The 66581-nt window shown below is 39.7% G+C and overlaps 2 protein-coding genes and 1 pseudogene across 2 annotated transcripts; all 3 read left to right on the forward strand.

Moving 5' to 3' along the window:
- Window positions 1–24753: 24753 nt before the first annotated feature.
- On the forward strand, window positions 24754–26755 carry LOC109219908. The gene is made up of 2 exons (XM_019384381.1): window positions 24754–25143; window positions 26636–26755. The coding sequence occupies exons 1-2, from the start codon at window positions 24754–24756 to the stop codon at window positions 26753–26755; spliced, it is 510 nt and encodes a 169-aa protein (XP_019239926.1).
- Window positions 26756–36798: 10043 nt separating this feature from the next.
- Window positions 36799–45422, forward strand: LOC109219909 (annotated as a pseudogene).
- Window positions 45423–45620: 198 nt separating this feature from the next.
- Window positions 45621–50830, forward strand: LOC109219910. Its single transcript, XM_019384382.1, has 4 exons — window positions 45621–46004; window positions 48211–48320; window positions 48398–48471; window positions 50100–50830. The coding sequence occupies exons 1-4, from the start codon at window positions 45621–45623 to the stop codon at window positions 50828–50830; spliced, it is 1299 nt and encodes a 432-aa protein (XP_019239927.1).
- The last annotated feature ends 15751 nt before the right edge of the window (window positions 50831–66581 follow it).

A 66581-nucleotide genomic window follows, 5' to 3' on the forward strand; every position in this document is an offset into this window, starting at 1 on the left:
AAGAGAGAGATTTTAAATTCAGCAGTCAGGCGCCCACCTGGAGAACAAGGGAATACTTTTCAAAGTTCAGCAATCAGGCGCCCACCTGGAGAACAAGGGAATACTTTTCAGTTTTAGCAATCAGGCGCCCACCTGGAGAAACAAGGAATACTTTTCAGTTTTAGCAATCAGGCGCCCACCTGCGAGAGACAAGGGAATACTTTTAAAATTCAGCAGTCAGGCGCCCACCTGAAGAACAAGGGAATACATTTCAAACATTGCAGTCAGGCGCCCACCTGGAGAACAAGGGAATACTTTTAAAATCAGCAGTCAGGCGCCCACTGGAGAACAAGGGAATACTTTTCAGTTTTAGCAATCAGGCGCCCACCTGGAGAACAAGGGAATACTTTTCAGTTTTAGCAATCAGGCGCCCACCTGGAGAACAAGGGAATACTTTTTAAAATTCAGCAGTCAGGCGCCCACCTGGAGAACAAGGGAATACTTTCAGTTTTAGCAATCAGGCGCCCACCTAGAGAACAAGGGAATACTTTTCAAAGTTTCAGCAATCAGGCGCCACCTAAAAACAAGGAATACTGTTCAAGTCTTAGCAATCAGGAGCCGCCTGGAGAATAGAGCATATATTTCAAATTTCAGCAGTCAAGCATCATTCGGAAGAATGGCAGAACTTCTCCGATCATAATGCACAGGAAACAACAAAGGATTCCACCGGAAGATACAAGTTCAAGACAACACAAAACAAGTTAGAGGACATAGATAGGACTACTCTTGTAATTTGTAGATCATAGTTTAGGCTAGCTTCTTTTATTTTGCACGGTGTAATAAAGGAGGTCAGCGAGCAAGTAGCAGCAACAACAGCAGTGAAATCACAGCTCCTGGTAGTCCCAGCTACCAAAACCTTCCCGAACTACACTGACCTGATTCCTGTTTAGCCCAGGATATGTAGGCAACCTTTGAAGCAGGGTGCAGTCAAATCTTTTTAAAATGCTTCACACGGAATATGCAAACGGGCAAAAAATCGTTCATTTCTGCTCACTTGTCTTTGCATGAAAACTCTTCGTGTTTCCGGGCAAAGAGGGGCAGCTGTTGAGCACGTGATTTTTGCCCTGCATGAATTACTCCCATAATTTCAAAACAAAATAATTCTTTCAGTATTCCACAATATATGTGTATTTTTGTTGGCATTTTATGTTAATTGTTTGCATTTTGTCTGTGCGTGTTAATTTTTGGAAAAAAATATAAAATACAAAAAATATGTTTGACATTTAGGATTTACTTCTACATTTTAGGATTTAAGTGAAAATTTAGTTGTTTTAATAAAATGGAAGAAATCACTAAAAAAAATAGTTTATTTTGTGCCTTTTTAATTTTAATTTTGAATTTTGGTAGTTTTTCCTTTAATTTGTTTTTTTTTAAATGTGCAATTATGAGTTAATTAATTCAATTTGATAGGTTAATTTGATTTTTAATTTTAATCTAGGTTTTATTTAATTTGGAAGAAGAAAAAATGAATTAAAAAGGAACTAAAAGAAAATTGAAATGAAAAGAAAGGAAAAGGGAAAAATTTGGGCTGCTTTAATTTTAATTAGTTAGTCCAGTTCCAAACATACCCCAGACCAGCCCAATCCACGCCCAGCCCAGTCCGGTCCAGAGACGCCCAAAACGATGCCGTTTAGGCGATTTTCAATCTTGGTCGTCCAATTCTTGTGATCCAACGGCCATCGTTTGAAATAGGAATTAATATAACTGTCCGAAAAAAATTCATTAACCCTAAAACCATACCTCTTCTTCCTCGTACTAACTCCTCCCCTTGTAACGCCGGGGGCCGGCCACCCTAGCCCCAACCACCTACCACCGTCCCTCGCCGTACGCCGCCGGCCGAAATCATCGCCGCCAGCGGCGATGCTCCGATCAACCCCAAAATTACACCACCGGTTTCTCCTCGTTCCCCCTCTTCCAACCCTACCTTTAGTTTCCCTCGAATCAACGCCGGCTCTTCGAATATTAAATCAAAGTTTTCCGGCCACGACGAAAACCCACCCAAACCACCCCAAATTTACACCACTTAACCGCCTTCACCTCCTCTTTCAAACCCCCCAAGCCCCGTCCCTCGAATCTGTCCGGAATGTCACGAATCTAAAATTTTGATCCCGGCAGAACCCTAATTCAAAATCTTCGTGATTTTGGACCGCACCATCCTTAATCAGGTGTGTTCTTGCGAAAACACATGATTAGGGATGTTGCGTGTCAAAAATCTTGAAAGATTCGAACGTCATTGGTTGGCCAGAATTCCTAAAGCCAGTAAGTTTCCTTGCTCTGAATTTTTGGTTCCTGTTAATTGATTAGTCAATTTTTATTTGTTTTCTGTGATTAGTTTGAGTGTTAGTTTGGTTAATTATTAGTTTGTACTTCATCTTACCTTTGCCAGTTATATATCCAAATGTTCGTTTAGGCCAACCAATGTGATAATCCTGATTCTTCTTACTAGTTTTGATAATAAAATTGATTCTGACTCAGTAGGTTAATAGGTCGATTTGTTGTTTTGGATCCGTATTTGTTCAATAGTTGTTGATGCATGTCTAAATTGGAGTTTTGGTCTGACTAAAATGAACCTGGTTATTAGTCTAAATTGGTTTTGGGCTTAAGTTTTATTAATTAATCCTAATTAGTGTAGGCTAGATTAGTGGTTTGGTTATAGCTGGCGGGTTTAGCAATGGCCAGTAGTTTCAGGAGGTTTTAAGGGTAGTTTGGGCATGGAAAAGGGGAAGTTTTATGAGATTTGGTAATTTTTGAAGAGGGGTAAGGATAGGATAGGGATTGTGATAAGTATAGAACCTTCTAGGATCTATAGTGTAGATTTTAGTAAACTTAGGATAGTTACTTGTGACACAAGTCAGAAAATAAGAGGAAAAAGTCATAAAATCAGGGACCTAAGGGGTAAATTAAAATCTGAAAGGTTGCCCTATTAGCTTGCCTAAAAAGGCACTCTTTCTTTCCTTAGAAAAAAAGGGGGGAGAGCCTAAAATTTGAGACCTAAAGAGAGAAAAGAGAGCTTAATAAAAATCAGAGAAACTCAAACAAAAAAGAAGGATTGCTAGTTTACTGTTCATTGGGAATTCTGCTTGAGCTTGAAGGTTTTTGATCTTTTGAAATTGTGCTGCTTCATTTGGAGTCGAAATGGTTTGAAGTTGGGTTCAAATCAAGTCTGGTTTGGGGTCTGTCGAACTCATTGAGTTTCAAACTAAAATCTGGACTGTTGCATCTCATCTGCTGGTTTCAAAAATAATCTGTTGAGTCTGAGTAGTCGAGTTGGTTTTGGATTGCATTGGTGCTTGAAATTGTTGCTGTGTTTTGGTTCATTACTGGAACTTCAAGCCTATTCCTGAACTTGCTGTGTTGACTGAGCTGTTACTGGGTTTTAACTTATTCTTGGGCTGCTGTTGAGAACTATCACTGCTGCTGATCTTTTCCTTTTCTTATTTGCAATTACCAGGTATACATTTGAATCTGCCCTGCTGTAACCTTTTAGCTTGAAATGGAACACAAATATTCACTTGTTTGATCCTGAAATATGCTGCCTGGTTGTGGTGCATTGTAGTTAAATAGGCGTTAGATTTAGTCGCACAGCATAATGTCAAATCGATTTGTATGTATGTAAACCCTGGGCTGTATAACTGGACTGTGTAACTGGATTATACATCTGGACTATGCAATGAATTTTAATTCTGATTATGGCAATTCACATGTTAGAATCTAATGTCTATTTTCAGTGTTTAATGACATTGTTTGGACTGTTAATTTGTAGCTATCAGCTGTAGTTAGACTTGTTTCGCATTTTTCTGTTTAAAGTTTAAAAGTCAGAAGTAGTTTAAACTTGTTTCTATAACCCCTTCGTAATGCAATAGTTAATATAAGCAGGCTAATTTTCAATGTCAAAACCTGTGTTTCCCTGAGTACACTGTTTTAAGGCAAGCGTTGGCAATTCTAGGTCAGTAGTAAGTTAATTAGTTGAATATGAATATATTGTTGGTTGTTTGATAATTAGATATGGACAAGGTATGAATTTAGGCTCGTAACTTGTAATCAATATTCTGTTAACTTGAATAAGAATACATTGCTTACTTTATTGTCTCATAAGAGTTCGAAATAATTTCGGTGGGCAAAGGTTTGAGCAGAGCAGTGGTTCGCCAGCTCCAGGGATTCGATCTTCTGATCATCGCAACGCAGCCTGATATGCTTGTCCGATTTGGGCTAATATCAGGCCCAACGCCTGTTTTCTATTGGGAATTTTGTCTGTTTACGTCTATTGACTAATTAGGACCTTTTCTCGTGTTATTAGAGATAAATAAATGGAAAGTCGTAGTTTACTTCAGGACTAGTCTTTAAATAATAAACGAGACGAGCCTCGCCAAATACAATGCAAAATTGCGGGGCCCTCGATAAATGTTTATACAAAAATACCTAGACTTCAGGATGGGTTGTTTAGTGAATTTCACGGCCTTCCCCAAAGATAATAACACGATAGTCTCTTTAGGCACGCGATTTTAATAAAATTACCTTCCTAAATGCGGGTGCACATTTATGTGACCCAAATCCGAATCTCAACGAAGTTGAAATGTGTTGACAACCACGGGTGCACTGGTGCGACGTGGTTCGAGACGCATTTTCACGACGTTGCAATTCTTATTAAAAACAACAATAAAAGCGGTTTACTAATAAAAGGCACATAAGTTAGAACATGTTTTGAAGTCAGATAAAATCAATCACAACAGTTGAGCGACCGTGCTAGAACCACGGAATCCGGGAATGCCTAACACCTTCTCCCGGGTTAACAGAATTCCTTACCTGGATTTCTGGTTCGCGGACTGTTATACAGAGTCAATATTTTCCTCGATTCGGGATTTGACCGGTGACTTGGGACACCATAAATCTCCCAAGTGGCGACTCTGAATCTTAATAATGATCCCGTTTCGATTGTCACTTCAAGTTGGAAATAACTCCCTTTATTATACCCTTCCAGGGTGTAGTAAGTAAAAAAGGAGGTGTGACAGGTGCTCGTCGCGGCCCATTTGGTTTGGGTCGTGACAGTTTTAAACACCCGAACTCAAAACGACGTAGTATTCCCCCCGTACAACGTCGTTTAATGATCTTGGTACCTGAATGGCTTGGACCGGGTTAGGAATGGGCCTGGGCGGGTAGAGAAAGGGGACTTGGTTTGGGCTTAGGGATTTTGAATTAAGAAGGCCCAAAAAATCTAAAACTTCCACTTCTTTTCTCTTTAAAAATTATTTCTTAATTCTTTTCCTTTTTAAATTTTTTTAAAAAAAAAATAAAATAAAACCTAAACTAAATCCTAAATCAAATTAATTCTAACACATTCAAATGATTAACTCTAAATAATAAAACCACAATTCATTAAAACCAAATTAAAGGAAAAACTACCAAAAATCAAAACTAAAATTAAAAAGTGCAAAATAAGTTATTTTTTGTGGTTTTTTCCATTTTTATAAAACAACTAACTTGCTAATTAATCTAAAAATGTAAAATTAAATCGTAAATGCAAATGCAACATATTTTTGTATTTTTCATGAATTAGATAAAATAAACGTGCACAGACAAATGCAAACAGTCGACAAAAATGCCACAAAAATCTACGAAATTGCAAATAATGGGGAAAATTTATTTTCTTGAATTTATGGGAGTAATTCATATAGGGCAAAAATCACGTGCTCACAGCTGCCCCTCTTTGCTCGGAAACACGAAGAGTTTTCGTGCAAAGATAAAGTGAGCGGATACGAGCGATTTTTGCCCGTTTGAATACTCCGTGGGAAGCATTTCTGAAAGATTTGACCGCACCCTGCTTCTGAGGTTGCCTACATATCCTTGGCTATAAAGGAATCAGGTCAGTGTAGTTCAGGAGGTTTTAGTAGCTGGGACTACCATGAAGCTGTAATTTCACTGTTACTGCTGCTGCTGCTACTGCTTACTGAACTCCTTATTACACCATGACAAAATAAAAGAAGCTAGACTAAACTATAATCTATGCATTACAAGAATCCTATCTATATCTTCAAACTTGATCTTGCAGTTCCTGTTGCCTTGTTGACTTGTATTTCCCAGGTGAAGTTTCTTTGTTGCCGACTAGAATTGTAATCTGAGATGCTTTCCCTTTTCTTCAGGCGAGCGCCTGATTGCGGAATTTGAACCGTCTTCCTTCGAACATTGCTGCTTTCCCTTCGTTCTTCAGGTGGGCTCCTGATTACCGATACTTTGAATTGCTTTGTTCTCCAGGTGGGCTCCTGATTACCGACGCTTGAATTGCTTTGTTCTCCAGGTGGGCTCCTGATTACCCACACTTAAATTTCTCTATTTTCCAGGTGGGCTCCTGATGACCAAAACTTCAACTGTATTCCCTTGCTCTCCAGGTGGGCGCCTGATTTACGACATTTGAACTGTATTCCTTGCTCTCCAGATGGGCGCCTGATTACCAAAACTTTAATTGTACTCCCTTGCTCTCCAGGTGGGCACCTAATTACAACATTTGAACTGTATTCCCTTGCTCTCCGGGTGGGCGCCTGATTGCCAAAACTTTAATTGTATTCCTTGCTCTCCAGGTGGGCGCCTGATTGCCAAAACTTTAACTGTATTCCCTTGCTTTGTGGGCGCCTGATTACCAAAACCTTAACTGTATTCCCTTGCTCTCCAGGTGGACGCCTGATTGCTAAAACTTTAACTGCTTCTCCTTGTTCTCCAGGTGGGTGCCTGATTACCAAAACCTTAGTTGTACTCCCTTGCTTTCCAGGTGGGCGCCTGATTACCAAAACCTTAGCTGTATTCCCTTGCTCTCCAGGTGGGCGCCTGATTGCCAAAACTTTAACTGTATTCCCTTGATCTCCAGGTGGGCGCCTAATTGCCAAAACTTTAACTGTATTCCCTTGCTTTCAAGGTGGGCGCCTGATTGCCGAAACTTGAACTGTATTCTCTTGCTCTCCAGGTGGGCGTCTGATTGCCGAAACTTGAACTGTATTCCCTTGCTCTCCAGGTGGGCGCCTGATTGCCGAAACTTGAACTGTATTCCCTTGCTCTCCAGGTGGGCGCCTGACTACCAAAACCTTTGAACTGTATTCCCTTGCTCTCTAGGTGGGCGCCTGATTGCCAAAACTTTAACTGTATTCCCTTGCTCTCCAGGTGGGCACCCGATTGCCAAAACTTTTACTTTATTCCTTGCTTTCCAGGTGGGCGCCTGGTTACCAAAACCTTAGCTGTACTCCCTTGCTCTCCAGGTGGGCGCCTGATTACCAAAACCTTAGCTGTATTCCCTTGCTCTCCAGGTGGGCGCCTGATTGCCAAAGCTTGCTCTCCAGGTGGGCGCCTGATTGCCGAAACTTGAACTGTATTCCCTTGCTCTCCAGGTGGGCGCCTGATTGCCAAAAACTTGAGTTGTATTCCCTTATTCTCCAGGTGGGCTCCTGATTGCCAAAAACATGAACTGTATTCCCTTGCTCTCCAGGTGGGCGCCTGATTGCCAAAACTTTAACTGTATTCCCTTGCTCTCCAGGTAGCGCCTGATTGTCAAAACTTTAACTGTATTCCCTTGCTTTCCAGGTGGGCGCCTGATTGCCAAAACTTGAAATGTATTCCCTTGCTCTCCAGGTGGGCACCTGATTGCCGAAACTTGAACTGTATTCCCTTGTTCTCCAGGTGGGCCCTAGATTGCCAAAAACTTGAACTGTATTCCCTTGTTCTCCAGGTGGGCGCCTGATTGCCGAAACTTGAACTGTATTCCCTTGCTCTCCAGGTGGGCGCCTGATTACCAAAACCTTTAAACCATATTCCCTTGCTCTCTAGGTGGGCGCCTGATTGCCAAAACTTGAACTGTATTCCCTTGCTCTCCAGGTGGGCGCCTGATTGCCGAAACTGTTATTGTGTTCCCTTGCTCTCCAAGTGGGCGCCTGATTGCCAAAACATCAACTGTGTTACCTCGAAACTTGGACTGCCTTCCCTTCGAAAGTGCTTTTCCTTGCATTGTCTCCCTTTGTTCTCAGGTGGGTGCCTGATTTCATCAAAACAAACAAAACAAACAAAACAAAAGAAATTTTCTGCCCCAGTGTGATATTGGGAACATCTGTGAGTGTTAATCAATTCTTGCTATCAAAATAAATTCTAAATTAGATTCCTTTATCCTAAAAATTTCAAACCAAACCCCATTTCGAAAGTGACAACTTAAATGCCAAATTATATTTCCCAAAAGTAGACCTCTCGTCAGACCTTGTCATTTGCGAGGGCCTCAAAACTTACTAAATCCTGTTATCCAAGGGGGTACTGGAGCTTATTGCCGAGTCTGTCTGGCACTTGCTTTCCTTACGGAGGGTTTCTCCGAAACAAACGAGATTTTTCTGCCCCTGTTTCAATCAAAGAAAAATCTTGTCAGTTTAAAAATGTAGTGGTTAGCTTGCGGCATTCTTGCTGGGGGTGGCCCTTCCGCTGTTGTGCTTTGTTTTGACTGGCTGCCTTGAACTGGCCAAGAATTGTTTGACTTTCTAACCGACTCTCAACCGCAGGATCCTGAATGACCCAAGTGTTCTACACCCAAACCGTTGTTTTTACATTCATGACCCTTTTATCTGAACCAAACCATTCAACCAATGGAACTTTCACTGACACCTTATTTCCCACTTTACATCATGCTATCTCTGGTATATTCTGGCCGCACTTTGCTTCGTGCAATTGGGAAGTTGGTAGTAAGCTTTGAAATCCCTTCTTATTTGCTTAGACAAGGCTGACATTGGACAAGCCTTAGAGAAATAAACCCAAAAGAAATGAAATGCAATGACTTTGAGAGTTGGGAATAAAGAAGAAAATCCAGAACTGGATGACTGTTTGAGGGGAAAAAAAAAGAGACTTATCTGAGTAGAGCAGCTGGTACCAATGATCATGACATGCATTTCGGATTAATCAGCCCAATCTATTCAACCAATCATCTTTCGGTTGTCATACTTTGTGCCCCAGGATCTCCATAACCCAATTTCTTTGCCCAATCACTGACCTTGTTCGGCCTGCGGTGCCCTGAAGGGATTTCACCGACAGACCTCTCTCATTTGTTCATCTCTCAACTCATCGTCGCCCTACGGTGCCTGTGAAGGTTTTCACCAATAAGACTCTCTCATTTTTTTTATTTCTCTCAGCTTTCATCGCCTTACGGTGCCCGTGAGGGTTTTCACCAATAAGACTCTCTCATTTTTCATTTTTCCTGCTTAGACCAGAGTGTTTCCCCTGACATGAATCATCTTTACTTACTTGACTTGGAATCTCTCGAAGACTGATCGGAAGGTCTTTCTTTGGACCGTAATATGGGCTTTGGACGGGGTTAGAAGGAAAGGATATCAAAAAGGCTCAAAACAACTCAAATGGGTTCAAAATTACAACCTTTGGATTCAGATTTCTTACAACAACCACAACTTCTGCCCCAGTTTCTTTGCTTGGGGACTCTTGAATTTTTTTATTTTGATGGGACCGAACCGTGAGGCTGCCTACGTATCCTTAAAAGGAATCGGGTCGAACGTAGTTCAAGTCATAGGAATTGCTTTGTTTTTTGTACTTTTCTCTTCTTTCTTTTTTTTTCTTCTTTTCTCTCTCTTTTTTTTCTTTTCTTTTCTTTCTTTTCCATTCTTTCCTTTTCTTTTCTCTTCTCTTTTCCCCTTTACTTCTTTACACGAATTTCGCTACTGATTCTAAAAGGGGGGTATGAAAGGAAATAAAGAAGCCTCAAAAGGGTAACAATGGATAAAGTGTTTAGATAGCAGAACAAAATGCCTTCGTCATCCCAATCCTCAAAATATGCCAAGTACAAACAAACACAATTTAAACCAAAGAAATCATACATAATATCTTTTGACTGCATCAGAATTGATAGCCATGTCTTCACATTTTCCTTCTATGTCTGTTAAATACAATGCACCATTGGACAACACTTTGGTTACAACGAACGGCCCCTGCCAATTTGGGGCGAACTTGCCTTTTGCTTCGGCCTGATGTGGAAGGATGCGTTTCAATACTTCCTGACCCACTTCAAACTTCCGGGGACGCACCTTTTTGTTGTATGCTCTTGCCATTCTCTTTTGATACAACCGGCTGTGACATACTGCCGCCAGTCTTTTCTCACCAATCAGACTTAATTGCTCCAATCGGGTTTTGACCCACTCATCATCATCAATCAGTGCTTCATCATCACACTCTATTTTTGGATTATTATTTCAGAATTAGATTGGCTTTTAAAACTTGGCCGAAGATTCCTCATGCATGTCATGTCATTGAAACCAGCATAAAAAGAACTGAACAAAACAGAAAACAAAAATAAAAACTATCGGGAGTGATGGAAAAAGGAAATTGCACTTCATTGAAAATAAAGGATAACAGGGTTTGTACATCAAACAAGCGAAAAGTAAAAATCTGGGTCACAACCCTGGAATGACCCAGATAGAAAGGAAAACAAAGCTATCTACCAAAACTCCCTCCGAGTAGGGAGAGGAGCGGCTTCCCAATTGCTAAGCTTCACATTCGGCCCGACAAAATGCACCTCTTCATCACCAGAACCTTCCCCAATTTCTACCGTGTTCACTTCATCAAATAGACTTTGGACCCTCTCAAATCAACTCTTCATCAAAGACAACCACATGCTTTGGAACTGCTGACACCGGACGCTTCACTACCCCTGACTTGACGAAAGTCCTGGAGAGGTGTGGGATAGGCCTAGAGAGCGACCATGCTTTCTTTTCCAACTTTGTAGCCTTCTTCACAGCATCTCCTGTAGGCTTGAACCGCAGACCAAATGTACCCAGATTTTCACGTAGAGATACTGGCTGCACGATACCTTGCAAAGATGCGCCCAGACCTTTACCCGGCACAAAACCATACTTCAACATCTCATTAGATACCACGAAGATTGAAGGTGATAGCCTCGGCCTTGGAATGCATTTTCCTTCAGGAATCTTTTCGACAGAAATTGTTTCGAAAGTTTGATAAACTAAAGGTCCTTTATCATCTCCAGCCTCAATAAATGGAACAGGTGAATCTTCATAAAGGGATAAATCCTCCTCAACATGCACAACTATTTCTTGTTTGTCCCGCTCAAATTTCACCCTTTGATGTAGAGAAGATGACACTGCCTTAACCGCATGTATCCAAGGCCTGCCCAATAACAAATTATAAGAGGCAACCACGTCTAGCACTTGAAATTTCACACTGAAACCAACTGGCCCTATCACCAATTCAAGCATTATATCTCCAGCAGAACCTTTTCCTTCCCCATCAAAACCTAGAACACATACGCTGTTCATGTGGATTCTTTCGGTGCCGATCTTCAACTTTTTCAAAGTGGACAGAGGGCAAATATTTGCACTGGGTCAATTATCAACCAACACCCTGGTGACAAAATAATATTCGTATTTCACCGTGATACAAAGAGCTCGATTGTGTTCCGTACCCTCTATAGGAAGCTCATCGTCTGCAAAAGTGGTCCTATTTGCTTCGAAGATCCTGCTAACAATCTTTTCTAATTGATTCACTGTGATCTTATCAGGAACATGTGCCTCGTTCAGAATCTTCATTATGGCCCTGTGGTGTTCATCCGAATGTATCAACAAAGATAACAGAGAAATATTAGCTGGAGTTTTCCTTAATTGTTCAACAATGGAATAGTCTTGCACTTTCATCTTTCTCAAGAACTCTTCGGCCTCTTCCTCGGTAACCGTTTTCTTCACTTGCATTTGCTATCCTTGAAGAGCTTGGCCTTCCTTAATTCTTTGGAGGTAAGACATCCTCCGAAATGAGTCGGTCCTCTGATCTCAACAAATTCTTCCTTCACTTCTTTTGCCTTATGTGTCATTATTGCTCGTTTGTAGTTCCACGGGACATCCTTTGTCTCAACCGCTGGAAACTGAGTCACTGATTTAATAGCAACAGGGGTAATGGGAGACCCTTTCACAACTACAACAGGCTTGCTTGGCATCCCTGGTACCACCAACTTTGGCTTTTTTCGACTTGCCCCAACACCGTTCGAAGACCCTTTTGCAAACATCACACGTTTTCTAGATACCTCATCTTACTCCACAATCTTAGCGGGTTTTTCAATTTCAATGGGAGGCCCGAAATGAGGAGTGCAACAGTATGGATCTGAGGTCTTGAAAGTTGGTTTTGTAGCATAGTATTAGGCATCAGGAACTTTGAACAAGGTTTCACTAGAAGATAGAGGGATGGTGGCATGGGGAGGAGCTGCAAAAACGGGAGTAATTAATGACGCGCGATATGAAGTTGTATTGGCGGGTGGAGCATGAAAAGGCTGGGACAAGGTGCCAGGGTAGTTGTGGCAAGGGGTAAAGCCTGGGGCATGTTGAGGGGAGAGATCAACAGCATTGGGAATCTGGGATTGTGATGGTAGTAGGACGAAAGCAAGATTTTCGATGTAGTTGGTGGGGAATGAGGGTAGAGGATGCCCACTAATCCAAGCTTGGTACATCTCTATTATCTGGCGTTTCAACCTTCGGGCCTCTTCTTTCAACTCAAATTCCGATTCCACAACACCTATGTTTGATCCCTTACTAGTCATCACTGTTTTGCTGTTTGACCTAGCGTGTATGGATGAGTCGCCCAAATACCACAAACTAACCACCTTCCTGTGATTAATAACAAGGATAACAAGGAGGAGCAAAACAGAGCCAACATGTTAGCGTTAGGGCATTTATCAGGTAATAACATCACATTGCGTGCAATGCACCTAGCAACAGTTAACAGTTCTAGAATGACTTCGAGGGTCACAAGGTCATTTGGCATCATCCCAATTTTGCTCATTTCAATCTTCTCTTTTCTAGCACTTCTTGGCTTGCTCATTTTCCTTCCTTTTTTCTTTCTAATTATCGCTCTTTTCTTTCCTCTCATTTCTCACGACCCACAACTTCACCCTCTTTTTTCCTTTTCTCTTTTCTATTTTTTTTCTTTTCCTTTTAATAAAAATGATTTGATCGAACCCTATGTAGGTTGCCTACGTATCATGATGCCGCATGAATCAGATCTTTGCGTAGATCTGGAAAAGTAATGGATAAATGAAACTAACTAAAAAAAATCTTTTTGGATTATTCATTACAACTTTTTTTAATCTTCAAATACAAAACAGGAAATATGATAATAAAAGACTCAACTCAACTATACTATGACGAACTCCAACACCAACTAAAAGAACCATTACTACTGGACATGACTATAAAGTACAAGACAACATAAAAGAAACAGACTCAAAACATAAAAAAAAAAAAATCTCCTTAAGCAACTCCTAAATGCAGCGGTCCTGACTGGATGGTCCCAGGGTGTCTGTCATGCTCAAACTCCGGTAAGTAGATCCACACCTGTATGAGAAAACTAAAACCAAATAAAGTTAAAAATTTAGAATACTATGTGAGACAATAACACTCCCTATTGGACACATGCAAGACATGATTGTGGCCTATTTTTCTAATATTAACCTACCTGGCTTATTAGCCAGCAAACTCATCAAAGGTGACCTCTAAGACATGGAAAAATTACTTTGCATAAATGACCCATTTTGTAGAAATGACCTATGTAGATAAAAAAATGGCTAAGCATGCAAATTCAACACAATGGACCTTAAACGGAGAGAACATCTTGTTGTGGACTTAGAATGCTAAGACATGGGTCACTGAACCACTTTTGCGAAAATGACCCCATTTTGCAAGAACAGCCGATGTGGCCAAAAGCGGCTAGACATGCAAATTCGAAAAGGATGGGCCTTAAAGTAAAGAGACACCTAATTATGGATTCAAGACTCTCCAGACAATTAAACAAACCACTTTGCAAAAATAGCCATGTTTTGCAAAATGATCGATGTGGCCAAAAGTGGCTAGAAATGCAAGATTTGGCTGTGACCCCGCGAAGTCAAGAACCTAAGACTTACTAGGAAGACCGGACCCTATGTGGGTTGCCTACGTATCACGCCCCGAAAGACGAGAATCAGGTATGCGTAGTTCGGGCAGATTGGATACGATCGAGAATTAAAAAAAAACAACTAATTTAGAGAAAAATATATTTTTGTCTTTTCCTTGAAAATGATGAAACATGTAAAATCTTTTTGGATTTTTTTCCCTTTTTTTTATTTTTGATTTTCGGAAAATGACAAAAAAATGCAATATTTTTTTTGAATTTTTCATTTTTTTTTTCTTTTTCTTAACAAAAATGTGACAGAAAACATAATTGGATCCTACTTGATTTATTTTCACACTTCACCCTCCTCTCTCTTTTTTTTTTCCTCTTTTTTTCTTTTTCATCTTCCCTCAACTATCATTGGTCCGCCAAATGACCCTTTTACCCTTGAAAATTGCAACATGTAGCACATAGGATGCATCAGGATGGTCTTTTAATTTTTGGGTACACTTGTCCTAGACGGACCCAACCCCTGTGTTGAGTCCCCAAAGTCAAATGCATATAATGCAAACAAGCGTTCCTACTAGGGATTCGGCATGAGGCTGAGTTATTCTAAGTTTAAAACCTGGGTATGCTGTTCTAGACTTGTGTACCCGAGCGGACAACTCGAGCCGAGGAGAGTCTACTTAACGAGAACCAAAAGGTCATCCGGCTTGGTAACTTGTCCGAGCCTCTTTCTTATTTCAAGGTACGACACTAACAGAATAGGGAGTCACGCCAGCGTGCACATCCCCGAAGATGAGAAGAGAAGGGTTTCGTAACAGTTTATATACAATTCAAATAATACCAAAGCAGTAAAAAGCGAAAATTAGCACATTAGGCTCAACATGTAAAAATCAGATAATGAATAAAGCCAACTATAACAATTATTCTAAGCTCGAATTCTGAACCATGAACCATGAGTTCTGGGTTCTTATCCCCAGCAGAGCCGCTAGAGCTATCACACCTCCTTTTTACTTACACCCCGGGAAGGGTATAAGGGAGTTTTTTTCAATTTAAAGTGACAATCAAAATGGGATTATTTTATTAAAAATTCAGAGTCGCCACTTGGGATAATTTATGGTGTCCCAAGTCACCGGTTTCAAATCCCGAATCGAGGAAAGATTTACTCTGTTTTACAGTCCGCGAACACAGAAATCTGGGTAAGGAATTCTGTTAACCCGGGAGAAGGTGTTAGGAATTCCCGAGTTCCATGGTTCTAGCAAGGTCGCTCAAATGTTATGATTGGCCTATTATCTGATTTTAGTACATGTTTTAGCCCATGGTTCAATTTTAACCTTATAACCGCTTTTAGTTTATTATTGTTTAGGAAAGATTCAACATCATCTAAAACACGTCTTGAACCGCGTCACATAAATGCACCCGTGGTCCATGACATATTTTATCTAATGCTGTTGACATTTGGATTTGGGTCACATAAATGTGCATCCGAGTTTAAAAAAGTAATTTTAATAGCGCGCCTAAAGCAACTATGCGTTTTCAACTTTGCGAGGGCCATGGAAAATTCGACTAGATGGCACACCTCGGTTTCTAAGGATTCAAGTATTAATTAAGCGAAGGCCATGCATTTTGAGGTTTTGTTCGGCACGGCACACCTCGATTCCAACTTTAAAGGGAATTCAAAATTAAACTTAAAGGGCCACAAAACTATATTCTATTTAATATGGCACGCCCCGAATCTATTTTAAAAACCCAATTAATCAATTAAGGAAAGCTTGCGGAACTGCTACTTATTCAAATAAAATCTCGATCCTACTAATTAACTAGCAGGCACCCAATTAAAGGACCAATTAACTCAGAACCAAATTTCTTGAACAAATAGTCACGGATCGAACCATTTCAAGTTACTATCAAGCTTGGGCCCAAGGTGAGCCCAGTTCATGATGAGGAAAGGCGCCCAGGGGTCTGAATTCGATTATTCTCAGCTGGGCCTGCGTTAGGCCCAGTTCTCATGCCTCAAATTGATATGCCAATCAAGGAATGCCAATCAACTGATGCTAACTTGGGATGTGGAATCAAATTGCCAAATTCAAACTTTGATTTTTAAAACATTCAACACAAGTTAAATATCTAAGTTTCTAATTTTCCCCTTACGTGTTTTGGGTCAAATCTGCTTCTAAAATGACTCAACAGACGGACAAAGGAGCTACTGGGCTCAAGAGCTAGGCCCAAATAGCAACAGCAGACCATTTTCCTTTACAAATAATCTCAGAACCCAAAGCTCGATGAGCCCAATCCCTGTAAAGAACAAGGTTGGGGGTCCTTGACTCATCATCGAGTCTCTACCAAAGCAACGACTCCTTTACACTCAATCACAAAATGATAGATTTCATTACCACCCAATAATTAGTACATCAGGAACCCTTGAATACTACTGAAAACATATGCATAACTTTGACTATATTGATAATACATTTAACAAGTGTTCATGCCTAAATCCAAAATCAAACTCAAACACAGCCTAAAAAAAACTTCAAACACATCAACTTTGTCTTAATACCAACAATTATGAAATCCAGATAATTCACTTAAGTCCAAATATCAGCACCAAACTCTTAAGGAGCATAAATTCACTTCTTCAGAATATCAATAACAATACAACATGAGATAGCCAAATTAACATATACAATACATGGCTTATTACAGAATATTCAAAGAAATAGAAGAAACAAGGAGAATCCGAAACAGTTTGTATTCAATCAGGCTTCAATTGGAAATACATGTTCCTAACTACTTGTTGACAGTGGTTTGGAATAAATACCTAGTAAGGAAGAAGGAAAAACCAAAAGAAGTGAAGGATCAGCAGTAAGTAATAGCAGGAATCAGCCCAGATTCAGCCAATAAAACAATGAAATCCACTCAGAAATATCAATGGAACAGTAGAGGAAATCCAAAACCAACTCTAAACCACTCTTGAAATCCCAACTTCAAAACATTTCTAACCAGATGCCATGACTTGAAAATAACCTTTTCAGAAGTTTTTTAAACCAAACACAAGAGATCCAGAAACTAAAACTTAGTGTGATTCAAGCAATTTCAACAAAAGAATCAAGAATTTCAAGTGTTATTTCAGAATTCACTCTAAAAATGCCCAGCCGTTTCCTTTTAGTCTTTTTTATCTCTGATCCTCCTGCCTTGAATATCAAGTAATGATGCCTTTATAGGCAAGCTATTAGGGGCAGCCTAAAAGAAATCAAATTTGCACTTTGCACCTTTTGATATTTTCATGTTAGCTTAGGTACCATTAGTGTAAAATTCAGAACTTCAATTTAGTCCCTACCCCAGCTTCCTAGAAGCTTCCTCAATCAGTTATGCAAGATTTCCCTTCCTAGAGTTCCAAAAATAACCCTTAAAACTTCTATTTATTACCCTACTGACAGACCCAAAACAGATATGGGTCGTGGTGCCCCGGTGAATCCAAACACCAAATGAGGCCTGGCTTATGCAGCCCAATACAGTCAAGCCCAAATCGAACGAAAAGGAAGCAAGGTCGTGGGCATTTAGAGTAATCGATTTATTAAACACAAACCAGCAATTGGGCTTGACTTGTAAGCTAAGCTATAGCTAGAATCAACAATCAGCTTGCAGAACAAAATAACCAAACCAATGACTCTTATCCCTTTTTTTATGAAAATTAAACCAAAACCGCTCTGTAAATAGAAATTAAGCACCAAGAACAAGATCGACAAATCAAGGAATATAGATGGAAAGGAAAAACAAAAGAAAAATGCAAAGACCCCGGTAACTTTTCAGAGAAACGAACAAAAGGGAGGAGAACAAAGAAGAAACACTAAGATAAGTGAGGAGAGAAAAAAACCGAAAGAAGAAATACCTCACACTTCAACCTTGATAAACTCCGCCCAGTTTGGATTTGGACCAAAAACGAGTGTTAGTCGGGTTGTTCTCGTGAGAACAACCGTCTAACACTCATTTCGGGTCGAAATGACCTTGATGCTTGGAGAATAACATCGACCTTTGCATGATGGAACAGAGGTGAGGAAAAGTCAGGGTTCCGCTTTTATGATCTGAGATTAAAGACCAACGGAGAGGATTTCAGGAAAACTAAAGATGGTTTAGTATTTGAGGGGCTATGGAGGGTGTATGGTGAAGTTTTGGTGAAGGTGTGGAGGTGGAACACCGGTGATAATGGCGGATTCGCCCAAGGGCGGCGTTCTCTGATAAGAGAGATGAGAGAAGGAGATGAGGGGGTTGTTTGGGACTAGGTTTAATCTGAGGGTTTTCGGAAAATTTTAAGCAAAAATAGGGAAGCATTTAGGGCCATTGGATGCACTGAGATGAAAGGCCAGGATTTGTTTTAAACACCTGAACTCAAAACGACGTAGTATTCCCCCCGCACTACGTCGTTTAGTGATCTTGGTACCTGAATGGCTTGGACCGGGTTAGGAATGGGCCTGGGTGGGTAGAGAAAGGGGACTTGGTTTGGGCTTAGGGATTTTGAATTAAGAAGGCCCAAAAAATCTGAAACTTCCACTTCTTTTCTCTTTAAAAATTATTTCTTAATTCTTTCTCCTTTTTAAATTTATTTTTTTAAAAAAATTAAAATAAAACCTAAACTAAATCCTAAATCAAATTAATTCTAACACATTCAAATGATTAACTCTAAATAATAAAACCACAATTAATTAAAACCAAATTAAAGGAAAAACTACCAAAAATCAAAACTAAAATTAAAAAGTGCAAAATAAGTTATTTTTTGTGGTTTTTCCATTTTTATAAAACAACTAACTTGCTAATTAATCTAAAAATGTGAAATTAAATTCTAAATGTAAATGCAACATATTTTTGTATTTTTCATAAATTAGATAAAATAAACGTGCACAGACAAATGCAAACAATCGACAAAAATGCCACAAAAATCTACGAAATTACAAACAATGGGGAAAATTTATTTTCTTGAATTTATGGGAGTAATTCATATAGGGCAAAAATCACGTGCTCACAACCGAGTCGTTATACCACAGAAGCTATCCACCTTATCAGGAGGCTGGTGGAACAATACAGGGATAGGAAGAGGGATTTGCATATGGTGTTTATTGACCTAGATAAGGCGTATGACAAGGTCCCCAGGGACGTCCTTTGGAGATGTCTGGAGGTGAAAGGTGTGCCGGTGGCTTACATTAGGGCAATAAAGGATATGTATGATGGAGCTATGACTCGGGTTAGGACTGTGAGAGGTGACTCAAAACCTTTTATGGTGGTTATGGGGTTGCACCAAGGATCTACGCTCAACCCGTTCTTATTTTCCCTGGCGCTGGATGCATTGACACACCATATCCAAGGAGAGGTGCCATGGTGTATGTTGTTCGTTGATGATATAGTTTTGATGGATGAGACGCGATGCGGTGTTAATGAAACACTGGAGATATGGAGGTTGGCCCTGGAGTCTAAAGGTTTCAAGTTTAGTAGGACTAAGACGGAATATGTATAATGTAAGTTCAGCGATGTGACGGGGGAAGCAGATGTGGAAGTCAGGATTGACTCACAGGTCATCCTCAAGAGAGAAAGTTTTAAGTACTTAGGGTAAATTATCCAGGGTGATGGGGAGATCGACGGGGATGTTACGCACCGTACTGGGGTGGGTGGATAAAATGGAGGTTAGCGTCTTGAGTCCGTGTGACAAGATGTGCCACCGAAACCCAAAGGTCAGTTCTATAGAGCGGTGGTTAGACCAGCCATGTTATATGGGGTTGAGTGTTGGCCAGTCAAGAATTCACATATCCAGAAGATGAAAGTAGCAGAAATGAGGATGTTGAGATGGATGTGTGGGCACACTAGGCTGGATAAGATTAGGAATGAAGATATTCGGGAGAGGGTGGGCGTGGCTCCGGTGGACGACAACATGGGGGAAGCACAGCTTAGATGGTTCGGACACATGCAGAGGAGAAGCCTAGATGCCCCGGTTAGGAGGTGTGAGTAGTTGGCTTTGACAGGTACGAGAAGAGGTAGAGGGCGGCCTAAGAAGTAGTGGGCCGAGGTGATCAGACAGGACATGGAGCAGCTCTAGATTTCCGAGGACATGGCTCTTGATAGGAAGGTGTGGAGGTCGAGTATTAGGGTTGTAAGTTAAGGGGTAGTCGAGCGGTTTTCCCCTTTGTCCCGGTTTCCTTCTTTGTACCGACGAGTATGATAGTGTTTTGTCTAGCCCTGCTAGCGATTTATGTTGTGTTTCACACTTTTGTATAATATTTGTGTTACTGCTTTTCCATTTATTTGCTGTCTCTCACGTTGCTGATATTATTTTTCGGGTTGTGTTGTCATAGATCTATTGTCTCTGAGCCGAGGGTCTCCTGAAACAGCCTCTTTATCCCCTCTGAGGTAGGGGTAAGGTCTGCGTACATCTACCCTCTCCAGATCCTATTGGTGGAATTTTACTGGGTTGTTGTTGTTGTTGTTGTTGTTGTTGTTGTTGTTGTTGCATGTGTAAAATACATAATTATTGTATAATGAGATTGTATATGTATACTTCTCTGTGACATTGTGTATATTTCTCTGTATAAAAATTGTATATAAAGTATATAATTATTGCGTAACGAGATTGTATATGTCTACTGCATTGGGACATTCTCTATACTACTTTTACAATAAATATAATATAAAAATATAATTTTTGTATAATCAGATTGCATATGTGTACTGGTTGTATATTTGAGACACAAGTGTAAAAATTTGAAGAAGTGAATTATCGTAACACTTTTTTTAAATAGGTATTATCTTACATGCATAGATTAAAGTTGCAAATGGAATCTTAGATCTTCAAATATACACAAATCAAATATCTGCAAGGTCAGACGGTTCAATAATGTTCACATTTTCCCAGAGACAGGGAGACTACTTTCACAATGTCATGCTACTTTGTCAGTCATTGCAAAAATGATCCGCAATAAATATATCAATCCAAGAACAATATACACTCAGGCAGACATCATGAGCGACATGAAACAACAGTATGGGATTAATTGAGTTACGTAAAAGCTTGTAGATCAAAAGAAAAGGCACTTGAACTGCTAAGAGAGATCCTACACGAATATTATAGTAAACTGCTCGGTCACTTGTATATGGTAAATATGATAGACTCTGGTTCCGTCACAATGTTGTATAAATCATAGGATAGACGCTTCATGTATATTTTTGTCGCACTAAATGCATTAATGATGCCAATACTACATCTATTATAACTTCCTTATCACCAAAATAATCATCATGAATACTACCAGTATCATGATAGCCATGACTATCATGATGGCCATCGTCTCTTCTATCATTCTGTTCAGGAAAAATATACAAAAAGCTGTTAAAATTATAGTAACAGGTAAAAATAACAAAAAAGCCTAGTCATACCTTTGAAGCATTGTGTTCACCTAGAGCATTAAAAACTTTTCAAATGAGAAAATCATTAACTGCTCCAATGACGAAACCTTGTTGTTTACCTAGAAAAGAAAAAGTGAAACCGAATATCAATTGAGAAGTCAGAACTCCTCACAGCCAAAATAGAAATAATGTGTATGTATCTTGTTGATTCACTTCTTAGAAGTTTCAACTCATTGTCGCTTGAACTCGGGTTACTGGGCTGTGGATCTGCACAGTTTATGGTTATGATTCCAACTTAGTTTTGCACTGTTTCTTAGAATTTTCTTCAGATCGAGTGTTGAAATCATCAACATCATCTCTTGGATTAACTTCAGGGAAAGCTCCAAGATATCCATCTCATTTTTATCTTCAAACACAGGGACAAAATCATTCAATTCAAGCCTTATTTTTTCAATATTTGTTGGAGAAATATTATGAAACGCCAACTATAAATAAAATAAAAATTAACTTAGCAATCATGAAATTTAAAAAGAAAAAAACTGACAACTAAATATTATTTGGAGAAACTATACATCTTAAAATTAATTAATAATATGTATATTAAAGGTAAAAAAAATATATCATAAATATATAATTTATGTATATTGTTAGCATATGAAATAACTAAATATAAGCATTTTATCAAAATATTTTAAATTAAACATAAATAATTTTTACCTGCTTCCGACTTAAAAGAAAAATTATGTCCTCGACCTCTTGAAGGTCACCTTCTTCTTTGCAGTCCAGTTTAGTATGTGTGGCCCAAGATCTCCAATCCGATAATCGAGGTTTTTGTGAGTATAGGGGCAACATTCATAAACCAACACAGGGATACCAAAGACAAACCACCGTATCGGTACATCTCTCTCCTACTATGAACCATATACTTCATTGACTCCAACATAGCATTGAAAACCATTTCCCCCCAAGGGAATGTCTCATAATCACTAGACTCAACCAATAGAAAATTATCATTTGTTATGAAATCAGCATTTGTAATAAAGAATTAGAAACTGTGAATGAAGTACAATACCGTAATCTTTAATGCGTCTAGAAGCAAGTTTTCACAATTGAAAACTATAAAAATCAGTAAAACGCTATGAACTAGCCATGTGTTAACAACACATTACCTTAGATTTTATTGTGAAAAATATTATTTACTAATACAAAAAAATGGAGTAGTATAATTAAAGTTTAAAATATTTCTACTGTTTAAAAATACGCAATCTTTCTTCCTTTATTTTTTTTATAAATATTTTATACTTCTTCCTACAAACTTTAATATTGTCTAAACGAATAAAATCGAAAAAACTATAAGAAATTTTCTAAAACCTCAAAATTTAGACATAAAACAAAAACTTTACTATATTGGTGGTGAAAAAGAGCTACACGTGGAATGTTAGACTACTGACATGGTATAACACGTAAGAGCAATAATATAGCAACACGTGGAAGTCTTATTTGATAGAGTAAGAAAAGGCACAGGAAGAAACACCCACGAGAAAGTATCGGGCCTAACAGCTGGCAAAGAATGAATAAATAATAGAAAGAAGGAAAGATACATGGACCGGAAAGAAATAAGGAAGGGGAATCGTAACAGATGTAAGGCATTTATAGCAATAAATGCATCGGTTATGAGAATTCAAAATAGAGGGCAATCAATATCATTTATGTTCATAACTAGCACAAATTATGGGGGGAAACCGTTACTATTGTACATTCCTATATAAAGGCACAAAATTTTATTTGTAAAGGCACATCCGAGATAATATTGAAATGTACACTTTACTTTTCTGCTTTCTCGAAATTCTCTGCTTTGATCCTGCAATCAATTAATTCCTTATTTATTTTTGTTATTTTCCTTTGATACTATGGAGATAGTGAAGCAAAACTTGGTTATCAGAAGCCCCTTTTCTTCTAAAATTAGTCTTTGATTGAAAGACATATTTTTGGTTAAACAAATTGGTTCTATTACCAGAAATCTGATAATCTTTTCACTTTTCAAATTCATTTTTCTGTCAAACAATCATGTCGACTGCCAACGATAACAACCAACTGAATCAACTAAACCAATAGAACCAACAAGAGGGTGAAACTCCAATCCCTTCACCTCAAAATTCTCCTCAACACTCCAGAGAGGGTTTACCTCAAAGATCAACATCACATACGAATAATCAACAAGGGGACGAACAAACTGCCGAGGACGCATTAAAACAGCTAATTGCAGAACACGTCAACAATGCCCTTCAAGCTTTCGTCATTGGGTTGCCAACTGTGCCACCAACTACACCTCCAAACAACACTGCAACCATAAGAAACCCACGCTCGGGACTTGCTAATTGGGGCAGCGGAGGAACTCCCAGCGAATCTCGCGATGGAAGGTCAGGTACCCCAAATAATTCTGATTTACAAAGTTTAGTACTAACTTTGCAGAAGCAGCTCAAGGAGCAGAATGATCGCATAGAACAAATACCTGGTGTGCCACCGATGATTAAAGGAGTGAATATTGACAAATATTCCTAACAGCACTGGAAGCCAAGTGCCGCTCCCTTGCCGATTCCAAAAAAGTTTAAAATGCCTGATATTCCGAAGTATGATGGAACAGCCGACCCACAAGATCATGTAACTGCATTTACAATTGCCGTGAAAGGCAATGATTTAACCAAGCAAGAAATTGAGTCGGCGCTGGTAAAAAAATTTGGCAAAACACTCACAAAATGAGAACTAGCATGGTATTCTCTTTTACCGGAAAATTCTATTCATTCTTTTGCTGAGCTTGCAGATTTATTTTTAAAAGCACACTCGGGAGCTCAAAAGTGGAAAAGAGGATGAAAGACATATTCAAAATAAAACAAGGAGATACGGAGCTACTCAGGGAATTTGTGGATAGATTTCAGCGTGAAAGAATGATATTACCGCGGGTACCTGATAACCGGGCGGCCATGGCGTTGCAAGTAACTTAAATGAAAAAAGCCAGAAGCCACGAGGAGGCTCAAGGAAAGCTTACGAGAATTCTCTGCTACAACTTGAAATGATGTTTACAACAGGTATAGTACGAAGCTGCGGATAGAGGAAGACACTATCACTCAGTCACGGGGAGATGAAAGAACAAGTTCGAGGCGACCAGAAACTGAAAAAAGGTGCAGTAAAAATAGGTGCGAACCTTACATGGGACCAGCACGACGGGATTCACGCTCTAAACAAGAAAATCCGAGTTATGGTTCTAGATCAAGAGATAGAGATGCGGGTTCATCATCCAAGTTTGGGAAAGAGTGAGATACGCGGGACAACAATGTCAATACAAAGACAAAGATTGGTGATTATAGTTTCAATGTTAGCACTTCTGAGTTGGTAGTTGTTTTAAGAAGTATGGGAGATAAGGTGCGGTGGCCAAAAAAAATGAGATCAAACCCTAGCAGAAGAAATCCAGATTTCTGGTGCGAGTTTCATAACGACCATGGTCATAAAACAGCAGATTGTAGATTGCTACAAGGTGAAATAGAGCATTTATTAAAACAAGGATATTTAACCGATTTGTTTAGTGATAATGGTAAGCAAACGTATACGAAGAATAGACAAGAGCCACCAAATCCTCTATCACTAAAAAGAATGGTTAATGTGATAAGAGGAGGAGAGGAGGTCAACGGTGTAACATATACGGCTGCAAAAAAGACATCAAAAGTCACGGTTACCCAAGGAAAGCAAGTTCGCCAAGTTTTGGAAGAAGACAACATAATGTTTGATGATGCAGATGCAGATGGCGTGATGATCCCTCGCAACGATGCACTGGTAATATCTTTACTTGTACATGATACTAATGTGAAATGAGTTTTGATTGATCCAGGTAGCTTTGTAAATATCATTCTTTTAAGAGTGGTAAACGAGATGCAAGCTGATGACAAAATGGTGCCCAAAGCACGGACCTTATCTGGATTCAATAATTCAAGATTTGTTACAAAAGGGGAATTAGTGCTTACCACATTTGCATAAGGAGTTGTCAAAGATACAAATTCCAAGTGATAGATACGGACATGGCGTATAATATGATTCTGGGTAGGCCTTGGATTCATGATATGGATGTTGTTCCATCTACTTTGCATCAAGTTATTAAATTCCCTTCACAATGGGGATTAGACAAATCCGTGGAGATCAGTAGGCTTCTATGTGAGCATGTGATTTTTGCCCTAAGCAAATTAATTCCAAAAGTTTCGAATAATTGATCTCTTTATTATTTTACAATTCTGTTTTTTGTGTGAATTTTCGTTAAATTTTTGTGTTAATTGGTTGCATTTTTATTCATATTAAAAATACAAAAATATGCATTTGCATTTAGGAATTTAAGTTCATGTCCAATTTCATCAATTAGGTTCAGTGACCGATTGTTTTCTTGTGTTGGTTGTTTCTTCTTTTTAATCAATCTCCGGTTCTGTTCTTGGTATAGCCATGGTTGTTATGATACTTTCAGTGGCAGTGGTGCATAATTCTGATTTGGTCAATTCTAGGAGTTTTTAATTTTCTTTGCTTCATCATCTTCGGTTGATTTGGTTTTGACTTCTAGTTTAATTGTCATCTTGATTTGATTTTGTTAAATGTTTAAATGATAGCTTTAAGTAATAGAACTTTCTGTTATTTGGTTAGTTTGTTCATGATTTAAACCTGTTGGAATTAGGATCTCTATTGTTTTAGATGTCAATTTGTTAGTTTAATTTCTGTTTATTTTGATTAGTTTAATTCTGTTTTTCTGATTAGAATTATAGGAATTCATTAATTATTTTGAGGTAGTTGATCCTTAATTAGGTCTAGGGGACTGCTGGATTTGGGTAATAATTTCCAGGTGTTTTAAGGGTATTTTGGGAAGGGAAAAGGGTAGTTTAATCATGTTTGGTAATTTCTGAAATGAAGTAAGGGTAGAATAGGAATTGTAATGGGTTTAGACCCTTCTAGAATGGGCTTTAGTACAGATTTCAACAAATAGGTGTAGTTACTTGTGTAACAAGTCAGAATATAAAGGGGTAAAAATAGAATTAAAATGGGGACTAATGGGAAAAGTGAAAATCTGAAATTGGACCCTAAGTTTTCCTATAAATAGGCATTCATTTGCCTTGCAGAGGAGGCTTTTGGGAATCCCTGAAAATTGATATAGGTTGGAGCCCTTCTCTCAACTTTCAGATCTGAGATATAAAATCACAAATTCAAAAAACCAAAACAATAGAAAACAACAAAACACCAAAATAAAAGTTACTGTTTCATTGCTTCCTTTAGATCATTTTCGAACTTTCAGCCATTAATTCAGCTCTTTGGCTCACTTAGGATCAGAAATAGTTGGAACCTTTCTGCTTCTGTTCTATATTCAAAATTACAGCATTTGGAGTCATTTGTAGGATTAGATCTGTCTGTTTGAGTTCCACTGGGTTATTTGCTGAGTGAGAATGAGATTTTGGGTTCAATTTCAATTTCAATTGGTTTAGTCAAATTGTGTCTGGTTCATTTCTGGTTTCTGCTGGGTTTCAAGCTATTCCTGGACCGACTGAGTTAGCTCTGGGTTGTTGTTGATTCCTGCCTGTTGTTGCTGCTTGTGACTGCTGAATACCAGTTGATTACCTGCTGCTGACTCCTTCTTTTTCTTCTGTTCTATTTTAAATCCAGGTACACCGTTTAAACTCACACTAATGTAGCATCAAATTGGAGTGAAATGAAGTGATGTTCCAGTTTGTGTTCACTTGAATAGCTGAAGTTATAATCAATTGAGTGTTATGTAGTTATTTAGCCTTAATTTGTTTGAATTATATTGAACCAGTGATTGTTTAATTAGGACTATTTTGTTTAACTTGTAGTAGACTGTTAGTTGTGGTTTGGACTTTATTCCTCTTGAAATAGAGCCCTTAGTGTAATGTGGGTTGACTACTTTTTTTTATTGTTATTAAACTTGTAATCGAATGCAAACAGCAGCGCATAGGCAGTTGTTCACGTTCGTCTAGGTCTAGTAGACAGGTCATGTATGTATGATTCGAAATCAGAAACTAGCTGTAGACTCATGTGTGATTTAAATGTCAGTAATCATTGTTGAATAAGTGTGATTCATTAGAGTTGATTATAAGTAATCCGGTTTCATTAACATCACTGGCCATCAGTTTCATCAACTACAATAACTTAAAGTGATACTAATCTTGAGTGCAAAATCAGAATTCATAAGTTGACACAGGTGTAAAGCTAGGTCCGCAAATCAATTACATCTTACATCAATTGATCAAGCTGGGCTGCTCTAATTCATGAAGCCCAAATAATTCTGGTCTAGCTGCGTAATTTTATAGGCAGGCCCAGTTGATTTGATACCGGGCCTGTGAACTGTTATGGGCCCAGTCTGCCCAATTCCTGAGTAATGAAACTGAAGCTGTTTGGTGAAAATGGCTTGCTTTACTTGTTCAATTCTCGGGCCCAATTGTTTGATATCGTCTTATGGAGTTTTGGACTTTTCACACACGTTAATTACTCAAGACCTTTTCTTTTATTTTTAGAGGTAAATCAAGTGGAAATTGTAGTTTGCTCTAGGTTGGCCTTTAATCAATATGATGAGAGGAGCCTCGCCAAATAAAATGTACAAATGGCGGGGCCCTCAATAAATGCTATAAAAAAAAACTTAGAACTCGGGTGAACCGTTTAGCGTTCCACGGTTTTCCTCAAAGATAATAACTCGTTAGTCACTTTAGGCGCGTTTTAATAATCTTACCTTTGTAATTACGGGTGCACATTTATGTGACCCAAATCCAAATCTCAACGGAGTCGAAATGTGTTAACAATCACGGGTGCACTGGTGCGATGTGGTTCGAGAACATTTTCACGACGTTGCAATTCTTTAAAATAAAAATAAAATAAAATAAAAGCGGTTTATTAATAAAAGGGCACATAGGTTAGAACATGTTTTAAAATCAGATAAAAGCAAATACAACAGTTGAGCGACCGTGCTAGAACCACGGAATCCAGGAATGCCTAACACCTTCTCCCGGGTTAACAGAATTCCTTACTCGAATTTCTGGTTCGCGGACTGTTAACAGAGTCATAATTTCCTCCGTTCGGGATTCAATCGGTGACTTGGGGCACCATTAATCTCCCAAGTGGCGACTCTGAATCTAAATAATAAATCTCGTTCCTATTGTCCTTTAAGTGGAAAAACTCCTTTACACTCTCACGGGTATAGTGCAAAAAGGAGGTGTGACAGCTCTGGCGACTCTGCTGGGGAGAAGAACCCAGAACTTTGGTTCAGGGTTCAGAATTCGAGCTTAGATATATTGTTGTATTTGGCTTTATCTGATTTTCCTACATGTTTCATGCTAAATGTGCAAAATGTTGCTTTTTACCGCTTTGATATTATCTGAACTGTATATAAACTGTGCCGAAACCCTTCTCTTCTCACCTTCGGGATGTGCTTACTGGTTGAGACTCCCTATTCTGTTAGTGTCAAAACCCTGAAATAAGAAAGAGGCCGGACAAGTTACTAAGCCGGATGGCCTTTTGGTTCCCGGTACGTAGCCCCCTCCTCGACTCGAGTTGTCCGCTCGGGTACACAGTCTAGAACACATACCCAGGTTTTGAACCTAGAATAACTTGACTTCATGCCGGATCCCTAGTAGGAACGCTTATTTACATCACGTGCATATGACTTAGGTGACTCAACACAGGGGTTGGATCCGTCTAGGACAGGTGTACTCGGAATAATGGACCATCCTGATGCATCCTACTTGTGCATTTATCTGTTTTGTACTCGCATGCTGACCGGCTTTGAATATCCGGGAAAAATTGGAAAAAACAAACAAAAAAGAGAAAATAGCAGTGTAGAGAGTTAATTACCTATATTAGAAAAACCAATGTCCAAGTAGCGCCGAAATGCTGCCGGATTTTTGAGAAAAAGAGTTTTATTTTCAAATTAGTTTGTTTATTTGCCACTGAAAAAGAAAATATAAAAAAAAAAGAGTCTTTCTTCCAGAAATAATGTATTTGCCAGCAAAAACAAAACAAAAAGAGTCTTGTTTTCAAAATAGTAAGATTTATTTGCCCGAACTACGCTGGTTTGATTCTCACCGGATGTGAGATACGTAGGCAACCTTCCCTTTGCAAAAATAGCCAAAAAAAATGTGTCAAATTTTAATTTTGAATAAGTCAGGTGATGTCATTCTTGTTTAAAATAAGCCAAATGTCCCTCAAAAGGACGCAGGAAGGCTGTTTTTGCAAGAATAACCACCCTGAGTCATTTTTAAACAGTTAGCAGGCACAGCCTTAAAATCTTCTTTATGAAGTGCTGAAAGGCCGTATCCGCAAAACTGGCTGTTTGCTTAAATTGGAAATTTGAACAGAAATTGTGTCATTTTTCTCTTTTAGGTCAAAATAAGTGATTAAATCACCTTAATAAATGTGCAGGATGAGCACGACTCAAAATGAATTATTTTCAATCATGCATAAAATCCCTTTGGAGTTACGTCTGTGGTGGAACGATTTAGGTGGAGAAGGGCAAGATGCAATCAAGAAACATTTGAAAGGGCTCACCAGTTTGCTAGATATTGTGCATCGGGGAGATATTATCAGAGCATTGGTTACGTGTTGGGACCCAGCACATAACGTGTTCCATTTTTCGGACTTTGAGCTTACCCCGACATTAGAGGAAATAGCTGGCTACATTGGGAATGATGAGGTTCCGTTGAGGCACAAATACTTGGTTGCCCCCAGAGTTGTAGTCGTGCACAGATTTCTAGACTCTTTGAAGATAGTCCGAACCGTCCATAACACAGATCTGGCAAATGGCTTTTGTACTCTGAACTTCATATATCATCGATATGGCCATATCGGGGGGTCAACAACCCAGAAAACAAAATATGTAGCAAAGGAAACCGCCAGAAGTGGGAGGAGCATCGACATTTCGCTTTTATGGTGGCTTTTCTAGGGCTTTTAGTGTTTCCAAGGAAGGATGGGAACATTGACATAAGAATAGCTGGGGTCGTCAGCACGTTAATTACTCAAGCCAAAAGTACTCTTGCACCTATGATATTGGCCGACATCTTCCGTGCTCTTACAGCCTGCAAGGCCGGGGAAGCTTTCTTCGAGGGTGCAGTCTATTATTACAAATGTGGATGATCGAGCATCTGTGTCATCGTCTTCAGTTTTTGAGCTACGGGTCTCCAGAAAAAACATGTATAGAAGAGTTTTACACAAGGATTAAAGGGGCCAAACTGCCAGAAGGAGTCACGGGTTGGACAACATATTTTCGGTCCCTCACTGCTAGCCAAATAGAGTGGACACTGGGGTGGTTACCCGTTGATGAAATCGTATATATGCCGGCAGCCCGACCACATTTCCTTCTGATGGGGCTTAGAAGCATTCAGCCTTACGCCTCGTATCGAGTGTTGAAGCAGCTGGGGAGATGCCAGATAGTACCCAAGGATGATGATTTTAGTTTGCAAGTGGTTGAGATTGGCCCTGATGGCCAGTTTCCTGAAGCAATGGTCCGCCAAGTCTGGAGCGAATGTCAATATTTGGTGGCAAATACTTGCGTTCGAGATCGAGCCAAAGGAGAAGTGTCGCCTGATTATCAGGCTTGGTATAGAAGGGACGTTGCACTCGGAAGACCGGCCAAAAAAACCTCACATCCAGGAATTTGTTGAATCATCACAAGAACAGTGGGCTTGGTTAGCTAAAGAAAATGAGTACAGGGCTCGCATAGGAGCATTGGAAAAACAGGTCCAAGACCTCCGATTTGAAAATAGCTTGCAAGCCGCGGCTGATGAAGGTGAGAAAAAACAATTGGCCAAAGAGAATGAAGCATTACGGGCCCAAATCCAAAAAATGAAGTTAGAGGCCGATAACCCTGTCAGAAGTGCCAAAGATGCAAAGCTCATAGAAAATCTAAGGCAAAAAGTGAATGATTACAGTTTTGACCTCAACAAAGCGGAAAAGGAATTAGCCGGGGTTCGGAAGCAATTGGCTAAAAACGCTGAAGAACGGGCCCGCATGGTTAAACAGTTAAAAGAAGAATATGACAATGAGGTCACGGGATTAAAGAAAAAGGTCAATGCCACAGAGAACCGAATAATCAAACAGGCAAAAGAATTCAAAGTCGAAAGAGAACATTGTTACATGGCGTTGGCACAGTTAGAAATGGACTTGCAACAACTCCGGGAACAAAGCCAGGCGGCTGAGCAGACTTTGGAGGCTAGGACCCAACAGATAGGGCGGTTGCTTCAAGAGAAAGGAAGAATCCGAGAGAGAATCTTAACCGTTGCTCATTCCATTACTAGGAAATGTCAAATGTGCGAGAACATGACCCGTACCACTTTCTTGGCATCAGTGATGATATTTGTGAAGCAGATAATGAACGACCTGGACAGACTTCAAGGGGAACTTGCATATAGGCCCGCGGCGAGACCGAATGATGTCCCGCGGGCACTAGGAGCTTTAATGTATTCATGATTGTCGTTGAGTCTGCATTCCTTCTTCTACTAGAGTTTGTCTTCCGAGTTTGTATTTCCTTTTCTTATGGAATTAGGTCATTTGGGTTTGTATTTCTTTTTACCAGAGTCTGTATTTCCTTTTCGTTAAAAGACAGTCAGTTGATTGAGTCTGTATTTTGAACTAGAATAGGGATGATGGAGTTTGCAGTTCTTTTCTGCATCAGAGTCGGTTAGTTGTCTTGAGTCTTTGTAATAGACAAATTTGCTATCAATAAAATTGAAATTGCCAAAATATTTTGTTTCTACTTTGCATTTATTCTTCACGAACTACGCTTGGTCTGATTCACGCGGGGTCGTGATACGTAGGCAATCTCCATAGGATTGACCGTTTCTAAATAAATGAAAATGAAAACCAGAAAAGAATAATACAAAAGGGGAAAAAGCAAGAAAGGGAAAGAAACCAAAAGAGGGAAAGCAAAACAAAGAAAGAAAAGGGAAGGAAAAAGTAGAAAATTAATTTTGAAAGAAAAGAGAATGGAAAGCCGGGATGACGCGTGTGACTGAACAGAGGCATAATAGAAATGGTTAAATGCTTAGGTGCATTCACCCATCATGTGCGGTTATCTATCTGTTAATGCCCTAACCACTAACAAAGTTGTTGATGAGTCCAGGCAAGTGGTTAAGTTGACTGGCATTCTGGCAACCCATCCTTACAACACCCGCTCCAAGGACAAGTCAAACATGGTCAATCAGGATTTAGAAGCAAGCATTGTCGACCCATCCAGAGAGGAGGAGGTAGTGGACGCTAATACAATGAGGGAGGAGATGTATAAACTGAAGCAACAAATGGCCGAGATGTACCAGGCCTGGTCGAAGGGGCATCCACCACCAGCCTATCCTGCCAACCATAATTACCTCCCACCACCAGCTCAACCCCAAGATCCTCCCACAGTGAACTCGTCTCCTGCTTTCCCTACTTACCAGCAGTACTACGGAACCACCTCTCAGACACCACCACCCCCACCACCCAAACAAATTCCATGTCCTCCACCACTAATTGCTCCAATGTTCGTGGCTCCCCCACCTGCCATGCTGCACAGGTCATCTAGTGAACCCTTGTTCCAAACTCATGATAACCAGTACTACCCACCTGAAGCCACTTTCAAACCCCCAGAACCATACCCTTACACTCCCCGCCTTGATCTCTCAGCTGAAGAAGAAAAGCCTCCCAAGAACCCTGAGCAAGACGAAATGATCCGGAAGGTCAAGAGCCTAGAGCAGTCATTCCGAAATATGCAGGGACTCGGAGGACAAGTGAGTGTAGCCTACAAGGACTTGTGTTTGTTTCCTGACGTCCAGTTGCCAGCAGGATTCAAGTTACCCAAGTTTGACTTATATGATGGCCATGGTGACCCGGTGGCCCACTTAAGGGGATTCTGCAGCAAGATGAGAGGAGCTGGGGAAAAAGATGAGCTATTAATGGCTTACTTTAGTCAAAGCCTAAGTGGAGCGGCGTTAGAGTGGTACACACGACAAGATCATGCTCGGTGGTACACCTGGGACGACCTGGCTCAGGCATTTGCGTGTCATTTTCAGTACAATCTCGAAATTGTCCCGGACCGTCTGTCACTGACTAATATCGAGAAGAAGCCTAGAGAAAGCTTTAGAGAGTATGGTTTCCGTTGGAGAGAGCAGGCAGCAAGAGTTGATCCTCCAATGAAAGAAAACGAGATGGTTGATTATTTCCTTCAGGCTTTGGAGCCAACCTACTATGGTCATCTGGTGTCCGCAGTGGGGAAAACTTTCAATGAGGTCGTGAAGATGGGAAGTATGGTGGAAGAGGGTCTCAAGTCTAACAAGATTATGAGCTATTCAGCACTCAAAGCAACTACGCAGGCTATTGAAAGCGGCACCGGAGGAGTACTGGGAAAGAAGAAGAAAGAAGAAGTGGCAGTAGTGGAATCAAGGGTTTGGTCCAGGGGACCGTCACCATATTATCACCAACCTCGCCCTCACCCCCAAGCTTACCCACATACCCCATATGGCCCACCACAGCATTACTACCCACCTCCCACTCCCCATTTCTCCGTCCGCCATGCCCAGACATACCCCCAACCTCCTACCCATGCACAATGGCGCGCAACCACTCCCCAAAATACTTACCCATCTCAAAACGCCTACCCACCCCCAAGAACCAACAGAAATGCCGCTGGAACCGGTTTCCGACCCAATTTCGCATTTAAGAATGATAGGTTGCAAAAGAAGAAGACTTTCACTCCCTTGGGTGAATCTTATACTAGCCTGTACCACAGATTAAGATTGTTGGGCATGTTGAACCCGATCGAACCCAAATTACCAAACCCTCCCTCAAGGAACCTGGACCATTCAGTAAACTGTGAGTATTGCTCAGGAGCGCCCGGACATGACACGGAGAAACGTTGGCATCTGAAAACTGCCATTCAGGAACTTATTGATACACGGAGAATTGAAGTGCAGGCTCCGGAGGCTCCCAATATCACGCAGAATCCATTACCAATTCTTCATGAGGCTCACATGATCGAGTTAGTGCAGAAGGGAGAATACAAGAAGCCGTCGCAAACTGTGATGATGATTAGGGCAAGTGAAAATAAAGCAAATGAGAAATTGATTGACGGGAAAGCATTGGTCGCAGTGGACCGGACAGTCAGTGAACCAGTGATGATAGTAAAACCAGAGCCTGTTAAGGTGACAATACCAGGAGCAGTTGTTAAGCCTGTGTTGGTTGTAAAAGGCGCTCGAACAGAACCAATTATCATTAAACCGGTGACCCAGTTGCCTGTGGTTAGTGAGAAAGCTGTCCCGTGGAATTATGACAGAGTGACTGTGATGTACCAAGGAAAGGAAATTAAAGAAGAAGTGTGCGAAACTCATGGGTTGACTAGATCAGGGAGGTGCTTTGCCCCTGAGGAATTGAGAAAGGTTAAAGCAGCTAAAGACAATCCGGCACCGATAAAGAGGGCTGTTACTGAAGAAGAAGCTGAAGAGTTCCTGAAAAAGATGAAGGCTCAGGACTATTCGATTGTGGAACAATTGAGAAAAACCCCGGCACAAATCTCATTATTGTCTTTATTGATCCATTCGGATGAACACCGCCGGGCGTTGATGAAGATTCTAAACGAAGCCCATGTGCCAGATAAAATCACGGTGAATCATCTTGAGAAGATTGCAAACAAAATTTTTGAGGTGAACAGGGTAACATTTTCTGACGATGAGTTGCCATTGGAAGGAACTGAACATAATAAAGCCCTTTACCTCACAGTGAAGTGTGAAGACTCCATGGTGACTCGGGTACTAATTGATAATGGGTCTAGTGCAAACATTTGCCCTATCTCCACTCTAGAAAAGCTGAAAGTTGACGCTGAAAGAATTCATAAAAATAGCATCTGTGTACAGGGATTTGATGGCGGAGGGAAGGACACAGTGGGAGATATTGTGCTGGAATTAACAATAGGACCTGTGGAATTCACCATGGAGTTTCAAGTGCTCGATGTCAGTGTTTCCTACAATCTTTTATTGGGACGACCCTGGATTCATGCCGCAAAGGTAGTACCGTCTACTTTGCATCAAATGGTCAAATTTGAATGGGATCGGCAGGAGATCGTGGTCCATGGAGAGGACAATTCTTGTAATGCTATTACATCCTTCGAGGAAGTTGAAAATGACAAAGGTCCGTGGGTGTACCAAGTCATGGACACAGTGCCAGTTGATAAAATCCCGGAAGGGGAGTGTGTTCCTATGCCCAAGATAGCTGCCGCATCTGTTATGGTAGCCTCAGAGATCATAAGGAATGGATTCTTGCCCGGAAAGGGGTTGGGTGCTTCACTGCAGGGAATCATACAGCTAGTGTCTCTTCACGGAAATCTGGATACTTTCGGGCTGGGTTTTAAACCCACTACTGCTGACATAAAGAGAGCCAAAAAGATGAAAAAGAGAGTGTGGACCCTCCCAAAACCTATTCCTCGCCTTTCCCGTTCCTTCGTCCGGCCTGGCACTAAACGACGCCTAGCAACAGTACTGCCAAATTCTGCGGTAATAGAACCTGACAAGGAGATGATCGAAAGGTTTGAAAGGGTGTTCGATGAAGTGAATATGGTGGAACCAGGCGAAGGTCCGAGTAAAGTTGATGTGCAGTTCGTGGGGTCTCAGGCTAAGCTCAATAACTGGGAAGCTACTCCTCTTCCAACTCGGAAGGAGTCGTGGTAGTTAGTTTTTGATTTTCCTTTGAGTATTAAATCTGGATTATTTCCAGGGTTGTAATTCAGATTTCTATGTTCCGTCCATTTGGATGAGTTAAACCTTGTTATCTTACAATATTAATGAAATGCAATTTCCTTCTCTCTTCATTTCTGATAGCCTTTATTTTATTTTCTTTTCTCTCTTGTACAGTCCCTTTTATGCTGGTTTCAATGATGTGTCACGCATGAGGAGTCTCCGGCCTAGTCTTAATAATCAATGTGAAATAGTAATACAAGAAATTGAGTGTGATGGCGAGGGGGAATACGATGACGAGGAAGCTTTGGAAGAAATCAGGAAAGAATTAAATCAATTTGAGGAAAAACCCAAACCTAACTTGAATGACACAGAGGCAATCAATCTAGGGGATCAGGAGAATGTTCGGGAAACAAAAATAAGTGTCCATTTGGAAGCCCCGCTCAGGGAGGAGATAATTAAATTGTTGTTTGAGTACAAAGATGTTTTCGCATGGTCATATGATGACATGCCGGGTTTAAGTACCGATCTGGTGGTCCACAAATTGCCCATTTATTCGGAATGCCCTCCTGTCAAGCAGAAGTTGAGGAAATTTAAAACAGACATCAGTGTGAAAATCAAAGAAGAGGTTACCCAGCAGTTTGAGGCGAAGGTCATACGGGTTACTCGATATCCTACCTGGTTAGCTAATGTGGTGCCTGTACCAAAGAAGGATGGAAAGACCATAGTGTGTGTTGATTACCGTGATCTCAATAAGGCGAGCCCGAAGGACAACTTCCCACTCCCAAACATCCATATATTGATTGACAATTGTGCCAAACATGAGATTGGTTCCTTCGTGGATTGTTATGCGGGCTATCACCAGATTTTGATGGATGAGGAGGATGCGGAAAAGACGGCATTCATCACGCCTTGGGGAACGTATTGTTATAGGGTCATGCCATTTGGGTTGAAGAACGCAGGGGCAACGTATATGAGGGCAATGACTACCATGTTCCATGACATGATACATCAGGAGATCGAGGTCTATGTGGACGACGTGATCATAAAGTCGAGGAAACAATGTGACCATGTTAGGGATTTGAGGAAATTCTTCCAGAGACTCCGCAGGTACAACCTCAAGCTTAATCCAGCAAAGTGTGCGTTTGGAGTTCCCTCGGGGAAGTTATTGGGATTTGTGGTGAGTCGGCGTGGTATTGAATTAGACCCGTCTAAGATCAAAGCCATCCAGGAGCTACCGCCGCCAAGGAACAAGAAAGATGTGATGAGTTTGCTTGGCAGGTTGAATTACATCAGCAGGTTCATTGCCCAGCTTACAACTACTTGTGAGCCCATTTTCAAGCTGCTAAAGAAAGATGCTGCGGTCAGATGGACAGACGAATGTCAAGCAGCATTTGACAAGATTAAGAAGTATTTGGCTAGTCCACCTGTGTTGGTCCCGCCAGAGCCAGGAAGGCCCTTGATCCTTTATCTGACTGTGTTGGACAATTCTTTTGGTTGTGTACTGGGGCAGCATGACATCACAGGAAGGAAAGAGCAGGCGATTTACTACCTCAGCAAGAAGTTCACATCATATGAGGTAAAATACACTCANATCCTTTACCTGACTGTGTTGGACAAGTTCTTTTGGTTGTGTACTGGGGCAGCATGACATCACAGGAAGGAAAGAGCAGGCGATTTACTACCTCAGCAAGAAGTTCACATCATATGAGGTAAAATACACTCAACTCGAGAGGACGTGTTGTGCTTTAACCTGGGTAGCGCAAAAGTTGAAACATTACTTGTCAGCATATACTACCTATCTCATCTCTCGGTTGGATCCATTGAAGTATATCTTTCAAAAGCCCATGCCCACAGGGAGGTTGGCGAAATGGAAAATCTTGCTTACAGAGTTTGATATTGTCTAGGTGACTCGGACTGCAATGAAAGCACAAGCGCTGGCTGATCATCTAGCCGAGAATCCCGTTGATGATGAATATGAGCCTTTGAAAACATACTTCCCGGACGAGGAGATAATGCATGTTGAAGAATTAGGACAGGTCGAGAAGCCTGGATGGAAACTGTTCTTTGATGGAGCTGCCAATGCCAAGGGTGTCGGAATAGGAGCAGTACTGATTTCTGAGACAGGGCAACACTACCCTGTCACTGCTCAACTTCGTTTCTATTGCACCAATAACATGGCTGAGTACGAAGCATGTATCCTGGGATTGAGATTGGCTATAGACATGGGTGTCCAGGAAATCTTGGTCATGGGTGACTCGGATCTTCTTGTACACCAGATTCAGGGAGAGTGGGAGACACGAGATCTGAAGCTCATATCATACCAGCAGTGTTTGCATGAACTTCGTCAATGGTTTCAATCAATAGATTTCAAACACATTCCAAGGATGCACAATGAGGTTGCCGACGCTTTGGCCACTTTGGCGTCAATGTTGCATCATCCGGACAAGGCTTACGTGGATCTGTTACAGATTCAGGTTCGAGATCAGCATGAGTATTGTAATGTGGTGGAGGAAGAGTTTGATGGGAGCCATGCTTCCATGATATAAAAGAATATCTCCGGATGGGAGTATACCCGACACAAGCTACAGGGGATCAAAAGAGAGCAATTCGACGCTTGGCAAGCGGATTTTTCTTCAGTGGAGGAGTGTTGTACAAGAGAACTCCAGATCTTGGGTTATTGAGATGCATAGATGCCAAACAGGCTACAGTTATCATGGCTGAGGTACATGCGGGAGTTTGTGGACCTCATATGAGTGGATATATATTGGCAAAGAAGATCCTCTGAGCAGGTTACTATTGGCTTACTATGGAACGGAATTGCATCAGTTTCGTGCGCAAATGTCATCAATGTCAGATACACGGAGATTTGGTTCATTCTCCACCATCTGAATTGCATACAATGTCAGCACCATGGCCGTTCGTTGCCTGGGGAATGGATGTTATTGGTCCGATTGAGCCAGCAGCCTCAAATGGGCATAGATTCATTTTGGTAGCTATTGATTATTTCACTAAATGGGTGGAGGCAAAAACCTTCAAATCCGTGACTAAGAAGGCATTTGTCGATTTCGTACATTCAAATATCATATGCCGGTTTGGGATCCCGAAGGTAATCATCACAGATAATGGTGCCAATCTCAATAGTCATTTGATGGCCGAGACATGTCAGCAGTTTAAGATCATGCACCGCAATTCCACCCCATATCGTCCTAAGGCAAATGGGGCAGTCAAAGCAGCTAACAAGAATATCAAGAAAATACTTCGGAAAATGGTAGAAGGGTCAAGGCAATGGCATGAAAAGCTACCTTTTGCCTTGTTAGGCTATCGCACTACTGTCCGCACTTCAGTAGGAGCGACTCCCTATTCATTGGTGTATGGAACCGAAGCAGTAATACCCGCAGAGGTTGAAATCCTGTCCCTCCGAATCATCGCCGAGGCAGAGATTGATGATGATGAATGGGTTAAAGCCCGCCTGGAACAACTAAGTTTGATTGATGAGAAGCGGCTGGCAGCAGTGTGTCACGGTCAATTGTACCAACAGAGAATGGCAAGAGCATATAACAAGAAAGTGCGTCCGCGAAAGTTTGAAGTAGGACAGTTGGTGCTGAGACGTATCCTACCTCATTGGGCTGGGGCAAAAGGAAAGTTCGCCCCAAACTGGCAGGGGCCATTTGTTGTAACCAGAGTTTTGTCCAATGGCGCTTTATATCTAACGGACGTGGAAGGAAAATGTGTAGAAATGGCTATCAATTCTGATGTAGTCAAGAAATATTATGTATGATTTCTTTATCTTTGTGTACCTGATTGTATTTGGCATGTTTTGAGATTGAAATGATGAAGGCATTTTGTTCTGTTATCCAAACACTTTATCCTTTGTTATCCCTTTGAGCCTTATTATATTTTCTTTCGTATCCCTCTTTCGGAATCAACAACAAAACTTGAGAATCGAACGGGGAAATCAAGTGGAGAAAGCAAGAAAAGGAAAAAGAAAAAAAGAAAAAAAAGAAGAAAAAAAGAGGAAAAAAACAAAGAAAAGAGAAAAAAGGAAAGGAAAAAGAAAAGAAAAATAGTAAAAAAGAAACGTCGCAACGATGAAGCGATCTTATGTCCTGAACTACGTTTGACTTGATCCCGAAAGGGTACGTAGGCAGCCTCGCTGAGGTTCAGTCACAACAGAAGAAAAATCCAAGAATCCCCAAGAAGGAAACTGGGGCAGAAGTTATGGTTGTTGCAAGAGATACGATTCCGAAAGTTGTAATGTTGAACCCACGTTTGAATTATTTTGAGCTTTTATACCTTTCTTTCTAAAACCCATCCAAAAGCCACATTATGGTCCAAAGAAAAACCTTCTGATCAATTTCAAGAAATGTCAATACGGGCAGGTAAAGTGACTCATGTTGGAGACAACACTCTGGTGACAGAAGGAAAATGATGAAATGAGAGAGTCTTATCGGTGAAAACCCTCACGGGCACCATAGGGCGATGTGAGTTGAGAGAAATGAAAATGAGAGAGTCTTATTGGTTAAAACCCTCACGGGCACCGTAAGGCAAAGTGAGTTTGAGAGATATTAAAAATAAGAGAGTCTTATTGGTGAAAACCCTCACGGGCACTGTAAGGCGAAAGTGAGTTTTTCAGTTGGGCAAATGAAAGAAGTCTGTGGTTGAAAGGTGTTTGAAACATGGCAAAACAAGCAAGGTTTGGTTTTGGCGAGAGTCGGGCGTGAAAGTATGAGACAGCAAATGTGGTAATTGACAATTGATTGGTTGGACAGACTAGGCTGGAATCCGAAATGCATGGCACGATCAATGGAATCAGCCTTTCCGCTCAGATAAGTCCTGTCCTTTTTCTCTTCATTACAACTCATTCGTTTTCAGAGTTTTTCTATCCTCAAAACTTTCGAGGTCATTGCATTTCATTCTCTTGAAGTCTGTCTATAAGATGTTTTAGTGTCAGTTCTATTCAAAAACAAAAGAAGGACGTCAAAGCTAACTACCAGCTTCCCAGTTAGATGGCACAACAAGGTTGGGACATATCAAAAGAGAGTAAAACATGAAGGACCAATGAAAATCAGTGGAATAATCAGATGGTTGTGAGGGAGAAGCAAGGTTCACAAGAAGGGAACAGAAACACCAAACAGTAATACGAGGTAAAACATGTGGGTCATCAAGATCAGAGGGTTGAAAGTTAATCGGGAAATCGTGGCAAGTCAAAGCAAGTCCAAAAAAGCAAGTCAGAGCAAAGTCGGAAGCGGGAGCATGGCCAACAAGGATGCCAGCAGCTAACCACCATTTTACATTAACAAATTTTTCTTTGATTGGAACAGGGGCAGAAATTTTCGTTGTCTTGTATGTTTGTCGCAAGCAGGGAGTACTGTCCAAGGTAGCAAGCAGGAGCCCACCTGGAGAACAAGGGAATACTCTTCAAGCTTCAGCAGTCAGGAGCCCACCTGGAGAACAAGGGAATATTTCAANCAGATCTGAAATTCAAATTTTAGATCAAACACTCTTTTAGATTTGAACTTCTTCAAACAGAAAAACACAAAAAATAGTAGAAAAATTCTATAAAAGTCCTGTTCTATCGGAATTTCTCTTAGAGCTTGAGTTAGATTTTCAGCTGTAGATGAGACTTCCAGTCGACAGAAGAGTAGAAATGGCCTGAATATCTTTAGATTTGGGTTTGGTTCGAGTTCAGGGAGTTTTTGGTTGGTTTTGAGCATATTTTGGTCCATTTGTGTTTGGATTTCATGTGCTTTGGGTGTTGGATCTGGTGTTGTTTGTTCCTGGTTTTGCTGTGTTAATTTAGGAGCTGAATTGATTTCGTTGTTCTGAGTCTGGGCTGTTGTTCATCACTGCTTCACTGACCTCCATTTCTTCTTCACTTTTGCATTTTAATCCCAGGTACACATTTGAACTCAAAGTTGATGTAGCTTCGAGATTGAACATGAAATGAAAGTATTCAAGCATTTGTTTGCTGGAAGACGCAATGTAGTTAATTAGATATTAATGATATAACTGTATAATGTAGTCTAATTAGATCTATATTCAATGAAACTCGGACTGTGTAGTTTGTACCTAATTGAACTATTTGGACTGTTAATTCGTAGTTATCAGCTGTAGTTGGTACTTGTTTTATGTTTAGCATTTTTCTGTTTAAAATTAAAAATCAGAAATAGTTTAAACTTGCAATTAAGTTGAAATCAGTGGGTGATGGCCACATCGAGTTCAATATTAGTAGTTCACTTGAATTAAGTATGCAATATCAATTTTACTGATTTGAATAGCTAAGACGTCGCTGGTAGGTAAAATAAATAAGGTAATTAGGCTGTGATATTAAATCCAACGCTGATCTGAAATCTGGGCTGTTTTGAGCTTGCAAATTGTTAGGCCCATTTGTTAATTTTGGGGCTGAAATCAAATCGTGTGAGACCCCACGAATCTGCTGGGTTATGTATTCTTCCAGGGCTAAGCTTGAGGCCTAAAGGAAACTGATGAAGTTCTTATAAAAGGCATGAACCCAAGAGGATAGTAGCTTTAAACAATAATAATTAATTAGGGCTTCTTCTTTTATTATTAGAGACAAATACAAAATAGAAAATTATAGATTGCTTTAGGTTTGCCTTTCAAATAATAAACGAGATGAGCCTCGCTAGACAAAACATATAAATTGCGGGGCCCTCATTAAATGATCATGTTAAAATGCCTAGACTTCGGGACGGGCCGTTTAGCGAATTTCACGGCCTTCCCCAAATATAATAACACGCTAGCTACTTTAGGCGCGTATTTTAATAACATTACCTTCCTAAACTCGGGTGCACATTTATGTGACCCAAATTCAAATCCCAACGAAGTTGAAATGTGTCAAAAACCGCGGGTGCATTTATGTGACGTGGTTCGAGACGTGTTTTCACGACGTTGCAAGTCTCTTTAAAAATAATAATAAAGCGGTTCAAAGTTAAAAAGCACATAGATTAAGACATGTATTAAAATCAGATAATTAAGCCGAATATGACAGTTGAGCGACCGTGCTAGAACCACGGAACCCGGGAATGCCTAACACCTTCTCCCGGGTTAACAGAATTCCTTACTCAGATTTCTGGTTCGCGGACTGTTAAACAGAGTCATACTTTCCTCGATTCGGGATTCAACCGGTGACTTGGGACACCATAAATCTCTCAAGTGGCGACTCTGAATCTTAATAATAAATCCCGTTTCGATTGTCACTTCAAGTTGGAAATAACTTCCTTTTATTATGCCCTTCACGGGATGTAGTAGGAAAAGGAGGTGTGACAAGTTGCCAGGGAATGACGCCGGAGCGGTTTGCAGAAGTATCATTGAACATTGCTCGTCATATATCTGCAAACTTGGAGAGGATATACCGCAATGTTGGGGTCAGCCGCAGGAACAAGAGCCTTGATTACAGTGATGCTGGTGGATTCTACTGCTGGGATCAAAGTCTTCTTTTAGTTATCAGTCCTTTTCATTATGCTTTTGTTGTTTTTGAGTCTGTAAGAGTCTTTTGGTGTTTTGAGTCTTGTTGTTTTGCCTTTTATCCTAAAAATTCTGTTTGAGTCAGGTTTGGTCTTGTTTATCTTTATGTAACTCTTGCTTTTGAGTCTTGTATAAAAAAAATTATATTGAAAATCAATGAAAAAGATTTTTGTTTAGAAAAATTCTAAAATGAACCAAAAAGATGTTTGTTTTGTAAAAAAAAAAAAAAAGGGTCTTGTACCTGAACTACGTAATGATCTGATTCATGCGGCGACATGATACGTAGGAAACCCACAAAAGGTTCGATCAAATATTTTTTTTAATGACTCTAAAGTAAGGGATCAAAATAAGGCGAGTGAAAGAAAAAAAAAGAGAGATAACAGTGCCAATAAGCAACAAGCCGGTAAGCTGGAATGAAACATGAAGCCTTCCAAAAATCATGTTAGAGATGGTGATATTTTAGGAGCATGGCATATCTACGTGTGATTCCTATTTGTAAAATGCTTAACCCTAACACGTTTGTTACCTCTTATATAGTAACCTTAAGGTGGTTGGTTTGTGGTGAAACTGGCAACACATCATTACTTCACAAGATCTAAGGGAGCAGTGGTAATGGATAACAGTGATGAAATCGAGTTGGTCAGTGACAATCCGCAGGGTCAGTCAGTTAAGCAAGCGTCGGAGGAGATAAGAAAATTGAGAGAGCAACTGTCAGATGTATATCAAGCTTGGATCTCCGGTCGACCTCCACCCCAGGGTCCTTCCGAGGGAACCTCCACCATACCCCAGGCTACTCAAACACCGCTCCATGCAACGAGCGATCACATTCTACCACCAGGGTATGTGCCAAACTACAGCCTCCATGCTGCCCCCGGTACCTCTAACATGCGACCTCCAGTCGCACCAGTCAGGAATACCCCTCTCGTCGTGTCTGGTGCACCGGTATATACAATCCCGCCACCACTTCCTGTGACAAGGCCAAACAATGAGCCACCATCTCATGCTTATGATGGCCAATACTATTCTCCAAATATGGCTTTCGGGGTCTCGGCTCCATACAATCAGACTCCACAATACGAGTCACTAGTGGAAAATGTAAAGCCCGCCACGACGGTTGAGCCGGATGAGATGGCCAGGAAAATAAAAAGTCTTGAACAGAATATAAAGAATATACAGGGACTAGGTGGTCACAAAAGTGTTTCATTCAGTGATCTATGCATGTTCCCTCACATCCATTTGCCACGAGGATTCAAGACCCCAAAATTTGAGAAATATGATGGACACGGCGACCCTATCGCCCACTTGAAAAGGTACTGCAACCAGCTGAGGGGTGCAAGAGGAAAGGAAGAGCTGCTGATGGCCTACTTTGGGGAAAGCCTTGTGGGTGTAGCTTCCGAATGGTTCACTGACCAAGACATCTCTCATTGGCATGTTTGGGATGACATGGCCCAGGCTTTCGTCAAGCAATTTCAGTACAACATTAATATTGCGCCGGATCGTAATTCTTTGTCCAATAGGAAGAAAAAGCCGACTGAGAGTTTTAGGGAGTATGCCATCAAGTGGAGGGAGCAAGCGGCTAGAGTTAAGCCACCCATGGATAACCACGAGTTGATCACTGTTTTTCTGGAGGCTCCAGAGCCTGATTACTTTCAGAACATGATGTCCGCGATGGGTAGACCTTTTGCAGAAGCAATCAAAATAGGGGAGATGGTCGAAAATGGCCTCAAGACTGGCAGAATTGTAAGTCAAGCTGCTCTTAAAGCCACCACCCAATCTATCCAAAATGGGTCGGGAGGTTTGGCAAATAGAAAGAAGAGAGATGAAGGGTCCATGATGGCTTCGGGATCCAGGGAAGTTCAAAGAGGGCCATCGCACCCTTACGTGCAAGTTCAATAGGGGCAATCCACCTCAACATTACTATCCCCCGCCAATTCCTCAATACTCTTTAGGCCCACCACAATATACGGTGTTCAATGCTCAATCATATGCTCGACCTCCCAATCAGCAGGTACGGGCACTAGCTCCAAGGGCCTAGCAGAAAAATTCACTCCATTGGCTGAATCATACTCTAGTCTATTCCAGAAACTGAAGCAAATGGGCGTGATTGGACCCATCGCTCCCCACCATATGCATCTTGATTCACATGGATTTCAAGAAAATGCTAGATGTGAATATCATTCAGGTGCTCCGGGGCATAGCACTGATGACTGTTGGACTTTGAAAAGAGCCATAGAGAGACTCATTTCTAAAAAATTGATTGTAGTGACAAATGGCGAGGACCCTCCTAATGTGACAAACAACCCGTTGCCAACACACAATGATGTTCATTTTGTGGGAATGATTGGCCGAGATCAAGGATACAAGCCGGTCGATCAAGCAAAAATGACAGTGGGAGCGATTCAAGAAGGAACAACTTTGGAAGTAAGTCCAAGCCGAGATGTGCCGTTAATTGTGAAAGGCGCCCCGAACTCAGAAAGGGTAACTTTATGTATGCCTAAGGTATCGAGGTTAGAGGTTCGCTCCAATGTTCCAAGCCCAAGGTTGTATGTCCTTGGAGGCCCTGTGAGCATGTGATTTTTGCCCTAAGCAAATTAATTCCAAAAGTTTCGAATAATTGATCTCTTTATTATTTTACAATTTTATTTTTTGTGTGAATTTTCGTTAAATTTTTGTGTTAATTGGTTGCATTTTTATTCATATTAAAAATACAAAAATATGCATTTGCATTTAGGAATTTAATTTCACATTTTTAAGTATTAATTTATTTTAGAACAAAACATGAAAATCACAAAAATAGTTCACTTTTGCATTTTTATTGTTTTAATTGAAAAATGGTCAGAAAATAGTTTTAAAGTAATTTTAGGCATTAATTAGTTTAGCTTAATTTTTATTTCTGTTTTTGCATCTTTATAAAATCAAAATAATACAAAAATACAAGGTGGAAAACAAAAAGAATAAAAGAAATAAAGAAAGGAAAAAGAGTTACAAAAGGAAGGGCTGCCCAGATTGGGCTCATTTTAATTTCAAACCATTGAGGCCCAAATCGTCCACCAGCTAGCCCCAGCCCAATCCCAGGACCACCCGGTCCAATTGCCTCATATTCAAAACGACGTTGTTTTAGCGTCGTTTAATCATGACCGTCCATCTCCCATCATCCGACGGCCACGATTGATCCTTCAATTTTAATAAAATTGTCCGAGAATTCATTAACCCTAAAACATTTTGTATCTTCATCGTACTCTTCTGTAACACCACCTGCGGAGCCGCCGCCGGCAAACGCCATCATCGTCGTTCACTCTCAAAATAGTATCCCAAATTCCTCTTCTCATCCCCTTTCCAAATACCCAATCCTTTTCCCTCGAATCGACGTCGAGCTCGTCGAATCTTCTTCTAAAGATTTTCCGGCCACGGCCCAAGGTAACCCAAATCATACCAAAATTACACCGTAGGACCGTCACACCCTCCTCTTTCAAACCCCCCTAACCCAGTTTCTCGAATTTGGCCGGAGTGTCTCGAATATTGAATTGAAAGTTTCCGTCCAGGTCCAAAACAACCCAATCGAGCCCAGATTAACACCATAAGACCGCCTGGTCTTTCCCTATCAGACCCCCATGAGTGCTTGGCTCAAATGTGTTCGAATATTGATTTCAAGCTTTCCAGCGGAACCCTAGATAATTTTTTCTTCAACGTTTTCCTTTCTTTGTTTGTTTAATTTTTCTCTTTTTATGCATGTGTTTTCATGTTCATGTCCAATTTCATCAATTAGGTTCAGTGACCGATTGTTTTCTTGTGTTGGTTGTTTTCTTCTTTTTAATCAATCTCCGGTTCTGTTCTTGGTATAGCCATGGTTGTTATGATAGTTTCAGTGGCAGTGGTGCATAATTCTGATTTGGTTAATTCTAGGAGTTTTTAAATTTCCTTTGCTTCATCATCTTTCGTTGATTTGGTTTTGACTTCTAGTTTAATTGTCTTCTGATCTGATTTTGTTAAATGTTTAAATGATAGCTTTAAGTAATAGAACTTTCTGTTATTTGGTTAGTTTGTTCATGATTTAAACCTGTTGGAATTAGGATCTCTAATTGTTTTAGATGTCAATTTGTTAGTTTAATTTCTGTTTATTTTGATTAGTTTAATTCTGTTTTTCTGATTAGAATTATAGGAATTCATTAATTATTTTGAGGTAGTTGATCCTTAATTAGGTCTAGGGGACTGCTGGATTTGGGTAATAATTCCCAAGTGTTTTAAGGGTATTTTGGGAAGGGAAAAGGGTAGTTTAATCAGGTTTGGTAATTTCTGAAATGAAGTAAGGGTAGAATAGGAATTGTAATGGGTTTAGACCCTTCTAGAATGGGCTTTAGTACAGATTTCAACAAATAGGTGTAGTTACTTGTGTAACAAGTCAGAATATAAAGGGGTAAAAATAGAATTAAAATGGGGACTAATGGGAAAAGTGAAAATCTGAAATTGGACCCTAAGTTTGCCTATAAATAGGCATTCATTTGCCTTGCAGAGGAGGCTTTTGGGAATCCCTGAAAATTGCTATAGGTTGGAGCCCTTCTCTCAACTTTCAGATCTGAGATAGAAAATCACAAATTCAAAAAACCAAAAACAATAGAAAACAACAAAACACCAAAATAAAAGTTACTGTTTCATTGCTTCCTTTAGATCATTTTCGAACTTTCAGCCATTAATTCAGCTCTTTGGCTCACTTAGGATCAGAAATAGTTGGAACCTTTCTGCTTCTGTTCTATATTCAAAATTACAGCATTTGGAGTCATTTGTAGGATTAGATCTGTCTGTTTGAGTTCCACTGGGTTATTTGCTGAGTGAGAATGAGATTTTGGGTTCAATTTCAATTTCAATTGGTTTAGTCAAATTGTGTCTGGTTCATTTCTGGTTTCTGCTGGGTTTCAAGCTATTCCTGGACCGATTGAGTTAGCTCTGGGTTGTTGTTGATTCCTGCCTGTTGTTGCTGCTTGTGACTGCTGAATTCCAGTTGATTACCTGCTGCTGACTCCTTCTTTTTCTTCTGTTCTATTTTAAATCCAGGTACACCGTTTAAACTCACACTAATGTAGCATCAAATTGGAGTGAAATGAAGTGATGTTCCAGTTTGTGTTCGCTTGAATAGCTGAAGTTATAATCAATTGAGTGTTATGTAGTTATTTAGCCTTAATTTGTTTGAATTATATTGAACCAGTGATTGTTTAATTAGGACTGTTTTGTTTAACTTGTAGTAGACTGTTAGTTGTGGTTTGGACTTTATTCCTCCTGAAATAGACCCCTAAGTGTAATGTGGGTTGACTACTTTTTTTTTATTGTTATTAAACTGGTAATCAAATGCAAACAACAGCGCATAGGCAGTTGTTCACGTTCGTCTAGGTCTAGTAGACAGGCCATGTATGTATGATTCGAAATCAGAAACTAGCCGTAGACTCATGTGTGATTTAAATGTCAGTAATCATTGTTGAATAAGTGTGATTCATTAGAGTTGATTATAAGTAATCCGGTTTCATTAACATCACTGGCCATCAGTTTTATCAACTACAATAACTTAAAGTGATACTAATCTTGAGTGCAAAATTAGAATTCATAAGTTGACACATGTGTAAAGCTAGGTCCGCAAATCAATTACATCTTACATCAATTGATCAAGCTGGGCTGCTCTAATTCATGAAGCCCAAACAATTCTGGTCTAGCTGCGGAATTTTATAGGCAGGCCCAGTTGATTTGATACCGGGCCTGTGAACTGTTACGGGCCCAGTCTGCCCAATTCCTGAGTAATGAAACTGAAGCTGTTGGGTGAAAATGGCTTGCTTTACTTGTTCAATTATCGGGCCAATTGTTTGATATTGTCTTATGGAGTTTTGGACCTTTCACACACGTTAATTACTCAAGACCTTTTCTTTTATGTTTAGAGGTAAATCAAGTGGAAATTGTAGTTTGCTCTAGGTTGGCCTTTAATCAATATGATGAGACGAGCCTCGCCAAATAAAATGTACAAATGGCGGGGCCCTCAATAAATGCTATAAAAAAAAACTTAGAACTCGGGTGAACCGTTTAGCGAATTCCACGGTTTTCCTCAAAGATAATAACTCGTTAGTCACTTTAGGCGCGTTTTAATAATCTTACCTTCGTAATTACGGTGCAAATTTATGTGACCCAAATCCAAATCTCAACGGAGTCGAAATGTGTTAACAATCACGGGTGCACTGGTGCGACGTGGTTCGAGACGCATTTTCACGACGTTGCAATTCTTTAAAAATAAAAATAAAATAAAATAAAATAAAAGCGGTTTATTAATAAAAAGGCACATAGGTTAGAACATGTTTTAAAATCAGATAAAAGCAAATACAACAGTTGAGCGACCGTGCTAGAACCACGGAATCCGGGAATGCCTAACACCTTCTCCCGGGTTAACAGAATTCCTTACTCGAATTTCTGGTTCGCGGACTGTTAACAGAGTCATAATTTCCTCGGTTCGGGATTCAATCGGTGACTTGGGACACCATTAATCTCCCAAGTGGCGACTCTGAATCTTAATAATAAATCCTGTTCCGATTGTCCTTTAAGTGGAAAAACTCCTTTACACTCTCACGGGTATAGTGCAAAAGGGAGGTGTGACAGGCCCCCCTATCACAAGGCAGAATCAGGGTGGTACGAATGGTATAATGGAGCCGATCGTAATCAAACCTGTCGTGCAACCCCCTGTGACAAATACGAAAACCATTCCTTGGAACTACAACAAAACTGTGATGACCTACAAAGGCAAGGAAATCATAGAGGAAGTGGGGGAAACTGGAGGTTTGACTCGATCAGGGAGGTGCTACTCTCCAGAAGAGTTAAGGAAGGCCAAGCAAATCAGAGAAGGCCAATTGCCAATAAAGAAACCAGTCACTGAAGCAAAGGCGGAAGAGTTTTTGAAGAAGATGAAAGTTCAGGATTACTCAATCATTGACCAGCTAAGAAAGACTCCTGCCCAAATCTCTCTACTATCTCTACTCATACATTCCAAAGAGCATGTCCGCGTACTAATCAAGGTCCTGAACGAGGCACATATCTCAAAGGAGACCACAGTGAATCAGTTCGAGAAGATGGCCAACAGATTTTTCGAGGTGAACAGAATCTCCTTTACTGATGATGAACTTCCCGAGGAAGGAGCCGGGCACAATAAGGGTTTGAACTTGATGGTCAAATGTGAGGGGCATTATGTAAAGCGAGTCATGGTTGACAGAGGCTCAAGTGTGGATGTGTGCCCTCTCTCTACCTTGCAAAGCATGAAGATCAATACAGACAGAATCTGACCCAGTAATGTTCGCATCCGGGCTTTTGATGGCTCAGCGCGAGATACCATTGGGGAAATCAACCTCACCATGACGATTGGGCCGGTTGACTTTGAGATTGTCTTCCAAGTAGTAGACATGGCCACTTCTTATAACTTTCTTCTTGGAAGGCCATGGATCCATACGGCCCGAGCTGTGCCATCCACCTTGCATCAGATGCTCAAATTTGAACATGACAGGCAAGAAATTATTGTTCACGGGGAAGACGAGTCTTCCATTTATAAAGACCCATTAATCCCCTGCATCGAGGCCAAGGAAGGGTCTGAGTCCATTGTCTATCAGGCTTTTGAAGTGGTTGTTGTGGACCATGTCGAGGAAGGAAAGCCCATTCTGCATCCTCGTCTTTCCTCTACATCTGTAATGGTGGCTGTAGTTATGATGAGACAAGGTTATGAACCACGAAAAGGCTTGGGGGCATCATTTCAAGGAATTTCGGAGCCTATTTCTGCGTTCGGTAACCAGGGTACTTTTGGCTTAGGCTTCAGACCAACACAAGTAGACGAAAACAAAGCCAAGCACCGCAAAAAGTATGGATGGGTCTTGCAACAACTTATCCCTTATATTTTCTACACTTTTGTCAAGTCACGACTCCAAGAGGGTCAAAATTCCTCGGCGCATGCAAACATTGATGAAATTTGCCATGGCCTCAGCCAGATGTTCTCTGAAGTGAGTATGATCCAGGCTGGTGAAGGCACTAGTCGTGCCGATATGCAGCTAATTGACCCAGACACCATGCTCACCAACTGGGAAGCAACTCCTCTCCCCACAAGGAAGGAGTCTTGGTAGTTTGCTTTTGCAGCTTCTTTTTGTATTTTGGGTTACTTTCAGGGTTGTAATCCAAACATCTCAGTATGATTGTTTTGTTTTGATGTTAACCCTTCCATCCTTTCGAATTCAATGAAATGCAGTTCAGTTTTCTATTAAGTTTTCTATTTTTCCTTTTCCTAATTCCTGTCATTTTATTTCCATTTCAGTTTTGTTAATGCCGGCTTTAATAACATGACATGCATGCGGAATTCACGCCCAGATCTTAAAAAGCTGTCTAATATCGAAATAATACATCAAGAGGTTGAATATGATGAAGATGAGGTTGTTGAGAAAATAAAAAGAGAGTTGGAACAATTTGAAAACAAGCCTAAGCCAAACCTCAATGAAACTAAGCCGATTAATATCGGAAGTCCTGAAGAAGTTAGAGAAACGAAGATAAGCATTCACACTGAACAAAAAACCAGAGATGCCTTGATTCAACTTTTATTCGAATACAGAGATGTGTTTGCTTGGTCTTACGATGATATGTCGGGTTTAAGTGCAGATCTGGTGGTTCATAAGCTTCCTACGTATCCTGGTTTTCCACTAGTCCAACAAAAGCAACGAAAATTTAAAACAGACCTAAGTGACAAAATCAAAGAGGAAATAATGAAGCAACTGAGCGCCAATGTGGTCAGAGCTGTCCGATACACCACCTGGGTGGCAAATGTTGTGCCTATGNCAGCTTTCGCGAACCTGATAAGTTTTTCTTCAACGTTTCCCTTTCTTGTTTGTTTAATTTTTGTCTTTTTATGCATGTGTTTTCATGTTCATGTCCAATTTCATCAATTAGGTTCAGTGACCGATTGTTTTCTTGTGTTGGTTGTTTTCTTCTTTTTAATCAATCTCTGGTTCTGTTCTTGGTATAGCCATGGTTGTTATGATAGTTTCAGTGGCAGTGGTGCATAATTCTGATTTGGTTAATTCTAGGAGTTTTTAAATTTTCTTTGCTTCATCATCTTCGGTTGATTTGGTTTTGACTTCTAGTTTAATTGTCATCTTGATCGGATTTTGTTAAATGTTTAAATGATAGCTTTAAGTAATAGAACTTTCTGTTATTTGGTTAGTTTGTTCATGATTTAAACCTGTTGGAATTAGGATCTCTAATTGTTTTAGATGTCAATTTGTTAGTTTAATTTCTGTTTATTTTGATTAGTTTAATTCTGTTTTTCTGATTAGAATTATAGGAATTCATTAATTATTTTGAGGTAGTTGATCCTTAATTAGGTCTAGGGGACTGCTGGATTTGGGTAATAATTCCCAGGTGTTTTAAGGGTATTTTGGAAAGGGAAAAGGGTAGTTTAATCAGGTTTGGTAATTTCTGAAATGAAGTAAGGGTAGAATAGGAATTGTAATGGGTTTAGACCCTTCTAGAATGGGCTTTAGTACAGATTTCAACAAATAGGTGTAGTTACTTGTGTAACAAGTCAGAATATAAAGGGGTAAAAATAGAATTAAAATGGCGACTAATGGGAAAAGTGAAAATCTGAAATTGGACCCTAAGTTTGCCTATAAATAGGCATTCATTTGCCTTGCAGAGGAGGCTTTTGGGGAATCCCTGAAAATTGCTATAGGTTGGAGCCCTTCTCTCAACTTTCAGATCTGAGATAGAAAATCACAAATTCAAAAAACCAAAAACAATAGAAAACAACAAAACACCAAAATAAAAGTTACTGTTTCATTGCTTCCTTTAGATCATTTTCGAACTTTCAGCCATTAATTCAGCTCTTTGGCTCACTTAGGATCAGAAATAGTTGGAACCTTTCTGCTTCTGTTCTATATTCAAAATTACAGCATTTGGAGTCATTTGTAGGATTGGATCTGTCTGTTTGAGTTCCACTGGGTTATTTGCTGAGTGAGAATGAGATTTTGGGTTCAATTTCAATTTCAATTGGTTTAGTCAAATTGTGTCTGGTTCATTTCTGGTTTCTGCTGGGTTTCAAACTATTCCTGGACCGATTGAGTTAGCTCTAGGTTGTTGTTGATTCCTGCCTGTTGTTGCTGCTTGTGACTGCTGAATACCAGTTGATTACCTGCTGCTGACTCCTTCTTTTTCTTCTGTTCTATTTTAAATCCAGGTACACCGTTTAAACTCACACTAATGTAGCATCAAATTGGAGTGAAATGAAGTGATGTTCCAGTTTGTGTTCACTTGAATAGCTGAAGTTATAATCAATTGAGTGTTATGTAGTTATTTAGCCTTAATTTGTTTGAATTATATTGAACCAGTGATTGTTTAATTAGGACTGTTTTATTTAACTTGTAGTAGACTGTCAGTTGTGGTTTGGACTTTATTCCTCCTGAAATAAAGCCCTTAGTGTAATGTGGGTTGACTACTTTTTTTTATTGTTATTAAACTGGTAATCGAATGCAAACAGCAGCGCATAGGCAGCTGTTCACGTTCGTCTAGGTCTAGTAGACAGGTCATGTATGTATGATTCGAAATCAGAAACTAGCCGTAGACTCATGTGTGATTTAAATGTCAGTAATCATTGTTGAATAAGTGTGATTCATTAGAGTTGATTATAAGTAATCCGGTTTCATTAACATCACTGGCCATCAGTTTCATCAACTACAATAACTTAAAGTGATACTAATCTTGAGTGCAAAATCAGAATTCATAAGTTGACACAGGTGTAAAGCTAGGTCCGCAAATCAATTACATCTTACATCAATTGATCAAGCTGGGCTGCTCTAATTTATGAAGCCCAAACATTACTGGTCTAGCTGCGTAATTTTATAGGCAGGCCCAGTTGATTTGATACCGGGCCTGTGAACTGTTACGGGCCTAGTATGCCCAATTCCTGAGTAATGAAACTGAAGCTGTTGGGTGCAAATGGCTTGCTTTACTTGTTCAATTCTCGGGCCCAGTTGTTTGATATTGTCTTATGGAGTTTTGGACCTTTCACACACGTTAATTACTCAAGACTTTTTCTTTTATTTTTAGAGGTAAATCAAGTGGAAATTGTAGTTTGCTCAAGGTTGGCCTTTAATCAATATGATGAGACGAGCCTCGCCAAATAAAATGTACAAATGGTGGGGCCCTCCATAAATGCTATAAAAAAAAACTTAGAACTCGGGTGAACCGTTTAGCAAATTCCACGATTTTCCTCAAAGATAATAACTCGTTAAGTCACTTTAAGCGCGTTTTAATAATCTTACCTTCGTAATTACGGGCGCACATTTATGTGACCCAAATCCAAATCTCAACGGAGTCGAAATGTGTTAACAATCACGGGTGCACTGGTGCGACGTGGTTCGAGACGCATTCTCACGACGTTGCAATTCTTTAAAAAATAAAAATAAAATAAAATAAAAGCGGTTTATTAATAAAAGGGCACATAGGTTAGAACATGTTTTAAAATCAGATAAAAGCAAATACAACAGTTGAGCGTCCGTGCTAGAACCACGGAATCCGGGAATGCCTAACACCTTCTCCCGGGTTAACAGAATTCCTTACTCGGATTTCTGGTTCGCGGACTGTTAACAGAGTCATAATTTCCTCGGTTCGGGATTCAACCGGTGACTTGGGACACCATTAATCTCCCAAGTGGCGACTCTGAATCTTAATAATAAATCCCGTTCCGATTGTCCTTTAAGTGGAAAAACTCCTTTACACTCTCACGGGTATAGTGCAAAAAGGAGGTGTGACATTCTAGAAGTATCAATTCAGTGGCAGATTCGAGGATAGCGAGCAATGATGCAGACAAAAAATAGCAATTACAGAATTCAATTAAGGACACAGCAGCACAAACCTCAGCTGAAGGTGGACAAACGGACGTAGATTCAAGGCCCGATGTCATCCAATTGTCAGAAGAAAATGAAAACATCAAAACAACAATAGAAGAACTCGAGGCTATCACACTTTCCAATCAGTGGCCAGATAGAAAAGTTTATGTTAGACTAAAGCTAAGTCTAGAAATAAAAGGTAAACTTATCAAATTTTTACAAGATAACATAGATTTCTTTGCTTGGTCGCATTCAGATATAACAGGTATACCACCAGAGGTGATGACCCACAAGCTAAATGAAGATCCATCTTATCCAACTGTCAAACAGAAGATAAGATGTTGAGCACTGTTCAGCAGTGTATGCCAATTGTGAGCACTGTTCAGCAGTGTATGGGTATTACATAAAGAACAAGGAGGTAGAGTCCATGAAAACACCTACACAGGCATGCTGGCTTGTGAGGAAAATATTTGATGCAAGGAAGTGGTTTGGAAACAGGAACTACAAGGTGGGATTGGGAAAGTGCAGCAAGGGTGATAAGTTCAGCATCAAGGCAGCTTATGTATCTTTTCAGCCACAACATCAAAAAGTTCAATGGAAAAATCTAATTATGGAGGCAAGGAAAATTCCTAGACATTAATTCATTTTATGGCTAGCCATCAAACAGAGGCTTGCAACTGTGGATAGACTTGAGAGATGGGGAATACAGGTACCAAAAGAGTGTGTGTTGTGCACTACAGGAACTACAGAAACACTAGCTCACCTATTCTTTGATTGTAAATATGCTAGAGATATCTGGTGTTCTCTATTGAAGTGGATAAATGAAAACAGAACTCCTAAGACATGGAGTGAGGAGGTATGCTGGATGGCAAAGAGGTGCAGAGGAAGTAGAGCTAAAAGTGAAATCTTAGCATGGCTGTTTGCTGCAACAATATACCACGTATGGAGTGAAAGGAATGATAGAAGATTTCAGAATGAAAAGAGAGAGAGTCAACAAAGACTTAGAGAAATCAGTATCCAATTGCACATCAGAGGACAGAGTTATAGCAAATGGAAGAAGATTTTAGATAGCTTAAACAGTTTCCTAGCTAAGAGTAGATAGGTTATGAATGTAAATGCATAGTTAACACTCTTAGATAGAAAAGATAGAGATGACTAGTTCTTGAGTCCAAATGAAACTAGTGGCTGTAAATATACAATTTTGGTTGAATAAATTTTTACTTTAACCAAAAAAAACTGTCAAATAGAAGAAAAAGAAGCAAGGATCCTTCAAAAACCAGGTAATCCAAGATGAGCTACAAAAACTTTTAAAAATTGGGTGCATATGAAAGGTAAAATATCCTAACTGGCTAGCTAATACTGTAGTAGTACCAAAAAAGAATGGGAAATGGCGAGTTTGTGTAGATTATACTGATCTAGATAAAGCTTGTCCTAAAGACTTATTTCCTTTACCGCATATAGATCAACTAATTGAATCTACTGCAGGACATGAGTTGTTGAGTTTTTTAGACGCTTATTCAGGATATAATCAGATAAAGATGGATCCCTTGGATGAGGAAAAAACTTCCTTTATCACAGAAAGGGGGATTTACTGTTATAAAGTCATGCCTTTCGGATTAAAAAATGCTGGAGCCACGTACCAAAGATTGGTAACAAAAGTGTTCCAAGAACATCTAGGAAAAACTATGGAAGTCTACGTCGATGACATGCTGGTCAAGTCAGCCCATGCGGGGGATAATATCCAATATTTGTCAGATACTTTTCAGAATCTACGCAAGTTCAATATGAAGTTAAATCCCGAAAAATGTGCCTTTGGCGTGGCTTCAGGTAAGTTTTTAGGTTTCCTTGTTTCTGACTGAGGTATAGAAGTAAACCCTACACAGATCAAAGCCATTGAAGAAATACCAGAAATACTCACGAGCAAAAAAGAGGTGCAGAGGTTGACAGGTACGATAGCAGCTTTGGGAAGATTTATTTCTAAATCTTCAGAGAAAAATTTTAAGTTCTTTTCAGTGTTGAAAAAGCAAAGCCAATTTGAGTGGACTGATGAATGTCAACAAGCACTCAAAAACCTAAAAGCATAATTGTCAAACCCACCGTTGCTGGCTAAACCGAAGGATGGAGAAAGGCTACTCATCTATCTCGCTGTATCAGAAATGGCAGTAAGTGCAGTGTTAGTACGTGAAGACAAAGGTAAACAATCTCCAATCTATTATGTTAGCAAATCTTTATTGGATGCTGAAACTCGATATCCTCACTTAGAAAAACTTGCTTTAGCACTAATTATGGCATCTAGAAAGTTGAGGCCTTATTTTCAATGTCACCCTATCTCTGTAGTGACCGCTTACCCCTTAAGAAATATATTGCATAAGCAAGAACTATCAGGTAGGTTAGCCAAGTGGGCTATAGAGCTCAGTGAATATGACATCGCATACCAACCTAGAACTGTGATAAAATCACAGGTTTTAGCAGATTTTGTGGTGGACTTCAGCCCAGGGATAGTTCCTGAAGCAGAAAAGGAACTACAGGTGTTCACCAGATCTAATCAGTGTACTTGGACCCTATTTACTGATGACTCCTCGAATGTTAAAGGAGTTGGTTTAGGCATTGTTCTAATCTCACCTTCAGGAGAAACCATAAGGCAGGCAATAAAGTGTCATCCCATTACTAACAATGAAGCAGAATATGAAGCTGTAATTGCAGGTCTGGAATTGGCATGAGAACTCGGAATATAGCAGATTATAATCAAAAGTGACTCGCAGCTTGTAATCAATCAAATGCAGGGGACTTATATAACTAGAGAGGCGAGGATGCGACAATATTTGGAAAAGGCACGAGAATTAATCAGACAATTTCAATCTTGGAAAATCGCGCAAATACCTAGGGAGGAAAATGCGAAAACAGACGTGTTGGCTAATCTCGCATCCATTGCAGAAGTAACAAATGACGAAAATGCTTCCGTAATTTCATTCGGCACTCAATCAAGATAAAAACGAGGTAAATTTAAATAATTTAACTTGGGATTGGAGAAACGAGTCTGGTAATTTCTTGCAGTATGGGATTAGACCTAAAGATAAGAAAAAGGCTCAGTCACTTCGACGAAAAGCTGCCCTTTATTGTTTGGATCGTGGCAACCTGTATCGAAAGATGTTCGGTGGGCATTTAGCAAGATGTCTCGGAACTTCTCAAACAGAGTATGTGATGAGAGAAGTACATGAGGGACACTGTGGAAATCATGCAGGAGGAAGATCCTTGGTAAAAACTCTAATTAGAGCAGTGTATTATTGGCCAAAAATGGAAGAAGATGCGGAAAGTTTTGTGGCCAAGTGTGACAAATGCCAACGATATGGCAACAACGTGCATTGCCCAGCAGAGCTATTAAATCCGATTATTTCACCATGGCCTTTTATGAAATGGGGGATGGATATCCTAGATTTTACCACAAGCCAAAGGAAAGGTACGATTTTTCTTAGTATTAACAGATTATTTTACCAAGTAGGTAGAAGCAAGTGCCTTCAAACAGGTGCGGGAGAAGGAAGTCGGGGACTTTATTAGGCGAAACATCATATGGATGTTCGGAGTTCCAAAAGAAATCATATGTGATAATGGCCCGCAATTCATAGATGCGAAAATTACAGAATTCTTTCAAAGTTGGCAGATTAAAAGGATAGCTTTAAAACCTTACCATCCTGTGGCTAATGGACAAGCTGAATCAACAAACAAAGTTATTATAAATAACTTGAAGAAAAGATTAGAGGAGTCAAAAGGTAAGTGGCCAGAAGTGTTACCGGGAGTCCTATGGGCTTATCGAACGACAGCAAAAACAAGTACGGGCGAGACTCCATTCTCACTTGTGTATGGTGTTGAAGCCTTAATTCCAGTTGAAATAGGTGAACCAAGTACAAGATATACCCAAGCGACTGAAGAATCAAATAAGGAAGAGATGCGGATAAATCTAGATTTGCTTGAAGAAAGGAGAGAAGCGGCTCTAATAAGGATGGCAGCGCAGAAAAAAACTATTGAGCGATATTACAATCGGAAAGCTCATCTTAGATACTTCAAGATTGGGGACTTCGTCCTCAAAAAAGTTTTTCAATCGACAAAAGCGGCCAATGCAGGAAAGTTGAGTCCAAATTGGGAAGGACCCTACAGGATCCGAGGCACTGCTGGAAATGGTGCATATGAGTTAGAAACAATGGACGGAAAAGTACTCCCATCTAATTAGAATGTTGTTCATTTAAAGAAATATTACTTCTAAGCAAAGGAAGAACCCTCGGTCAGGTATCATCGTGTATGGTTTAGTTTTATTCTTTTTTAATTATACTAACCATTTTATATGATAGGAATAAAGCTAGCCCACACCAAATGATGATATTAAACCTGCGGGATACAAAATTATTCCCGATCTGGGTTACAACCTTTCCGATGGAAATAAAATGGGTTAAGTAGTTATCATCTAAAAATATACCTCCGAGTCCCGTATGTATTTTCCTTTTCAGGAAATGGACAAAATGGAAGGAATAATCAAGTGCTCAAGATTTCATACTTCAAATCTCTAACACTTGGGGGACTATAGATAGAAGGCAAAGAAGACTGAAAGTCAAAAAGACTAAAGAAGACTAAAAGTCAGAATTCAAGTCTGGATCAATCCAAAAATCAAAAGTCAAGAGCCAAGAAACAAGTCTGATTCAAAAAAACCTTTGTAATAAGCTTTGATAAAGTGTAAACTCGCGGACATAAAATACAAGATCCTGCGAGTACTTAGGTTAAGGACAATGATTAGTCATGGGTTGCAAGATATAGCCTAGAATTTTTTGAAATCTGTTATAAGAAAAACAGTTATGAAAGAATGGTAGATGTCGTACAAAAAGTTAATTGAATACTTGTAAAGTGCTATGTAATTTGAAAGTTCAACATATGAAACTTCCTCAAATTATTCATGAAACTTCTTCAAAATATGTATTTCCCTACTTCTCTCATATACTTACACCAATATGAAGTTGAGACGTCTTCTTCATTAGTGTTGTTTATAAAATGGCCCTCTTTTATAAAATTCGTGTCTTTGCCAAAATCACAAAATATTAAAGCATTTTTAAATGCAAGTCAAAGAGTTTAAACAAAAACTCAACTAAACGAAAGATCATACATTAAACTTGGCCAAAACTAAGTATATACTTAGTTAAAACCAAAATGTTCATTGATAAGCAAACCCCAAAACGAACCAGGGGTAAAAACTAACCACCCATTCCAAAAAGTAAAAAAAAAAAAACTTCCTATCAAAAGTTCAAAAACAAACTAAGTTCTGAAAGAACACTAAGGAGTAGAATCCAATGCGGGATTATCAGCAGCGGGAGAGGCAGAATCCAATATGGCATTATCAGCAGCGGGAGAAGATTCAACTTGAGCAGAAGAAACTTGAATGCCAACTTCACCAAGAGTAAGTTCATCACCATTGGGAATACCAACCTCAGGTGAATGAAAGTCTTGATTTTGCTGAGTTTTTTCAATTGCCTCTTTAGCTTTAGCAATCCCAGCATTGAGATCAAAACCTTCCTGGCTAGCCTCCATCAAAGTCTCGAGGTGGGCATTCAAGCCCAACTTATATCAAGTGTCAATTTATCTTCAAGGGCTTCGTAATCTTTCTCCCACTGGCCAATTTCAGCCTTCAACTCTTCTTTCTCAATCAAAGAAGCATCATAAGAAATCTTCAAAGGGGCGAGGGAACTCTCCAAGAACTGGATCTTATCAGAAGAAATACGGAGGTTTTCTTGAACCTGTGTAAGTGTTTGAACTAACTCCCCGGCATAAGTCTCCTTCTGATTAAGGAGTTCTTTCAAACCCCTTATCTTCTTGGTAGCTTTAGAAAGTTGCTCCGAAAAAGAAGACTCAAGGACGTCTTTGTCTTTGCCAACTTGACTTGAAGAGGCTTTTTCAACTGCTAATTCCGCCGCCATCATCCTTGCTTGCTGTTCCAAAGCACACTTCTCTTCACCTAAAACTTCTTTCTCCAATTGAAGACCCTCATATTGTTCCTTTCAGTTATCCGCTTCAGTACGATAATCATTGACTAGCTGCTCAGTGTGAACAATTCTCTTCATAAGCTCCGTGCATATCAAGTTGATCTACAAAAAAAAAGCGGTTGTCAAACAAAAGTAAATAGCCACGAGGAAAAGGAAAGGGAAAAGCTAAAACTTGAACCTTTAAAGATGAATGAACAATATCATTCATTCACGTCAAGGAGTTGTGGCTTTCCAACTTTGACTTATCAACTGGGCCATGTAGAGGTTTTAACCATACGTTGGCTTGACCAAATTTTTTCAAGAGATTACCATCTTCGGGGACTTCTGTGGTAACCTTTTTCATCACCCTATCGCTACTAGAAGTACCAACTTCAACATGAGAAGTAGTAGCAATAGGTACAGTTGAGGAAGTGAAAGCAGCCACGGAAGGAGCAGTAGCAGCAGCAACAGGAACAGTTGATTGAGAACGGATGGGGACTGACGCTGGAAGAGAAGCAAGGGGTAATTCTTCAGAAACGGGACCAAAATCGTCACTATCAAAACCACGGGAAAATAGCTGATCAGTAGATTCACGAGGAGGAGCATTCATCTCTTCATCAGAACTCACTAAAGTAGCATCTTCAGGCTCATTAAAAGGAACTGAACTTGGAGGAGGGGTGGCTTCATCATCTGAAAGAACGCGCCTCCTAGCCCGAGGCCTGCGCACTAAGGAACCCTCTTCTTGTTCCTCTTCATCTTCAAAGCTACGGGCTCCGTCTACTTTTCCCTTCGATGAAGAGCTTAGAATCCTTTCTTGAGCAAGACTCACCGTAAGTCTCGCAGATGAAACAGAAGCGGGACTAACACCACGAATGGCAAATCCTAACAAAAGAAAAAGAGTCGTGGTGAGAAACTTTTAACTTAGCAAAAAAGAAAAAGAAGAACACTAAACGGGAAAAAGTACCGTGCGTTTTAACTTTCCACCCAAATCTCTAAGAAAGATACTTCCAAGATCTTCTCTCCATAGGGGCAACAGATAGCAACTTTCCTACCCAAGCACGGAAGTTGGGGATTTCCTCAAAAACTTCCATAGTTGCTGAAAAAGTAGGGGTGAGAATACATTAGAATCAATTTTTGAGAAAGGGAAAAGGTGAGATACAAATACTTACGTGAAAATTTTTACTTTTCTGGAAAAGGCATATTTTCTTCGCCCACCAAACCACTAGTGGGAGCAACAACGAAGCGAGCATACCAGCCTAGATCTCTAACATCCTCAGGGCTAACCAATACTCTTCTACTTTTAGCCACAAGGGAAAAAACTCCTTCATGAAATATCTTGGGAGAATAAAGATGGAGTAGGTGACGAAAAGTAAAAGGCATAGAAGCCAAGTTTGATAAATAACGGAGGCATGCAATAGCTCTCAATACAATAGGACCGATTTGTCCTAAACACACATTGAAGTAACGACAGAACTCAATGATCACTGGGTCAATAGGAGGTTTAAAACCTAGGGTAAAAGGATATGTATAAACGAAGGAATAGCTAGTTTGGTATGAAGTTATTCTTTGGTTAGAACCGGGGACTAAAATTGGGAAGTCAGGTTTCCAATTACATTCTCTTCGAACCAGAGCGAGAAGACCAGTGGTAATCAGAATTGGGTAACGATCAACACGATCGAGAGAAGCATCCATGGAAGAGACTTGACTCGTCATAGATTCACTATGAGTCACAAAGGATAGCTCTTGAGGAACAATTTCATCAACAGTGGGTTCACGTAGAGCTTCAGTTGAATGTTTATCTTTGGAACAGTGGGTTCACGTAGAGCTTCACGTTGATCTTATTTGTAAAGACACATCCGAGATAATATTGAGATATACACTTTACTTTTCTGATTTCTCGAAATTCTTTGCTTTGATCCTGCAATCAATTAATTCCTTATCTATTTTTCCTTTGATACTGTGGAGAAAGTGAAGCAAAACTTGGTTATCAGAAGCTCGTTTTCATCTAAAATTAGTCTTTGACCGAAAGATATATTTTTGGTTAAACATTTACTAGCCTCTTCCTTAAGCCCTTGAATGGCCACGCCTTTTCTAAAGCAAAATTTGAATAACCGCTTGTGCAGCAAATTTGAACGTAAGAAAAGCAATCCTACGACATTCTCAGAAACCGATGGCTGAAAATTCTTTTTGTAAGCTAATTCAGAGTATGTTTAATGAAGGGTCGCTGTTACCATTCAAATATGTTTCAAACTTTATTAGCTCTTGATATACGTGCAGCTGACAATGTATGCAATAGTAAGGCTCGTGTACTCTTGTACTCTGGACTAAAAAGGAAGCAAAGGAAGAAGAAGAAAAAAAAGAAAAGGAAAAGCATTTATTTAATTACTACTATTATATTCCAGATTTCACTAGGGCACTGCTAATTTCTAATGTGCAGGTGTGAAATTAGAGCCTTACAATGTCGATTATTTTATTATTTTGACAATAGTGGTATCGAGCTAGCTTGCATCCGACTATTGATTGGGATATCTTCTAGTTGCTATTAGCAGAGGTACCGAATACCTTTTTTGCCTCCCCAGGATTTAAAACCTGATCTTCTGTCTTTTATAGGAGCCTGCTAGTGCTTCACCAGAAAAAAGAACTGCCGGTATTTTCAAACATGACATGGTCCTAAACACGAGCTTATCTCCACTATACTGCGGGCAAACGTGGAACTTCTCCAAATTAAGGACGCTACAAGGCAGAATTGAATATACTTTTCTCCCAGCCCACTCCATAAATAATAGAGACTCTCGTCTTCTTGAGCCGAGGGTCAGCATATGTACTCTCTCGGGGTAGGTGTAAAGTCTGCGTACATACTACCCTCGCCAGACCCCACTAGTGAGATATTACTGGATCGTTATTGTTTTCTTCAAAAAGAATAGAATAATTTGTTTTATTCAAATTGATTTAGGTTCTAACTGTCGTACCAACAATTAATCTACACAACGCCCGGTAATGCAGTAACAATGCTCTGTCTTTTTTTCAACATCATTTCCTTCTCCTTTTTCGGGTTTTCTTCCTTTGATGTGGCATCAAAGTTATAAAAAAAACAAATGAAAACTTTTGAATTAGGCTAATATATTATATACTATATGAGTATGACAATGTTTTGTTTCAAAAAAAAAAAAAAAAAAAAAAAAAAAAAAAAAAATCTCGTGGAGATGCCCTTTACCAAACCTCTTTTGGCCACATTCAAAAAAAAATGAAGCAAAGCAAAACATTCTTCTGATGAATCTACTCACCTTGCAGATTGTAGAAGAAAAGATGTTGAGAAGAAAGTTTGAAAAGAACGTTTATATTTGAATCGGATATTGGATTCAATAACAGTAGACGGAATAAGGAATCTGAATGAAAATGCAATTTGTAACTCTGCTACATACATCTTCTATTCATGTATATTTTCCAAAAAAACTTCTTTTTTCAAGTATTTTTTTACAAACGACCTTTTAACTAGCTTCATTACAACTCACACTTACATGCAAAAGAAACATTCCCAGTAAATTGCATTCATTTGAAGCAAAACTAGGCAAGGTAACCTCCCTTTCCCTTCCTTTCCCTTCATCGTGAGCAACAAACCTGTATAATATAAAACAATATATAATCTGTTTTGATATCCACGAAAATAGAGTAAGGAGATTTTGGATACGAAAGCAAATAATAGCCATACCCGGAAACAAGAATTGAGACAATTTTCGAGCCAGTGCAACTTCTTGACAGTACCCTTTTGGTTTGTGATTAAACAGTAATTTTCATTTTCAGAATCAGAACATAATTTGCGTGGAGATGTCAAGAAAATTCTTTTTGGAAGAACTAAAGGAGACCATATGCTACTTTGCTCATAATCAAAATCAAACTCTGAAGCATCAAAGTTTCCCCAAAAGTCTCTCTGATGTCGACTTGGAAACCGGTTGAACATCCTCATGTTCTTGGGACGACGACGATGATGATGATATTGAGGACGGCTTTTCAGACATGGCAATGGTGTTTTGATAGTTGATGGAAGAAAAAAGTAGTGCTAAATCATAGGTAGGATTAATGAGAAAAGAGAGAGTATTTGAGGACCATTTGAATTTCATTTTCAACTTAGACTGCAAGATTTGGGTATTTATAGAAAGCTGCAATTTTGCTGCTTTACTTTTTACGCCATTTTTATCCGCTGATTCTAAAATGGATTATGCACCCTTTCCGTAGTAAATACTTACCCGCGTGTTTATGCAAGACGTACGTCTCATTCATTGGCTTGGTATAAACACTCGTGCCGTAAATTTTTACCTGCCGTTACAGTTAAGGGTGTTAAACGGGCCGGGTCAGTCCGGTTCCGGACCGGCCCAGACCGGTAGAACCCGGAACCGGCCCAGACCGGTAAGGGGGGGCTGGGCTGGGCTGGGTAGGGGGGTTGGGGTGGGTTTGGACGGTTTAAATTTTTAAAACGGGTTACCCGGCCCGGTAAAACCCGTTAGATGAACAGTGCCGTTAAACCGGTTAACCGGCCCGGAACGTGAATATAACATGAATATACCGTAAATATACCATAAACATACCATGAATATACCATGAATATACCAATTATTGTATACTAATTAACATAATTTAAAATTATTGGAATTTAACATATAGTGTATATATTTAGGGTATAAAACTATAAATGTTAAAATCATAATATATGATGGTAACGCATTATTTGTAAAATATGCTATATATGTGTTATTTTAAGATTTTAAGACAATTTGTGTTATTTTAAATTATTAGACGTATTTATGCTTAATGCTTTAGTTTGTTAGATTAATTTGAAGTATTATTAATTTATTATGCATGAAAATTTAGTTTACTATTTATTTGTTAATTTACTTTTTAAATGCAAACTTTAATTTTGTAATTTTGAAATAAATATAGCACTTGCAATTTATAAGTGCAATTTTTCCCCATCTTTCTTGTATTCTTTATATTAATACAAAGTACTAATATAACTTACAGTAGTTATACAAAATATTAAAAAAAAATTAAAAAAACACTAAACCCGGCCCGGCCCGGCCCCCTCAACCCGTAACCCGTACGGTTCATTTTTTACCCGGATTAACCCGAACCCATTAAACCCGTTAAGAGCAAGTCCGGAACCGGCCCAGAACCAAACCCGT

Source organism: Nicotiana attenuata, unplaced genomic scaffold, assembly GCF_001879085.1.
Source record: "Nicotiana attenuata strain UT unplaced genomic scaffold, NIATTr2, whole genome shotgun sequence".
NCBI classification, from domain to species: Eukaryota; Viridiplantae; Streptophyta; class Magnoliopsida; order Solanales; family Solanaceae; genus Nicotiana; species Nicotiana attenuata.

Bases quoted from the DNA above. Each gene is read 5' to 3' on its own strand.
- LOC109219908 (XM_019384381.1), top strand. From the start codon at position 24,754: ATGAGATCAAACCCTAGCAGAAGAAATCCAGATTTCTGGTGCGAGTTT. The intron at 25,144-26,635 runs GTAATATCTTTA...TCGAACTTTCAG, and splicing joins TCCCTCGCAACGATGCACTG to CCATTAATTCAGCTCTTTGG.
- LOC109219910 (XM_019384382.1), top strand. From the start codon at position 45,621: ATGGGCGTGATTGGACCCATCGCTCCCCACCATATGCATCTTGATTCA. The intron at 46,005-48,210 runs GTAACTTTATGT...TCGAACTTTCAG, and splicing joins GCGCCCCGAACTCAGAAAGG to CCATTAATTCAGCTCTTTGG. The intron at 48,472-50,099 runs GTTGTTGTTGAT...TTGTCCTTTAAG, and splicing joins ACCGATTGAGTTAGCTCTGG to TGGAAAAACTCCTTTACACT.